This window comes from Pongo pygmaeus, chromosome 7 (assembly GCF_028885625.2).
Source record: "Pongo pygmaeus isolate AG05252 chromosome 7, NHGRI_mPonPyg2-v2.0_pri, whole genome shotgun sequence".
NCBI lineage: Eukaryota > Metazoa > Chordata > Mammalia > Primates > Hominidae > Pongo > Pongo pygmaeus.
In genome coordinates, this window is record NC_072380.2 from 29,843,404 (window position 1) to 29,915,492 (window position 72,089).

The 72,089-nt window shown below is 42.7% G+C and overlaps 1 long non-coding RNA gene across 2 annotated transcripts; it reads left to right on the top strand.

Annotated features, from left to right (window-relative positions):
- The first annotated feature begins 9,920 nt into the window (after window positions 1-9,920).
- Window positions 9,921-58,122, top strand: LOC129043034 (uncharacterized). Of its 2 annotated transcripts, none has more exons than XR_008504275.2 (4): window positions 9,921-10,191; window positions 49,875-49,990; window positions 50,635-51,421; window positions 56,467-58,122. It is a non-coding gene; the product is annotated as an uncharacterized LOC129043034 (long non-coding RNA). The 2 variants fall into 2 exon arrangements; XR_008504274.2 differs by having other exon boundaries at window positions 50,635-50,922.
- Window positions 58,123-72,089: the final 13,967 nt, after the last annotated feature.

Sequence of the window (72,089 nt, forward strand, 5' to 3'; positions counted from 1 at the left end):
AGGGAGAATGGGTTGTAGACATAATAGACATTGGCAAAGGCACTGCACACCCCCTGGGCTGTTCTATGGAGTTAGATCCAAGACATGCTAACAGGCCTGGCTTTCACTCACACGGAGCTCATAGAATTTAGAAGATTTTTGAAGCAGATTTTTAGAAATCATCCTTTCCTCCTCATTCTAGATGAGAAAAATGAGCCCCGCTGAGAGGTGTCATGACTTGTTGAAGATCACACAGTGTCCTAAGTGGCAGAGGCTAGAAGTTGAGCTTCCTGGCTTTAAACCCAGAATGATTAGCACTAGAACTCAGTGGGGGTTGAAGGAGGAGGGAAGGCTCCTTCTCATCCCCTCCTGATACATTCATTGTCTTTCATATCTAATTACTATTATTAACAAAAACAATAGCAGCAACAAAGATAGTTCTGGGGATAGGAAAGCAATGCTTTAGATGACCAAACCTAGAGCATAAATCATTTGCCTTCTCTGTCAACTCCATGAATGGAGGCCTTGCATGGCGAGAGAGCCCAGTGTTTGGGGGTAGAAGTGGGTCCTGTTAGGAGCTGAAAGAGAAAGGGCAAAGAACCACGAAGGCAAATGTCAGTGACACCATAGCCAGCACCCAATTTTGAGTGGAGTCATGGAAACCTTCCAGAACTCATGGCTGGATTGCATTCTCAGATCCAGCTCCTCATCAGCAAGGAGATTTAGCGATCAGCCTCCTTTTTACCTCCAGTCAGCCCATATGACCTTGACTAATTCCCAAGGAAGTGTGAGCTGCAAAGTCTCTGGTTGCTGAAAAGCTCACACCCCCACTGAGAGAGATTGGATGACCTTAGCCTTTTGAAATTACCTGCTGCAGCTCTTGGCTCAATTCTGTTTCATTTGCACTATCTCTGGTGTCCTGACATTTCCCGTTCACAGTTGCTCTCACCGGCCTCATTTCCTACCTCTTTGAAAAGGTCTTTATGACTACCTCTGAATCAAATATAAAAATGCCAAATTATACTTATCCTGATGTGGCTCAATCACCTGAAGGTTTGAATAGGTGGATTTTGGTGGTTTTTCTCACATTCAGTTTTCAGAAGAGGAATCATTTTGCTTTGTGGAATCATTTGAAACTGTTTTGCTCTCCACAGACCCACAAAGTCACAAAAATATGTCTTTGTCATCCCTTCCTACCTATGTCAGAATCACAACTGAGGTGCTTCCAGCTTCACTGATCTAGAACCTCAGTTTTCTAGAGCCATATTTCCTTGGCTACTAAATTTCTGAACTCACTGGTGATGTCCGTGACATTGGTATAGCTGGAATAGTTCTAACAGGGAGGTTCGCTGGTTGGGTAACTTGCTTCTGCTTATGGTAGGAGTGCCTTCTTTTCCCTGCCTTTCCTCTTAGCTTTTCTGCTTCAAATCTGTACGTATGGGGCTTGGAATTTGTACCTGGCACAGATATTCTTAGCTGTGCCCAAGGGCCCAAGCCTAATGGGTTCTTCCCAACTTCAATGACTTCTTTCACTTTTGTGGATTCCTCTAACTTCTAATTGTTGTTCTCTTCTATATCTTAATGTGCCCTTCTTCTGCTGAAGCTGCCTTCAGGCTGCTCCTGGAGTTATCTATTCCCTTTTCAACTCTGTTCATAGGCAGGCTGCTAAGTGATTCCTCCCCATACCTAAGCTTGGCTGGGAGCTCCTTTGTAAATGCCACCCTCCCAAAGCCAAGGCTGAAGAATAGGATGTTCAAATATCCCCCAGGGGATTGCAGGAACAGAGGAATCTCCAGTGCTTGGTGGAGCCTACAGGGAAGGTTGAATGAAGTTCTGTTAGTCCCTAAAGGAAGGCAGGTTGTGGCACTGGGTGCTGGGTTGAGAAATAATTGTAGTGTCACTTTCTTGGTGTTTACATGCTTGCTAATAAGCTGGCAAGCTGGCATTATAGGCTCCACTCTGCCACGCAGCTCCTGCTTCTAGAAGGTCCTCTGGCAGCCAAAGTTGTCTACAGCTTGCACTCCAGAAAGAATGCCCCCGTGCTGATATCAGGCCACACAAACCTGCCTTTGTATGCATTAGCCACGATTTTTTTAAAGATAACATAAATTTGACTTTTGAGCAATTGAGGGATAGTGGAGCATATAGTAAAATAATCAGGCAGTAGAGTCAGACTTAACTGGGCTCAAACTCTGACTCAGACACTTACCAAATATATGTGTGACCTCGGACAAATTACTTTAATTTTCTAAAAATCCCAATTTCCTCATCAGTGAAATGTGAATTCAAATAGGAAGTTATTTAAAGAGTTGGGTGGATTAAAGGATAACATTTAATTTTTAAAAAAACCCGTAAAACATGGTGATGTGCACCTGTAGTTCCAGCTACTCGGGAGGCTGAGGCAGAGGAATCACTTGAACCCGGGAGGCGGAGGTTGCAGTGAGCCGAGATGGCGCCACTGCACTCCAGCCTGGTGACAGAGCAAGACTAAAACAAAACAAACAAACAAAAAAACAAAACCATAAAACAGAACTAATACCTTAAAAAAGCACTTATTTTATGCCAGGCTCTACTTTGGTTCTATCCTTCCATTAACCCTAAGGAGTCATTGCTATTATAACCTCCATTCTACAGATGAGGAAAGAGACACACAGAGATTAAGGAATCGGTCCAACATCCAGAAACATCCTAAGACCCTGGCAAACTCAAGGGACTTGTGGGGGTGGGGCTGCTCTGCTCCATGCCTTAGGCCCTCCCATCCCTGAGGGGCAGTGGGACCCCTGGGGGCCTTGGTCTTCATGTGTCTCCAATACTCTATTTACCCCACTTCACTGGGGTGACCAGCTACCCAAGGAGCTTAAAGACCTGCACCTATGGAGTTGTCCCAGGGTCCTCAGTTGGGCCCAGACCCAAGAGGGTGTCCCACCAAGCAGATCATGCCTGCCGGCCGGCAGAGTATCCTCTCATAAGATTGTGTGAGGCACTAGAATGGTGATGACACTATGATTTTAAGATAACTCAAATTTCTGTATAGAGATGAGAGCCTGTAAAAATATTTTCCCAGAGCTACACACCCTAAGGCAGCCCCCACAAGGTCTCCCTGCCAAGAAACCATAAGCCGGGATGGGAACCGTGCTCTCCATGTGCAGAACGGTCTCTCGGCAAGCACACGAATGCAGTGAAGTTATTGTTAGATTTTAAATGCCTTGGGGAGTTTGAGCTAAAAGAAATCCCATGGTAAAGCAAGTTTGTAAAACAAGATGTGACTTGGCCTCTGTTTTAAAGTCTCAATTCCAGTTTTGTAAAAGGAAGCCCATTTGTAACTGGTGAGGGATGAGAGCCGCTGGTTGAGACTGATTGCTTCACAGCCCATCTGGCTTTGCAGAGAGGAGAAAGGCAGACGTTCTACGATAAAGAATGTGGCCGGTCTTTGACTAGGCTCCTGGGTGGGAATTTCTAAACCCTTGGAATGTTCTGAGTGATAGGAGTGTCTTTGGTACTCATGGTGGGCCCCTAAGGCCAGGCTTGAGTTCATGCTGGTGAGGTGAGGTGACTATGCCCTTGACAGTTTCAGGATAGGGACTATCCAGGCCATAAACGCCAATCATATGCTTAGAGGGGTTGGGGGAGTGGGGAAGGCTGCAGATATCAATCATGTGGCCTGTATTTCAATCATGTGTGGGTGGCCTGGAAACCCCAGGGCTTGTGGCTGGGGTCTGAAGGGTGGGGAGTTTTTTGGGGGCCTGTGCTTTCAACCAGGAAAGTCTGCACCAACCCTGGTAGTTGGTGTCAGAATTGCACTGTAGCAGGAAATGGGAAGCCCTGTCCTGTGAAGCTATGCCCCAGCAGGGAAGGGGTAAAAAGGGCAATGGAACAGCTCAGCTTCACATTGTGTGTTTCAGGACCCTCTATCTCCATCTGTACCTTCCCAAGCCTTGTCCTTTATCCTCCACCTAACTCCTCTCTCCTGCCACAGCTGAGAGGCCATGTCTGAAACACATGCTGTCCTCTTAAAAACCTTCAAGTGTCTTCCTTACTTATATCCTGTTATTATCTGCTGATATGTGGAGAAGAGAAATTAGGCAGATTAACTTGATTACCATGATATATCCCACGCCTGAATTTAGACTCTCTTCCAAGGACCTAAGATAGTTGACACATGTGTCCTGAAGACATTTGAAGCAGAATGAAGTCTTTTTCTCATGAGGTTGGATCAAGTAGGACTCTGTCCACTTGACTGCTTTGTCATTAGAGGCACAGGATGAAGTAGAAATAGTATCAAAGTGGAGATAAACTCCCTGAGTCTCGGTCATCTCAGGGACTGTGCTCTCTCAGGAAAATGGGGCAGGCAGGATGGGACCAGGCTGGTTGTCAGTCCCCATCTAATTGCCCAGGGTGCAAAACAAACCTTCAAGCCCAGTGGGGAAATGAATAGAGTGTGAAGTTGGAATTGGAGGAGAAATCCAGTCAAATAGCTGAAGGAAGACTCCGATTTGATGGACACACCACCAAGGCCCCCCCTTGGTGCCCAGGACAGCACATGATGTGAGATCTTACCATTCAGGGCTTCTTGCATATGGCCCAGCAGCACTCTCATTGTCTGGGAGGGCAGGGACAGGGTGGAGAGGGGCTTCAGCACATCCTACTGGGAGAGCCTGGGGGTGACCAAGTCTCACAAGAAGGGCCTCATGCTGGACTCTGCAGCTCACAAGTCACTTTGTTAATTACTGCAGCATTTGCGATGCTAAAACCCGACACCTCAAACTTACCTGTTTCTTTAAATTTTTAAATTTTTATTTTAGAGATGAGGTCTTGCTCTGTCACCCAGGCTGGAGTGCAGTGGTGCGATCATGGCACACTGCAGCTTCAACCTCCTGGGCTCAAGTGATCATCCCACCTCAGCCTCCCAAGTAGCTAGCACCACAGGCACACACCACCATGCCAAGTTAGTTTTTTTTTTTTATTTTTCACAGAGATGGGGTTTCACTATGTTGCCCAAGCTGGTCTCAAAATCCTGGCCTAAAGTGACCCTCCAGCCTCTCCCTCCCAAAATGCTGAAATTAGAGGCATAAGCCACTGCACCTGGCCCCAAACTTACCTATTGATTTTAATCAGCTGAAGACATTTGGATGTCTCTGCAATGTAGGAAAGCATACAGAAGTACATCTAAGGAACCAAGCCACAGTGATGTCTCTTGCTCTGTATGGAGAAGGAGAGAAGTGATAAAGTGGGGAAACCTAGTATCTCCTTCAGCTACCTCCTCCTCTGTCAACACCCTCCTTTCTTGGCTACTTACTGTTATAGCTTACTATTATAACTATTCTTTTCTCCACACTGTTTCCAATAAACACACACATCAGAGAGTTGCAGTCTTTGAATGCTCCACTCTGTACCTGTATTTCCCAACACAGATGGAGCCAGTCAATGTTTAGTGACTCAGGTTTTGCTTTAGTCCTATCAATTAAGATTTACAATGAGCAAATCTCATTAAAATGTCACCACATCCCCAAATTTAGGCCAAATGGACACAATCCCAATGCTCTTATCCTACAAATCTAAGCCTTTTGTGGGAGCAAACATGTATGTCAGCAGAAATTAAGGAAAAGCAAGAGATGGATGGCAGCTGCTGGAGAGCACATGAATGTCATTTCCAAGTGCCCAGGATTGCCATTGGCCATATCGATTGGATAATGACAAGGAGAGCTGGTTCGATTCCAGAAAGAGAAACCATGCAGAGGAGGCAAAAGGCAAAAGGAGTACTTAATTTTTATGAACCTGTTGGCGGGTGCTCCATATTAATATTTCATTTGTCAGTCTTGTCTTCTTTTTTATTTTAAACTCAAAATGAAAAGCAATGCCTAGCTCCTGACTGTAATCTCAGTAGGAGTGTGTGGTGTGTCCACATCCTGCTCCATGCCCCAGACCATTGTAGTTAATGACCACACATACAGGCATTGTGGAACAGTCTTCTGGTTTTGTAAAACAGTTACAAGTTGAATTTTGGGAATATGTAATCATTTCAAGGATTTTATTTTTTTTAAAAAAATCATCCTACTGCTAAATAGCAGCCCTCTTGTTCTCAGCCAATAGCATGTGGAGGGGGTCTAACTTAGGGGCCATAAATAAATCTGGACAATAACCCTGCATAGAGCAATCTTATTCTTTCCCCCTCTAAGCTTCCACATCACCCCCAGCTTCTCTGTTGAGCTTATGATTTGGTTGCTAGGTCAGCCAGAAGGTAAATGGTTTCCTGCGTGGGTGAGATAGAGTGGTTGCAAAATGCGTATCTTGCCGCAACTCAGCAAATGGTGCCCCAGCTGTCAGGGGCACGCAGCATATTGGAGGCTGTGATTCAGGAAGGAGTACAAGGTGAATTGTATTGTCAAGCACAGTATTAAATGGCTGAAGCTGCCCAGCAGCTCCTTCCCTAACCTGTTTTCTTCTTAAAACGACTCTATTCCATTGGCAGGCACTAGACTGAGGTGTCCTCACAAAATCATGGAGTCTTAAGTTGAAAGGAAGCATTTGGACCAGCCCCTACTCTTTAGAGATGAGGAGTTTGATGTCTAGAGTATGAACTGCAGTGGCTTTTGTTTTTGTTTTGGGGGTGGGTAATGAAGTGAAGAGGATCCTAATCTGGACAATGAAATAGTGCTAACACTTTCCAAGAAAATGGCTAACTGAATCATGAATGCAAAATAAAAACAGTTTTTATAGTGCATGAGGGGAAAAGATTTAAACCTGACAGTCCTAACCTCTGAGGAAATGCACGATACAGAAATAACTTGGACCAGTTCCCTGACAATGCCAATGATCCTACTCCAGTCATAAAGCAATGTGTGTGTCCAGGTTAGGGAAAGTGTTTGATGGCTCCCATTCTACCTAGAAGCTTGTACCCTTAGTTTATCTTGAATCATTAATTCATGCAATCTTTAATTCATTCAATGAACATATTATAATAATTACCTACTGTGTGATACGGTCTGGGAGGGAAATGGCAAGTAAAGCATTTTATCTACCTTCAGAATCTTCCAGACAGGCAAACAATTTTTTTTCAATATGAAGGACTCAAACAAATGTATTATAGCAAGGCAATTTTACCTACAAGGCACTCTGCCTTCCACAGATAGCCCAGTTTCTACTTCCATGTTTGGTAAGAGCCAGCAGCCATCGAAGTCACATAAAATTATTATAATTGGTAGACATTTATTTTCAGACATTAAATGATGGGAAATAGTAGTAAGGATTTGTCATGTAGCATTTTATGTCTGCAAAGTGCTTTACGGTCATATTTTACAGCTCGTTCTACATAATAGTCATGTGTGAGATGGGCTGGAACAAGCTCTATTTTAGAGTGAGGAAGTGACAGCAGTCCTATGTATATCAGTGTCCTCTTTAAATACTATTTGCCTTGGGGTTTTAATAAAGATCATCACTTTCTTTTTATTTCTTAGAATTTGCATTCTGAATGTTTATATTTAGTTTATCCAGTCTTTTTATAATGGTTCAGAGTCCAAACTCAGATTCTGAATAGTGCAGGTCATATTTGAGTGCAACTGCCAAGATGAGCCATGGCAGACATGACCCAACCCTTTTAGCCTCTGTCATGATCAATAGCTGTTACCACCATTCCACTGGAATTCCATTTCCCCACTTATCCTCCAAGGTCAGAGAAAGGATCCCTCTGGTTTCCACCCGCCTTTCCTTCCAAGAAAGTGATCTTTGTGGTGGCCCTTATTTACCTCTCTCCACCCACCATTTCTGTCCAAGTTTCTTGGGAATTGCAGCCATAATGGATCCACCATAGACCAGCTTCAGCAAAGAATGATCAACACTTCCTTACTTCTTTCTTCTGACAACCTACAGCTGGAGTGGAATTTGGGGGAGGCAAGAGTGAAGATCTTGTAAAACCTCACTCTTCCGTTTCCTCTTTCCATTCCTTCAAGGGAGTATCCTGGGTCACTGTAGTCACCCTGGGAATAAATTTGTGGTCCAAAAGGACTAGCCTCTGTCCATGAGAAGCACAATCTCATAGGGAACCCAGAAAGGCCAATGGGCAATTGTCAATCAAAGCTTCTGGTGCTATGATAGTGGTAGGGTTTGTGGAGCAGAAGGGATAGACCCTTGCCTCAGGTCTGGGGGCTCAAGAAGGACTTCCCAGAGGAAGTAGCCTCAGGACTTTGGAGTTAGATTGGAAATTCTGGTGCATCTTTTGCTTGGGAGAGACTTTGAGTCTAGGAGCCAAAGAAGGCCAAGGGGGTGGCCCAGGGGAAATAGAATGGACAGTAGGCTGCTTGACATTGCCTTTAAGCTCTAGACAAGAAAGGAAGGGAGGGAGGGAAGAAGGCTTCCTTTTGCCTTGCCATGACTCAAGCATAAGTCTCCCTTCAAAAACCATTCTAGTTAATGACCACTCAGCATATTCAAGGACAAGGGGTGCCTTTGGTTCACTCCCGCATTATGACTCTTGACATATGACAAGCAGCTGGGCAAGGCTCAGACCCAGCCAAAACATCTTCTCTCACAAAGCCAAAAAGGACTGCATGAGCTTTTTTAAAAATCACTACTGACAAATCCCACAACCAGTCTCAGTGCTGAAAGGTGAATTAACTCAGGAATGGGAGTCAGGAAACAGCTTCTGATTTAATGTAGTGTGTGGTCTTAGCCACTCATTTGACTGACTTGGGCCTTATTGCCTCATTTAAGTTATAGGATTAATAGTACCTGCCCTACTTACTCAACAAATTTGTTGGGAGGATAAGATCACATAATAAATATGAAAGGTTTAAGGCATATAAAAATAAAGCCCATGACTGTGTCCAGTGTTGTTTCAATGTGTTCATGGGCTTCTGCTTTGGAGTTAGGTATTTCTCTTATCCACCACTGAATATCTGGGCTGTCCTGTCTTTTACCCTCAACTGTCAGGCATTGATCCCCCTGCCCGAATTCACCATCCCATAACACTTGGTCAAAAGCTGCTACTCATAGGGCCATGGCTGAGTCATTCCAAGCACTGAATCATGTCATCCCTTAGCATCTTCAAAGTATTCATATGGCCCTTTCACTTTAAGACCTTTAAGCCCATATTCCCCAAGTCTATTCTGAGTCCAACACCAGTGGAGTGTGCCCCCTAAAGTGGCTCAAAGAGGAAGCCTTCATCTCTGGACACCATAGTCCTGGGTTTGCCCACTGTGTCTAACAGCAGTTTCCCAACCTGAGCATGTCTTTCTTATTCCTGAAGATGATCTTCTGGTGCACCTACCACAAGTGCTTGGGGCTGCTTCAGCAAGAGTGATGGAAGCATTACCCCACTTCTGCTATACTCTCTTGTCTGTCCTTGGGGAGGGTTATGCCAACTGGCTAATTAACATAATCAGTATAGTTTTGACTGTGCCCTGACCAGCTAGGCTAACTGCCTAGCTCATAGCAAGTACTAAGCAGGTGCTTGTCAAATAAACAATTAGATCTCATCATGGGCTGAGTTGTGTCCTCCCAAAATTCATATGTTGAAGTCCTAACCTCCAGTACCTCAGAATATAGTTGTGTTTGGAGATAAGGTCTTTGTATTGGTCCGTTCTCACATTGCTATAAAGAACTACCTGAGACTGGGTACTTATGAAACAAAGAGATTTAATTGACTCACAGTTCAGCAGGCTGTACAGAAAGCATGGCTAGGGAGTCCTCAGGAAATGTACAGTCACGGTGGAAGGCAAAGGGGAAGTAGGCACATCTTCCCATGGCAGAGCAGGAGAAAGAGAAAGAGAGAGAGACAGAGAGAGAGAGAGAGAGAAGGGGGGAGGTGCTATACACTTTCAAACAATCATATCTCATGAGAATTCTTTCACAAGACAGCACTAGGGGGATGGTGCTAAACCATTAGAAACCACCCCCATGATCCAATCACCTCCCACCAGGCCCCACCTCCGTCACTGGGAACTGCAATTCGACATGAGATTTGGGAGATGACACAAAACCAAACCATGTCAGTCTTTAAAGAGTTAAGTTAAAATAAGCTCTTTAAAGTGGGCCCTAATCCAATATGACTGGTGTTCTTATAAGAAGAGGAGATTTGGTCACAGACATGGTTGCATGCAGAATAAAGACCTTTCGAGGATACACTGAGAAGGCAGACATCTGCAAGACAAGGAGAGAGTCCTCAGCAGAAACCAGTCTTGCAGACTCCTTCATCTTGGACTTCCAGCCACTGGAACTGTGAGTAAATACATTTTCTGTTGTTGAAGCCACCCAGTCTGTGGAATTTTGTTGTGCCAGCCATAGCAAATTAATACAGATCTGTTTAAGAACACATAAAAATACTAATCATCAGCTGGGCACGGTGGCTCATGCCTGTAATCCCAGCACTTTGGGAGGCTGAGGTGGATGGATCACCTGAGATCAGGAGTTGGAGACCAGCCTGGACAACATGGTGGAGCCCCATCACTACTAAAAATACAAAAAGTTAGCTGGGCCTGGTGGCAGATGCCTGTAATCCCAGTTACTTGGGAGGCTGAGGCAGGAGAATCACTTGAATCTGGGAGGTGGAGGTTGCAGTGAGCCAAGATTGCACCAGCCTTGGTGTGATATATATAGATATAGATATATATATATATATATATATATATATATATATAAATCATGCCACAGACCAGCAGTCAGTTGCAATCTGGAAGTTGCAGTCTTAACCAGTAAGTAAATGTTGTGACCATCATAGTGGGGACTCTGGTGGAAAGTGTTTTTGGCTCCATCACAGTTTCTTGGACAGCCAGAAGCCCTTGGAGATAGATGACCAATAGTGTAGAAAATATAAGCCTTCATAACAGGAAGGCAGTGACTGCTCTCTGGGTGTTTACGGGATCTCTCTGTGTTAGATTAGAAGATAATATTTCTCCATTTTATGAAAAGGTGATTTGGATTCTGCAATGAACCTGTAGTAAATTTAGAATTGAATCACAGCTGGCATATTTTCCAACCACAATGTGCCCTAGCTGATCTTTGCTTCCTCTCCTTCCTCATCTGTACTTGGCTTTTCGACAGATGGCAAACCCTAAAGGACATACATAAGTACAGTCTATAGATATTGGAAAGTGGGGGGAAAATTTGAAGAGTAAACCAAAATTTAAAAATAGAAAAAAACTGCAAAAGCGTCTTTACCTAGGTAGCCTTGGCAGCTGGGACAAAAACTAAAAGCTCAACTCATTAATTATACCATGTCTCTTCTTACAGCTCTGAAGCTGAATTAAAGAGAAGTAAAACCATAATGAGCAGCCAAGAGGAAGTCCCCAGGGGTCCAGATGACAGAATGAAGCATGCATGTTGGGGAGATGATCAGAACAGGCACCTGGACCCCTGTGGGGTCAAGGGCTCTGCTCTCCCCTACATGGGAGCTCTGCAGGCTGCTCTCCCCTCTGCACAGGGAACCTGTGTTTGCAACCTGTCTCCCTCCTGGGCCTGCCCAACGCTGTCCTGACCAGCAGCCTCCATCAGTAGGATCCTTTTTGTTTTCTCTTTCTTCTTCCATTTATCCACAAGCCTTACTGAGAGCCCACATTATGCACAGCTGCCAAGAGTCCAAACCCCATCCTCCGAGGTTGGTGGTGTAGGAGAATTACCGCGTGGGTAAAGGAGACTGGACTCCGTGGGTCCTGGTCTTGCCCCTGGAGATTCAGCTTCCCCAATGGCTCCTCTCCCTGATTATGATTGCCATCTCCAGCCTTGACGTCCCTATTTCTGGGGTCCTTACATCTATTTTTACAGGCACTGCAGTCTGAAAACAGCTCCCAGAGTGACCCTAACTCAGATGATGGCGCCCTCTTGTCCAAAATCTTTTCAGTGTTTTCCCGAATCACTCAGGAGCTTACAAGACCCTACTAAGACTGGCTCCCCTGTTCTCGGCTAGTCTCATCTTCTCTGATTCTCTCTCTTCTATCTCAGGTACTAACACACTGGCAGCCTTTCTGAGCTGGATGCTCCCTTACATCCCTTGGATACTCCGAGCACACCCTGCCTTGGACCTTCTGCACTTGCTGTTGACTGCCTGCAATGTCGTTGGCCAGTCAGCCACACGACCCAGTCCCTCACTTCCTTTGGGTCTTTGCTCAAGCTCACATTCTCAGTGAGGCCTTTTCTGACCTCCAGTGTTTAAAATCTCACCCCTTATCACAGACAGCCCCAATTCCCTTCCCTACTTTATTTTTCCCCATTATTCTCCTTACCATCTGACGTACCATGTATTTATTTCTTCTTTGCCTCCCCCTTCTGGCTTACTAGAAAGTAAGCTCCAAGAAGGTGGGAGTTTTTCTGCTTTGTTGCACTGTCATCAGCACCCAGAACAGCACCCATAGCATCGTGTCTGCCATTTGTTGAATGAATATGCTCAAAGTACAGCTAGTGAATTGGAAAATGAACCCGTGATGGGGAGTAATTACGAAAAAAGATTCGTGTGTTCTTTCCTAAGTGACTTATTTGTTCTTTAAAAACAGTCATGTGCTGCATAATGACATTTTGGTCAATAACAGACTGCAGATATGATGGTGGTTCCTTAAGATTATAATGTGGTATTTTTACTGTATTTTTTCTATGTTTAGATTCACAAATGCTTGCCATTGTGTTACAATTGCCTACAGTATTCAGTACAGTCACAGGCTGTATGGGTTTTCAGTCTAGGAGCAATAAGCTGTACCATAGAGCCTACGTGTGTCGTAGGCCATACCATCTAGGTTTGTGTAAGTGCACTCCATGATGTTTGCACAACATCACCTAATGATACGTTTTCTCTGAGGCAATGCATGACTGTATCCGAAGCTGAAAATGAGTTTGTTGCCCTCCCACTTCCGGGAATGGATAATTCCTACAGTACCTGTATTAGGCCCACCCTGTTCACCTCATTCTTCTTCCTCAGTTCTGATGACAAATGGTTTCCAACTCATAGCTGTGGACCTATGAAACAGTTGCATGGCTTTCTGTAAGGCTGGGCAAGTCAGTGAAGGTGAAATGTAAAGCCCACTCCCTACAAAGGACTAGTATTCACTCACCTCTCTCACCCCCAGTTACTGATATAGTTTAACAAATAGCTATGATTATCTCTGCAGAAAAGGGTTTTTCGAAAATTACATTCTGTTTGTTTTTATTATTGTTGCAAAAAAAGGGATAAAATCTTGGCATCTTTGAATTTACACTGCTTAAGGTTACCAAACAGAATGGGCAGTAGAATCCTATTTTTACAGTGTTTATATGTATAAATGTACATGTGTATATATGTATAAAGATTAAAGAATATAACAATAGGCTAATATTTGGGTATGATGAAAATAATATAATTTTTATTCAACTGTGTTTTCCATAATAAGTGTATATTATGTATATGACATGAAGAACACCAATCATTCTTCTTTTTTTTTAAAAAAAAAAAGAAAGGCTGGGTGCAGTGGCTCACGCCTGTAATCCCAGCACTTTGGGAGGCCGAGGTAGGTGGATCACCTGAGGTCGGGAGTTCGAGACCAGCCTGACCAACATGGAGAAACCCCGTCTCTATTAAAAATGCAAAATTAGCCGGGTGTGGTGGCGCATGTGCCTAATCCCAGCTACTCAGGAGGTTGAGGCAGGAGAATCGCTTGAACACAGGAGGCAGAGATTGTGGTGAGCTGAGATTGCGCCATTGCACTCCAGCCTGGGCAACAAGAGCGAAACTCTGTCTCAATAAATAAATAAATAAAAAGAGAAAAGAAAAAGCCCTTGTTTTAATTGGGCACATACTAAAGGTCTGTTTTCTAGTATAGGGAAACAAGAAAATGATCCTTTTGAATGTGACTATTATTTTTACTTTGTAATTTCAGCTTTTACATTGGACTCAATAAACTTAAAAAAGGCAAACTGAAATCGTAGTACGAGGCTCTCATGTTTCCACTTACACTGAATACGAGCCAAGGCCTGAGGGCTAAAGTGGTCCTGATTGACTCATACCAGGTTGCTGCATCACTTCCTTGAGAAATTGTTCCTGGCTTCAAAACTAGCTGTGGAATCTTAGAAATCTTGTGACATTGGCTCACGTGCCTGGGCACAGCCACATTTTCTTCCATGGCTTCCTCTCCTTCCTCCTCTGGAGCAGATATCTATGTTTGCATCTGCCCTTCTTCCTGCTCCTTCTAGCATGCCCCAGGATGCTCTTTAAGCCATATCCGCTTCTCCAAACCAGTGATTGAGTTTTTTAGTGCCAGGGCACAGCAGTCTCCTTCATCCATTGTATACTCTTTAGTGTTGTCTTTTGTCTAAAAGGTCTTTGCTTTTCTTTGCCTTGCTCTCTGTGTTTGCGGCACTGGCTTAGATGATTACTGATGGAGTTGACTGTGGAGACCATACTGTGCAAGGACCAGCTCTTTGACAGGCAGGTGCCTCCCTTGTGCCCTGAGCTGACTGTCCTTAGCACTGGGAAGACAGATTCTTCTTTTTGGGGGTTGCCTCAATCCTTGTGGAACACATCTTTCAGCATATGAAATTTCTGCTTGTGATAATTTTTTTTTTTTTTTTTTTTTGAGGCAGAGTCTCACTCTGTTGCCTGGGCTCGAATGCAGTGGCACGATATCTGCTCACTGCAACCGCCGCCTCCCAGATTCAAGCAATACTCCTGCTTCAGCCTCCTGAGTAGCTGGGACTACAGGCGTGTGCCACCACACCCAGCTAATTTTTGTATTTTTAGTAGAGACGGGCTTTCACCATGTTGGCCAGGCTGGCGTTGAACTCCTGACCTCAGGTGATCCGCCCACCTCAGCCTCCCAAAGTGCTGGGATTATAGGCATGAGCCACCATGCCCGGCCTGCTTGTTATGATTTACAGAACATAAACTCACTTTTTTTGGTGCCCAGGACCCATGACTCTCTGGTCCCTACCTATCTTTCAAAACAAATCTACCATGAATACTCCTTATGAGCAAGGCACTTCTCTTCATGACAAATACACCTTGTGCATTGTATCTCTGTGCTTGTGTCCAAGACTGGAACCTCCTCCAAAATCTACCCTCTCAATTTGAATCCCATTGATCCTTCAAGTCCTCACTCAGATATAATTTATTCTGTTATTTCCTGTGACCATTCCAACTCGTGGTAACCTTTCCCACTCAGGTGGAAATTCTCACATAATTTGCATATATCCAAAAATAAAAAAGTGATGATCTCACTCACACTGCCAGGTAAGAAGAGATAAACCCACGTGTCTGACAGCCTGCTTTCTATGCCCCCCCAAAACATGACAAAATCAGGACTGTAATCTGGGCATAGATGTTATCTACATGACAGAACCATAGGGACTGTGTTATTGGCATCTGTACCAGACATTTGGTAGACAACAGAGCCAATCTGAAGAAAAACTGCTTCCCACCTTCCCCCACATTAGTCAGAGAGCAGCCTTGGAGGAGACATTAACAGAAACTCTTACTAGAAAAAGTAAGAGTTGATAATCATATAAATTTATATCAACCGTCTCTTATAAGGAAGATATGAGAGGGGAATTCTGAGAGTAAGCCGATGGAGGGAATTCACCCACCCTGTTCATGGGGAAAACCAAACATATTTAGCCAAGGAAAGGATTCTGCAACTAAGAAGTAAAATATAACCCTCAAAAGAGACATCAAGATGATAACCTGTGGAAAAGATTCACTGCAGGAAAACAGAACTGAAATTTTAAAAAGACGTTTCTAGAACCCATATGACCACACTGGTTTTCCCAGACAATTGATGCAATTATGTAAGAAGGAGCCTCCCATTTTTCCTGGGCATGGATGTCTGGCCTTGAGCTTTTCTCCCTGTGGGCTTTTGGAAAGGACAGAGGAGTTATCTGTTCCACATACAGAATTTCAATGAATGTCCTGTTTTCAGCCCCACTGTTACTCCACCCTCTGAGACATCTGCCTTCTCCTAGTCTAGGGGTTCTCTGGGCTGTCCCTGACACAAAGTGCAGGCTGCAGCTTCCTCCTCTTGTCCATCCTCCAGGGATTTGTTGCAGTTTCACGTTCTTTGAATTCCCTTTCTGTCATCTGAATTGCTGTGGCCTCTAACTTTTCTAGTGCTTTACCATCAGCAATGCCCCAGTGAAGGGAGCTTCACAAGTGAAAATAGATGTGTGTCTTCTGTCTGTCAGTTTCTTCTGGAAGGCTCTCAAAGTTTTAAAGGGATCAGTTTTTTCCAGGTTAATTTAAAATGTAATTAATGATGTTTCAATGCCATTACAAATGAGGTATTTTGGCTGGGTGCAGTAGCTCATACCTGTCATCCCGGCACTTTGGGAGGCAAAGGAGGGTAGATCACTTGAGCCCAGGAGTTTGAGATTAGCATGGGCAACATGGCAAAACCCTGTCTCTACAAAAAATACAAAAAAAAATTAGCCAGCCATGGTGGTGTGCACCTGTGGTCCAAGCTACTCGGGAGGCTGAGGCAGGAGAATTGCTTGAACCTGGGAGGTCGAGGATGCAAGTGGCCCATGATTGCACCACTGCACTCCAGCCTGGGCAGCAGAGCAAAATGTTGTCTCAAAAAAGGGAGGTGGATATTTTAACAAAATGATTTAAAAGTGTATTTAGAAGACCATACAGAAGACCAAACAAGAAATTCTGAAAGACAAGAATTGTGAGAGAATGGGCTCCTAAGGTCAGATATTAGAATATGTTATTTGGCTGCAAAAAATAAAACTGAATGATTTTAGCAAACTGGCAGATGAGTGGAACAGAAAAGAAAAACAAAAACACATGCCTAAGTCTATGCAATAATTTAACATGTGATTAAGATGCTATTTCAAACTGGCTGGAGGGAAAATTAAGAATGATGACGGCAAACTGGGTGAATCACTTGGAATGAAGACAAAGCCAAATTTTACTCTATGTATCATACTCTAAATTGCAAATAGACTAAAGAGTTACATGTTGAGAGAGAATGAGAAACAATAACAGAACAAGATAAAAATGTAAATTCAAACAGCTAATCTTGCTGTGACAAAGTTATTGCTAACATAAAAGGGGAGACGAATCCCATAGAAAAAACTTGATAGTACTGATTACATAAAAATTCAAAAACATCTGTAAGCTTAAAAAATTTTGAAGATATAGACAAATCAGGTAAAATATTTGCAATATACATGACACACAAAGGACAATAGTATTAGTATATACGGACCTTTTAAAATCATTGAGAAAACTATAAAACTCCAGAAGAACAAGGGGCTAAACACATGAAAACACAATTTACAAAAGAAGAAACAGAGGTGATCCATAAACAAGAAAACATGTTCAACTTCTCTAGGAAGCAAAGAGACAAAAATTAAAATGAGATATTATTTTTAGCTACCAAATTGTCAAATGAAAATGTCCAAGGTTAAAGCAAGTGGGTGTCCTCATTCATCGTTGGTGTGTGTGTAAATTACTACAGCATTTTGAACAGAATTTGGCCGTGTGTATTTTTATTATTATTATTATTACTATATTATTTTTTGAGATGGTGTCTCACTCTGTTGCACAGGCTGGAGTGCAGTGGCACCGTCACAGCCCTCTGAAGCCTGGAACTCCTGGACTCAAGAAATTTTCCCACCTCCACCTCCCAACGTGCTGAGATTATAGGCATGAGCCACTGCATCCAACTGTTTTTTAAAACCCTATATTACATTTATATTTTTCAGGCCATTAAATCGACATCTAGGAAATTCTCCTAGAGAAATACTTATTGATGTACATAAAAATGTATTTACAAAGATATATACTTCAGTATTATTTGTAATAGCCAATGGTTTCAATCAACATAATTCCTAAAAAAGATTTGTTAAAGTAATTATTGTTCTTCCAAATGATGGAGTACTTCCTACCCATAAGACAGATTTAAATAATATTTAGTGACTTTGGGAAATGTTACAACTATAGTAGGTGAAAAGGCACATTTAAATGTGTATAATATAATCTCAGCTTTGCAAAAAGAAATTTAAACACATACACATTTCTTTTCAAAGCTACAACAAATGTTAATGGTGATTATTGGTGGTGGGATATGGGAGATTTGAATTTTCTTTCTTACATTTTTATATATTTTCCAAATTTCTCACAACAAACAAGTCATCTTTATAAACAGAAAACACATTTTTTTAAAAAATATGATTTTCTTGACTAGATTTTAAGTTCCTCAAGGGCATTTTATACAACTGAACACATCATCCACAGCTTTGCAACTTCCTTCCAGGGTTTGGGCCCAGCCTGTTTTAAATGTAGTTTTTTTTTTAAATGCAGTAGATAATACAGAAATATTTATCTGATTAACAAACTTCCTTCTTGTTTTTTTTTTTATTATTGTTGTTGTTTTTCCAAAAGCATATGTGAAATATTTTAAAATATTGAATCATCATCTAACACCTGTTTTTCATGTGGACATCTGATAAATACTGCTGCCTGCCCTGGTAAGAGCAGAGAAGAAACCCACTGCCTGAAAGGGTTAATTTGGGGCAGTTAAGGACACCTGTTCCAAGTCTGCCATGGGCCTTCATTTCCAGGCCTCCAGGCTCACCAGCTCAGGAAGAGGATTTTGCTAAGCAGTGGATATATACACAAAGGCAGGGCCAATGCAAATAAGAAATTCCTGGTCCACAAATAAACATTTCTTAAGCAACCCAGACAATGAAATGGATGATAGCGTTTTCTACCCAAACTTTTCTCTAATTACATTTTTATTGACTTTTCAGAGGAAATGAAAAAGGCTAACATATAATTGGCTAAAAGAAATAGAGGTAATAAACCAAGCCAGAAAAAGACTTGAGGAAATGTGTATCTAAGGTAAAATACCTCCAATATGAAAATCTGTGCCATGATGTTGAAGTTACAAAATTGCCTACACATGCTGCTTTGGTTGTGAGAGAGCTCAGAGCAGTGCTGTGACAGAGTGCTATGTTAAGGTCTAGCCTCTTTCCAAGTCTGAATATCCTCTGTATTTGAATTCTAAATTTCAAAGGCACTGAATTTCAAATGCTCTGAATTCCGACTTGTACATGAAAGAACTTTGGATCAGGAGTCGGGTGTGTATGTAGATCTTAACAAGGCATTTAACAAGTTGTCTCATGATAACCTACTAGCCAAGAAGATTAATTATGAATGATTATACTTACACAAAGAGACATATATATATACACATATACACACATACATACATATATATACACACATATATATACCATACATGCACACACACGCACATATTTTTCAAATGGTGAGTAGATCATTTTTCAAATGATCAGGCGGAGGCCAACCTGGAGTGAAGTGATTCATAATGTACCATTGTATTTTCAACATAATTATTAGTATAGCATGAATCAGCCATTTTAAGAAGCTAATCAGAAAACTATGAGCATGAATCCTGGGAGGAAGGGGATGAGCTTCACTTTATGCATGCCTTGAAACCTAATATTTAGGTAGTCTTGCTTCTCAATCCCCTCACCCCAATGCCTTGAGTAATCAGCCAGTGTTATTGAAGGAAGAGTATCATATCCCTCAGTTGCTAGGGAAGAAAAAGGTTAAGAATTGCTGACATTGACAAAAACAGAAAAGGCAAGCTCATCCAATCTACGAGCAAATTATAGCTACTATTTTGGTGACAGATCATGTTTTAAACTCCTCTTGACAGGTTGAAGTGAAAAGATGAATGTAACAAGAGGATATTTAATAGGAATATATGTTAGACCTTGCCCTTGGGCCCAAAGAGCAATTGCACAAACACAGCAGGAGTTGGACCTGGCTAAATGGTGGTTTTTGTGAAAAGTTCTGAGGGAGTTCGGGTACCACTATGGGTGCCAACCAGAAATTTGATCCTAAGCTCTATTTACAGGCTTACAGAATTTAGAATGAAGAGATTTGTCTACTCTCTTAGCATAATGCCTTCCATGTTTGTCCAGGTTCTCACAAATGATAGAAGTTCCTTCTTTGTTAAGGCTGAATAGTTGTTCCATTTTGAATATATACCATACTTTCTTTATCCATTCCTCTGTAGATGGACACTTAGGTTGATTTCATATCTTAGTTCTTGTGAATAGTGCCACAATGAGCCTGAGAGGGCAAATATCTCTTCAACACACTGATTTCAGTTCCTTTGGATATACACCTAGAATTGGGATTGTTGGATCATATAACAGTTCTATTTTTAGTTTTTTGAGGAACCGCCATACTCTTTTCCATACTTGCTGTACTAATCTACATTCTCACCAGCAGTTTACAAAGGTTCTCTTTTCTCCACACTCTCACCAACATTTGTTATTTTTCATATTTTTGAAAGTAGCCACTCTAACATGTGTAAGGTTACATCTCGTTGTGGTATTAACTTGCCTTTGCCTGATGATTTGTGATACTAAGCATTTTTTATATGTCTGTTGGCTATTTGTATGTCTTCATTTGAGAAATGTCTGCTCAGGTCCTTGGCTCATTTTTTAATCAGGTTATTTATTTTCTTGCTATTGAGTTTCTCACGTTTTGGGTAGCTGCTCCTTATCTATGGATGGTTTGCAAATACTGCTCCCAATTTACGGGTCATCTCTTCATTCTATTTTCTTTGCTGTATAGAAGCTTTTTAGTTTGATGCAATCCCATGTGTCTATTTTTACTTATGTTGCCTGTGTTTTTCGAGTCATAGCCAAGGAGTCAATGCACAGATCAATGTCGTGGACTGTTTCCTCTATGTTTTCTTCTTGTAGTTTTACAGTTTCAGGTCTTATGTTTACGTTTTCCATCAATTTTGAGTTGATTGTTGTATACGCTATGATATGAAAGTCCAATTTTGTTCTTCTGCATGTGGATATTCAGTTGACCCGATAGCACTTACTGAAGATATTATCCTTTCCCCTTGTGTGTTCCTGGCATCTTTGTCAAAAATCAATTGGCCATAAATGCATGAGTTGATTTCTGGGCTCTCTATTTTGTTACATAGGCCTATGTGTCTGTGCTTATATCAGTATCATACTGTTTTGATTACTGTAACTTTGTAATATATTCTAAGATCAGGTAATGTGATTCCTCCAGCTTTGTTCTTTTAGCTCAGAATGTCTTTGGCTGTTTGGTCTTTTGTGGTTCCATACTAATTTTAAGATGTTTTGTTGTTGTTCTGTGAGAAATGTCATTGGAATTTTAAAAGTGATTGCATTAAATCTGTAAATTGCTTTGGGTAGTGTGGACATTTTGACAATATTAATTATTGCAGTCTATGAACCCAGGATATCTTTCCACTTATCTGTGTCTTCAATTTCTTTCATCAATGTTTTATCATTTTCAATATACAGATCTTTCAACTCCTTGGTTAAATTTACTTCTAAGTATTTTTTTGTGCCATTGTAAAAGGAATTGTTTTCCTAATTTCTTCTTCAGATAGTTCATTGATAGGATATAGAAATTAAACTGATTTTTGCTAAGGGACTTTAAGATTAGCTCCTGTATTCTGTGCCAGGCAGGCTTTGTGATTCACAAGGGGGACTGAAGCCTTATAAACATAGTAATGGATTAGTGCTGGCTGAAGGAAAAATTTCTAGATTAGCTGGAAGAGAGCATATAGGCTGGGAATCTAGGTGGGAAGAAAATTAATTGCTCAGTTCTCACACTGTAATGCTATCAGTTAACTTCTAAAGACACCTATTCTCTCTGCACAGACCTATCAAAAAATTCCATCACCCAATTCCTGAATGATCCAAATGCTTCTCAACCAGCTCACAGACTGCTAACCCTCTTCTTCTCCATATCAAGGGGAAAAAGTACTATGTGAATGATCTGCTTCAGGCCCAGAAGAACAGCAGAGATAAACCCAGACTCATTTTAAATAGGAGGCAGGAGCATTCAGAGACAGATAGCAGCCAGACACAGGAGCAGTGTGTGTGTGTGCTTGTGTGCATGTGCACGCATGGGTGCATGTGTATACGAAAAGGCCTTTGGCAGAGATCAAGAGGGTTTAGGAGTTTCTACAAGAATATGCCAAGCCATTTACTGTGATCTGTGCTGCTCTCCTAACAGCTGCTAGAACCAGGTAACCTCCCAACCCTGGGCTTCCTCACTACCCAGAACCATCTTTTCGTTGAGTGGCAGGGACTGATTACAGAGATAACAGGCAGCATGCTGTTCTAAGTCACTAAAAGAGGAAGACTGCGTTTACATTGATTTGTAGCGATGTCAATACTATAAAAGGATCCATCTGATGAGAGCCAACCCCATCCCTCCCAGCACACACCTGGGGGCCCACTCATGTCCTGGAGGCAGCATGGTGACCTGCAGAGACCTTGGGCTTAGTAGTTTAACAGACCCAGCTCTGTGACTGATGTAAAGTAGGCATTGTAACATCCATCTCAGAGGGCTACTGTATACATGAGATAACACTTACACTGCCTACCACATAGTAAGCACTCCATTTTCCCTCCAGGGTGGGGACAGATGTCTAAGATCCTACAGGCCCGCAGTATATTCCCATTTTTTTAAATAATTTCTCTTTAGGAAACATAGGCTTTGAACCTGGGAAAATTTAGTTTTCTGGCCATCTGAACTGCTCCCAAATTTAACTGAAACACCTTTTGTCTCCTGGGGTGTAATAATAGGAAGCAAATGAACTGATTGCCTTGTACATGTTTGGTTGCTGGTGTTATTTTATGCATTTTCATATGCATTATTTTATTTAGACTCATGGGTCCCAGAAATCCATATGGATTTTCCTCAACTATGCATTTTTCTTTCCTCGTTGAAATCAGACTTTATTCTATGTTAATCTTAGGGAAAGAATTGTTGATGCATTTATTCACTTACTTGCTCTAAAGATGCTCATTAATCAAAAATGGCTAAGGTGCACCATGTATTTATAGAATAATATACAAATAAAGGTTGTGCAGCCACCACATAATATCCACTTACAATGTGCCATGCACATATACGGGACCAGTTAGGTCCCAACACAAACCTGCAACTAGCTCTTACTCTGCCTCCACCAATACACACATTTTACACCTGACTTTCCTCCTGTCACCCAGATAGTTCTTTCACAGCCTCTCCATTGGAAGCAGGTGCATGCATTTGTGTTTGTACTGTCTTTGAAATGCAGGTTTTTCTGCTTATGTCAGCTGATGCCAGAACACACAGCTTCAAGCAAAATACCATTGTGGTTCTGCTCAACAAGGCCAAGGTGAATTAAACAGCATTCAGTTTGCTCAGACAGAAGCAAAAAAGATTAGAACAGGATTTTTGTATGCAGAGGGGAAAATGTGCAACTTCAATAATGAACCCCAATGAGCAAATTTTGGCCGACAATTAAATTCCCATTCAAAATAACATATTTCCCATGATAATAGAAAAGCATCTCCTCTTAGGTTTCCTGCAGAGCAAACCAGCTATGCAATGAGAACATTCGAGTTCCTTGAAAATATCAATGGCAACTCTGAAATTAACAAAGTCAACTTCAAAATATTCACTTGCCTGAAAAGGTTGATGTCAGATAGGTATTTTATTATTTATTTATTTAGATATGGAAACTTAATTATGTTGCCTAGGATGGATTCAAGCTCCTGGGCTCAAGCAATCCTTTAGCCTCAGCCACTTGAGTAGCTGGGATTATATGAATTCACCATTGTGCCCAGCGAGATATATATTTTACCTGTACCTCTCATTGATATGGATGGAACAGGTGCAGGCATATTTATTCAGGAAACAAATACAGGCTATAGAACTAAAAAGAAATCCTGAGGCCTCTAAATGGATGATGAGTGCCGTCTGCTCCATGGATGGCCAAGAATGTTGACAATTTGAGACCCAGAAGGTTGTAGCTTAGGACTTGTCTGGAACATTTGACTCTTCAGTCATAACAAGGTGCAGAGGCTAATAGCCAAGACAGGGCACTGGGTATACCACCATGCAAGGCCCAGTACCGGGAAATGGGCCCAACTGACCATGAAGATCCAACAAGGCATGGCTACCAAGGGTCAGATAAACTTAGCCACAGCTCAAAAGAACTCCCAGAACCAAGTGTTTCCAGAGGAAATCGTGAGTTGTATTAAGCAAAGCCAATAGACGGGCAATTGAGATGGTAACATTTTCATAACTCCATCGCACATGGGGTGCTCCAACCCCACAAAAACTAAACACGTGTAGTTTGAACACTATTCTGTGGACCATCAAAGCCATCTCAAGTATTTTAGAGCATTCCTAGGAGGGTCATGCTCTCAGATAACCACTGCCTAGGGTCCTTGCCTCCAGGGCATACTATTTTTTTATTGGCCCTCCAGATTTGTGTCCCATCCTTCCCCACCCTGGTGCATGTCCTAGGTGGTTAACAAGCACAAGCCCGCTTGCCTTTTGACATCCCTTCGGGTTTGACCAATGAGAGGGACTAGCAGGAGATCAGAGAGGGAGAGAGGATGAGGTCAAGGCAGCCATCCTCCTTCCACCCCTAGGAGCCCTCTCTCAATGGCTGCCAGCTGACAGCTCCAGCAACCTCCTTCTGGTTTTAGGAACTGTCCCCTCCCCTTTCCCCTTCACACCCACTGGGGAAACAACTCCTCTTTGCTGGCTCCAAGTACTTTGCCTTCCTGCATTTGTTCCCCCTAATTCTGTCCACCTCCATGAAAATATTCCCTTTGTTACACTTTCTTCCATTTCCTAGTTCCAGTGGGTCATCTGAGAGGAAACCTCTCTGTTTTCTCTTAAAGAATACAAGCAGTGTTGTCTCCTTTTGTGTAACTCAGTCCTTTCTTGATTTTTGTTTTAAAAAAATGCACTCACACAAGGCAGTTACCCATGTAATAAATGTTGTTGACTTGAGAAGGGACCTCACACATTGCACAGAAAGAACACAAAACCACCTGCCTGTGGGGCTCCTGATCCACATATACCTCTTCTTGGCAGGGGCTCCTTTTTTCTCCCTCCCCCTGCACCTGTTCCCTGTACAGACCGGTTTGCCTACTTTATTTCAAGTGTCTTGAGATCCTGGTGACATTTTCGTCTCCCTCTGTCACCTTCTGCCTTCTGCTTCAAGTGATTTATCAAGGAATTTTCCTCAACAAAGACATTTCTCTCCCTAAGAGAAAACCCAGTACCACCTCTTAAAATAATAACACCCTTAGTAGTGTGGAAACGTAGACACAATACTTCTTAGCAGGTTGACTCACAGGTGACCTAGACCGGCCCAGGGGCAGGGCTTCAGGCCCCAGGGAGGAGCACTGAGAGGAGCTCTTCACTTAGGTCTCAGACCAAAGCAGAAACCAAATCACAGGCTTTGGTTTGAAAACCAAGGCACAAGAAAGGGCCAGTTTGAGGAAAGTATTGCTGAGGGGGAGTGGAAGGTGCAACTGTCAAGCCAGCCTTCAGCATCAGAGCTTTGTTCAGGTCAGATAAACCTAGGGGAATTTGGCACTCGAGACAGCCCCTGTTCCGGGAGTTGAAGGCAAGAGAGGGCTGAGAACTTGAGCCTGACAGTGGGCCACCCATTATGGGAGCTGGAGAAGCCAAGATGGAAAAAGTAAAGTTAGGGCTAACCCACAGTACTCTTCCATTAATACATGAAATTGTTTATGTTCCTATTATCAAAGAAATGAAACTGTATAATCCAAGACTAAAGTAAAAGTCAATCATGACCAAAATATCTTTAACACAAACAGGCAGGGAGTGTTAAAAAATAAAAAACTTTGATATTAACAAACCACTAAAAATTTCCTAAGTTTCCCATTGTAACATTACCATTAAATACAAAAGAAACGGAAGAGAGGTAAATGCATTTATTGCTTGGAAAACTGTAATTGAAGGAAAACTTCCTGTGGATGTTAACAATATGGAGAATGACAAAATAAATATTTGTGTAGTACATTACTTTTCTAAAATTCTTTCCAATATATGACCTTATTTCAAATATATTGCCAGGCAAAATCAAGGACTGGCCAGGTTGTGTAACTCACTTAAAGCACAGAAATAAAAAATGGTGTTGTGAAGATAAACATCCCAGTCTCTGACACCAGAGCTATGATTTGAACACTGCATCACATGCTCCCCTGTCTGGGAGTAAAAGCCTGAGCTCTCGTTGAAGTTTATTTTGTCAGATAGGAGAGAACTAAGGTGGAACTGCCCCCAAATCCCCACTTCCTACCATCCAATCCTCCTCAGCCTTTCTCAGAGAAACCATCCACAATGATGGGGGAGACTCACTCCAAATGATAAGGGATTAAAATTGAAAATATATCACACATGATTAACCTACTGGCTGATCACTTATCAAACTTGCCATGAGGGGGAAAAAGACTTGTATAAATGGTGTAATTATTTGCTAGAAAACATCAGCCTTCAAAATTAACTAAACCAAATGAATTGTTGTAGTCATGCATCTAGGTAATGTCCTACTCTACCCAACCTTTCCAAATTTAAATTAAACCAATGAGAGATTCTTGGTTGACCACAGGGAATAAATATGCATTTATTAATTTCTAACTTGATCACAGACAATTAAAGAAAATAACATTATGCAATTTAAAAACAATCTTTTACATTGGTCAGCTCTCTATACATAATGGCTGGCAAATATTCAGATAATGAACATGCTTAGGTTGTCATAATTTTTATTTCTCTATCATTAATAAACTCCATATTAATTAATGGCAAACAAGCAAAGATATTTGAGTAAGTGAACAGTAAAGTAGCAGAATGACGTGGATATTTTGTCTGTGCACAAATAAAAAGGAATGAAGAGCTGAGACTCAATATAATACCTCTTTTGAGCTATATTCCTTTATTACAACATTTTGCCTGAACCGGGCCTGAGCTTCAGCTTGGTAGGGAGTTGGTGATTCATAGCTTGTAACCCACAGGGGCGTTGGTATAAGCAGCTTAGAATATGCTGAGAAGTGATTAGACAGTTGTTTGTGGGGAGCAGAGTGGTCACCTGGGAGAAGAAGCCTGAGACCCCAAATGCTTTCTTTTAGGATTCAAAATTACTAAGGCTGTTAGACATAATGGGGTAACTGCTGGCAAGGTAGAAATTAGGGAAAGGCTGTGTAAAGTTGCTTAGATGGTGTGCTGGTTTGAATTTTGGAGATTCACTCCTCACTGCCTCTCGGGTGAAATTTCGTAAGATGCTTCCCCTTGCCATTGCTCTTGGGCTTGGCCATGTGATTTGCAGTGTTGATGCAATGTTAGCAAAAGCTGGAACGTGTTCTCCCACCTGCACTTCTGCATGAGAAGACTGTGCTCCAGGTGGTTTGCCAACTCCAAAGGGATGAAAGACATGTGGAGCAGACCTAAAGTCAACCTGCACCCAGGCCGCGCTGAGCCACACCTAGATCAATCAAACCACAGTTGGCTTGTAGACTTATGAGCAATAAATAAACATCAGGATTATATGTCACAAAGATTTTCTGGTTGTTGACTACGCATCAATGTGTTTCTGAAAAGTAAATAATTCACCATATGGAGAAAGAGACAGTACAATAAGGGCCAAGCATTAAGAGGGAATGGTGGTTCTAGGATTTAAGGCTTCCTCAGCACCTGATTTTGTCCCCAGTGGTGATCCATCATGGAAACAGACTTGCACCCTAAGGAAATGGCTGAGTGAGTGAAAGGAAAGAAGAACTGCAACCCCAAAGAGTTGTAACGCTGTAAATCCACACTCTCACGAGGCTCCCCTTGACCGAGCATTACACAGGACATTATATATCTGCAGGCAGCACTGAGACCAGTCAGGATGGCTGCCAGAGGGAGAGGGCAAAACAAACCATATCGCCTCCAGGAGCAGGGCAGCAGCACCTTCAAAGGTGAAACAGAGTTCTGGCACCAACCAAGAAATGAGAATAATTAGAACTAATCTTTTGACATGGCACACAACCCAAAAATTGTAGAATACGCCATTGGAGGAAGTTCGAAGGATGGAGTGGAGTAAGATGTGTCTCCTGCTAATCTGTGAGGTCTAGACCTCTCATTGTTTTGCTCTGAGATGCTACTTTGGAATGACATTGTTTATGCTCCAAGTTGGTGGTATAGGGCTTAACAGTAATCTTGCTCCAAAGGGATAGACAGCCTGAGCTCTGATGGAAGCCCTGATAGACCACACACCCATACCACATCACCAACTCTGGGCTCTTCCCCTTCCCCTTCCCCTCCTACAATCCCCATCCTAGAATCCTCTCACCTGCAGATGCTCCATCACTACTTCTTTCTCTTTCTATTGTGGAAGGACTATTTAAGAGTTCATATACTCAACACATTGACTCTGAGACCCTGTATATATACATAGTCCTCAAACACTGGGAGACAGGGTTTCCTTTTAAAAATCCACTTCACTGTGATTTGGAGCTTTGGGTTTTAGCTAATCACTAGAAATCTTGTTTCGATGAAGTAGTTCTACTCTGCATGTTGTCGCCATGGAGAACAGGGCTCCTTGCAAATTTTCCCTTAAATATTATGCCCGATTTTTGAAGGAACACATTTCTTGAAAAGTGAAAATACATTTTTCACAAAGAATATGCTACTCCAAATTTGCTGAAATGATTTGAATTTTCTTCATTTCCTTTGGCAACTACCAGTGTGAAAATAACTTTCAGTGTCATCAATAATATATGGACTATTGGACCCAACATGGTATGCATATTGCAAGGAATAATACTCATAGAACCAACAGAATGTGTGTGTGTATGTGTCTATGTATATATATATATATATATATATACATAGACACACAGAGAGAGAGAGAGAGAGAGAGAGAGAGAGGGATTTAAGGAATTGGCTCACATAGTTATAGGGGCTGGCAAGTCCAAAGTCTACAGAGCAAACAGCCAGGCTGAAGACCCAGGAAAGAGTTGATGTTGCAGCTCAAGTCTGAAGGCAGACAGGATCAGAATCTCTTCATCCTAGGGGTACCTCAGTCTTTTACTTCTTAAAATCTTCAATTGACTGGATGAGGCCCACTCATGTAATGAAAAATAATCTGCTTTCTCAAAGTCTACTGATTCAAAAATTCATCATGTCTAAAAAGTACCTTTATAGCAATATCTAGACTAGTGTTTAACCAAAAGCTTGAAGCCATGGTCTAGCCAAGTTGGCATATAAAATTCACCATCACAGAAGCAAATAAATTTTTTAAATAGTAAAATTGACAAAAGCTGCAAAATTGGTGTAAAATATAAGATATATTGTAACCAATACATTTCCTATATAATGTACATATTTTGTGGCTGAAATTTTTTTAAATAAAAAGCATTCAGCTTTTGGCTGAAATAATCTGACAACCCTAAAAAATGTTGTGTTCCTCACAAAAGTGAATGTACATACATTTTCACATACCCAAGTTTATTTATAACAGTCAATCCATCAATCTCCCACACTACAAAATCTTGACTTAAAGAAGTCAAGGCAATGCAAAAATAAGACATACACTTTGATAATATCAGGAAAAACACTTCTTACAGGAACACTAAATCCTTGGGGAAACAACCAAACCTTTTATTGGATATTCCTGGGACAGAAATGGTTCTAACCTGATTCAATATACTTTTAAATTTGCAGGGGGTGAAAATTATTACTTTATCAAAGGGTAAAAAATGGTACATTGATTAAAGAAGAGGCTATTAGAAACTCTGGCAGGCAAAGGACAACTTTTGATTTAGGCACAACCTAAAATTTCTCCCTCACGTCCAGGAGTTATTCTGCCCAGGTTCTGGAATCTGGCCAGATGTGATACAGAATCCCCTCCCCGCTACTCACCTGCTCTGTGACCTTGAGCAGTGATTTAGCATTTTCTTCATCTCATTTTCCTCTTCAGCAAAATGGAGACCATAATGCCTACTTCACAGGGTTTGTGAAGAATTAAATGATCTACTTTATGAAAATGACTAACAGTTCCAGGTGTATAATGAGTATTTGATAAATGCTAGCTATCATTGGATTCATTTTGTTCTCATAAGATATTAATTATTTGGACATATTGACAAGCAGGAGAGGAAAATCATGTTCATTTACCCACCACTCTGATAGTGCAAAATCAAATAACACTGATCCTGTTCACTGGAGATGAGTCATATAGCCAGAATCTGTTAGCAACTGGTAATGCCCTCTCCGGAACTTTGCCTGCATTTGGGACATGCCAGCATTATGCAAGCAACAGTGCCTTGCTGATGTCTGTGTGGCTTTCCTAATCATTTTGGTATGGTTAAGAGTAGAAAATAATCACATGCTTTTCTATCCTATTATCATTTTACAAACAGAATTGAGATATTTAAACACGAGATCTTAAAAATGGTGGGATTAATAGTTTCACCGAATAATATATTGAAACAATACAAGTAGAATAAGGTTTAAAGAAATATGCACAGGCTGGGCGCAGTGGCTCATGCCTGTAATCCCAGCACTTCGGGAGGTGGAGGGGGGCGGATCGCGAGGTCAGGAGTTTGAGACCAGCCTGACCAACATGGTGAAACCTCGTCTCTACTAAAAATACAAAAAAATTGCCGGGCGTGGTGGCACATGCCTATAATCCCAGCTACTCAGGAGGCTGAGGCAGGAGAATCGCTTGAACCCAGGAGGTGGAGGTTGCAGTAAGCCGAGATCGTGCCACTGCACTCCAGCCTGGTGACAGAGCAAAACTCCATCTCAAAAAGAAAGAAAGAAAGAAAGAAAGAAAGAAAGAAAGAAAGAAAGAAAGAAAGAAAGAAAGAAAGAAAGAAAGAAAGAAAGAAAGAAAGAAAGAAAGAAAGAAAGAAAGAAGGAAGGAAGGAAGGAAGGAAGGAAGGAAGGAAGGAAGGAAGGAAGGAAGGAAGGAAGATAAAGAAAGAAGGAAAGAAAGAAAGAAAAAGAAAGAAAGAAAAGAAAAGAAAAGAAAAGAAATATGCACACAGGAACAATTGTATAGCTTTCTTATTGCTATGGCTTGAATGTTTGTCCCCTCTGAAACTCATGTTGAAATTTAATCCCAATTATAATAGTATTAAGAAGTAGGGCCTTTAAGAGGTGATTTGGTCATGAAGGCTCTTCCCTCATCAATGGATTAATCTATTAATTGACTAATGGATTAGTGGGTTAATTAATTAGTGGGTTATCACAGGAGTGGGTTAGTTATCATGAGAGTGGGTCTCTAGTAAAAGCCAGTTTGGTGTGCTCAAGCTCCCCCACCATGTGATGCCCTGCAATGCTTCAGGGTTCTGCAGAATCCCCACCAGCAAGAAGGCCCTCACCTGATGTGGCTCTTTGATCTTGACCTTGGACTTCAGCCTCCAGAACTGTAAAAAATAAATTTCTTTTCTTTAGAAATTACCTAGTCTATGGTAGTCTGCTATACAAACAGAAAATGATGAAGACACTTAACAACACTTGCACTTAGTTAAACCTCTTTAACCTTAATTTTTCCCCTGACCTAATTAGAATGCCCTTTCTATCTCACCTGAATACTTCTGGCATCCAAGGCTTCCAAGGATGACTCTGGGATTTCAGGCCAGCTGTCCCCACCTCTTGAAAATGTGGCTCATGTATGCTTTGATGGCTCTATGTCCTATCAGTTGATAGAGCTAATTAAAAGAGAGTCTTATTCTGTTTAACCTTCTGGGTCTCTATCCCTCTTCATCACATAATAGAAGCAGAGATAATAAAGATAAAGCTATACAACAACATAACCCTAAATTTGGTGATTATTTTTCTTTTACTCATAAAGGAAGCATTTTCCAAGTTCTAAAGGAGTCAGGAAACCTCCCCAAACAAAAAGAATCTACTCATCGTCTTCTCTGTAGTTTTTTATTTCATGTATACTCAAGAGTTTTTCTGTAGTTTGACTGAGAACTTGGTCCACAGGGATAGGTGAGCCGTGGTTTTATTTCCACAGTCTAAAGAGCCACTGAGGCTGGTAAGCTACCACTGTCCCTTAAGCCCTGGGGCAAGGGACGAAATAGGAGGACACTTCACTTGCAGGCACCAAGAGTCAGTGAGTGTAAGCTTGGTCCTAGGGCCCAGGCTGTGGGTCTGAGGAAGGAGCAATGAAGAGGGAGCAGAATCTGGTGTCGGCCACGTCCTCGCTGGGCCATCCACCCAGACGTTCTGCCACAAACCTCAGCAGAGGGAAAGGAGGAGGAGAGGAAGACTGGAGAAAGTGGACAGAAAGAGCCCTGAGGAAAGAGCACTTCCTCCATGGGCATTAAGTTCTATGGCTTAGAGCTGGAGCGTAATCGGGGAAGGAGAGGGCATTTCTCCCTCCTCCACTCAGCACTGCGTCTATTGAAGAAGCCACAAAGGCGGCTACAACCTCGCCAACAGAAAGCAACAGGAAGACCACCCCCAGCCAGGAGAGCCAGGGGAGTGGGACCAACCCACCTACATCCCCATGGCAGAAAAAGGGGTTGCAGGAAGTGATGAAGGCCTGGTGACCCACAGAAACCTCCAGGAGAACTGCCGCTGGGGCCCATGAGAGACAGAGAACACCACGGAGACATCTCCAAGGAGAAAGGAGGGATGCATGTGCCTGAGGCTGGAATGCCGAGATTTTGCTGTTGGGAGCAAAGCCCGACACTGATGCTGAGTTTCCCCTCCTTTGACTCAGATTCCTTGCCTGCTACCCCAGGGCAATGGAGCTTTAGAAAGCACTTGTAGACCAAGGAGATCATGACCAGCAAGAAGCCCAGACTTTGGGAGGATTTCAGGGGAGAGAGTGTTGGGCAGAGCAAATGTTTCATCTGAACACTCCCCCGCTCCAGGTGACTGCCCCTTTAAGGAAAAGTTGAAGATGCTGAACTCTGGGGCCTTGAGTATTATGTGCAGGATCAACATATCCACATAGCCTGGGAAATTCCTGATAGGATTGTGGTGAGGAAAATAAACACCCACGCCATTGCCGGGCTGGGCAGTAGGCTTCCTGTTTGAGATTTTTCCTTATCCCATTCCTTGTCCTGTTTCTTGCACCCCTATTTCCTGCTTCAGCAGACACAGAAGTCCATTTCTTCAACTGAAAGGAGGAGAGACAGTTGACGAGACTTGCAGTTGGATTACTGTTACTGCAGGGTCCTCCTGCCACCCCCCGACCACCCACCCCGCTGAATGCTCACAGAGGCCAATGTCAGGTGGTGCAAAGTGCACGAGAGCAGGCAGCTGGGACAGCTGTGCTCTGGGCTCTCAGCCGGCCCCGTCCACCTGTTCCTCTGTTTGTCTTGAGAAATGGAAGAGAGGCTTCTGTGGGCCACTCCACGGCGGGCAGCCGCAGAGCAGGTGGTCAGATACATGGGGCCAGCAATGTGGCCCCGGGAAGATGGGACCTGGGGCAGAGAGAGGGAGTGGGAGCCAGGGTCTCAGTACTAGAGGAGAGGGGCTCCCAGCTGAACCCAGCCCACCCCTATCACAGTGGGTAGAGCTGCACCCTGGCTCACTCCTCACATCACCCCTGGGCCTTCAGGGGTTTCAAGGGGTGGAATTCAGTGACTTTTGCTTGAGAGGAAAGAGAGTGAGTGGGCAGTCAAAAAGCCACAAGCAAAGAAGGTCTGCAACATCCGTCTATTAAATTCGTTTTCTGTGATCTATGCTCCCTTTTTATGCCACCATCTACCTATCCACACTTGATCTCTAAAGTCCCCTCCCCAACCAAACCGTGCACTATCTAGAAGGTTGAGAAATACCTTCTGGTCTGGCCTCATCCCCATGAAACTTCCCTTGGTCTCGGTGTTCAGGAAGCTGCCAGATGGTGGTGATGTTAACTGCACCCCTTGGTTTTTTGTTATATTGAAACTGAAGATCCCCTCCCTCCCCCGATGCCCACAGGCTCCACTCAGCTGCCTCACCCTGGTGCTAAGCCCAGACATTTGCTTTCTCTTGAGCTGTTTATTTTGCCAGCAGGCAGTGTCACCTGTCCAATTGCCTGCTAATGAACTGTACAGTCTTAACTGCCAACCCACTCCCGCCTGAGAGGAGAGGGAAAGGAATGTGAGTGGCTCAGGCTGCACTGCCAGGATTGGGTTAGCTGGGCAGGAGGAGGGGCCGTGGTTACAGCTGGAAGCAGAGACAAAAAATTTAAAAACCTTTCTTATCCATCAGTAATGCACAAAGCTCTGTGGTGGATGGTTTGCACAGATTATCCCCATTCAACAGATGAAGAAACTGAGCCCAGATTATCCCCATTTAACAGATGAAGAAACTGAGCCCAGAGAGTGTGATGAGGGTGATGGCTCTCCAGGTTACACAGCTGCTGAGGAGGATGAGCCACAGAACAGAGATTTGAACTCTGGTTCATCTGACACCAATGCCAGGGGCTCTGGAAGCTGCTTAGTCGTTTGCAGGATGCCCCTGAGGTGGGAGCCATGTGCACAGGTGTTCTGGTATCTTAGCAGAGATTTTTGCTCTCCTGGCCTTGGGACTGTGTGGGATCAGTGCCCGAGGGCCCTGGGATTAGCCTGGCATAAAGGGAACTTGAAGAAACCATTCCTAAGAGCAGATCAGAGGGCTGGGGCCAGAGCTGTGGGCAGGAAGCCAGTGAAAATGAGAGCAAAGGTGAGTCCCTTCCAATGGGAGAAGAAACACGACTTCATCTTCCACATTCTATGTCCTTCCAACCACAAGGACCTACTGACGCCACAAGTATACAGCTGACTATGAAACTGAAACTTATTCACTATTTCTGAGCCACTTACAATGAAACATCCTGTGCACAAAAAACACAATTCTGCAAATTCATTAGTTTCTATCATTAAAAATAGACATGTGTTGACTTCAACAATAAGCTGTGCTCATCAATGCTGTCATCTTAGTTCAGGGGATACATGGCACGATCATCAACCTAACAATGATTAAAAAATTAGAAGCACATGTTGGAATGAGGTGAACAGGAGAGTAGGGTCCAGAGTGAACAAGAAGGACAACAGAACCTGAGGCAGCCAGATGGCACTGGCAGAGACACCCAAGATGGGAAAGTCAAAGGGGAAGGAAAACGAGGGGCCAGAGGGGTAGGCTTTTATGAAGTTTCACAGGAGAGAGAGAAAGAGAGTGCATGAATGTAAAGAAGAATCTCCTGCCACACTACATGGGAAGAAATGCTGTTCTTGGACTTTCACTAACCTTTAATGGGCCTCTTTGGAAAAAGGGGAAGGTGGGTTGTTGGGTGCACAGATGTGAAGGATGACTCGGGTGGGGCTCTCTAGGGGGCAGTTAGAATGTCAGCTAAGGAAACAGAGACTCTACCATTAAGACTGAGGATACATGCAGAAATTGGAAAGAGAACACAAAACTCCATATGGCCCTCTGTATGTTCTGCCATCATGTGTCCCTGATCAGAGTGCATGTGCAGGAAGAACCCACAGAATACTGCTGCTGCCATCATGGGTCATTCATCCCCATTCCCAGCCAGCCCAGTTGTGTCCTGAACATGTAGGTGGCCTGTGGGCAAGCCAGGGTCTCAGCCTCCCTCTGCTCCCTTCCTTTGTCCTCCAGCCCCAGGGAATGTGCCAGCCACTTCCTCTACAAACCCCTGGAACCCACTCACCCCCAATGGAGGACATCAACTCACCCATGAGGGATCCACCCCCATGATCCAAACATCTCCCATTAGGTCCCACCTTCCAACACAGCCACACTAGGAATCAAATCCAACATGAGATTTGGTGGGGGAAACAAATCATACCCCAACCAAAGCAGGCACCTTTCATAGAACACTTTTCTAATCTCTTCTGTCACTACTCACTCAGTCCCCAAATTCTTGTTAATTCTTTTTGTGCCTAGAGAGGGTGATGAGGGTGTTGGCTCTCCGGGTTACACAGCTGGTGAAGAGGATGACCCACAGAACAGAGATTTGAACCCTGGTTCATCTGGCACCAATGCCAAGGGCTCTGGAAACTGCTTAATCATTTGCAGGCCGCCCCTGAGGTGGGAGCCACGTGCACAGGTGTTCCGGCACCTTAGCAGAGATTTTTACTAAGTAGTCAGGGGTATATGCAGCCCAGGAGTTCATCTACATCTTTCTAGGATCCCTTCCTTGAGCTCCCTCTTCTCTGGCATCTCCCTAACACTTTCCAGCTTGTAGGTGGTCCCCTTCCGGGTACACAGGCTAGAAATCCAGGGCTTTAATTTCTCTGTTCTGTTGTTCTCTTCCTGCAACTACATCTGCTACCCATTCTGCAGTACTTGGAGTTCTTCCCCAATCTGGCTGTTATTGTTTTACTTTTCTGTGTCTGCCGGTAGCTGCTCCCTGCATTTTCTCCAGGGATTTTCACTGCATTCAGTGGGAGAGACAAGTGGTATGTGCTTCATGCATTTCAACCAGAACCAGAACCCACTGAAGGTTTTTAAACAGTTAAAAGGCATGTAGCTCTCTATTCCAGAAGGCTCTCTTTGGCTGGAGCAGGGAGAATGGGTTGAGAACGATGTTAGAGGCATAGAATATAGCAACCTAAGAAGCAGATGCCACGGGCCAGTTCTAATGCAGTGGCAGCCAAAGGGGAAAGGAGAGAGTCCCAGAGCTCCTCAGAGGTGAATTCTGCAGGATATGATGGCCAATTCGATGTGGAGGTGGAGGCATATGAAGTCTCCAGAATAATTCCCTAAGACGGAAACATGAAGATGAAAAATTTGCTCCATGAATGTCAATCCTTGAGCAAATTAGCAGGCAAATATTCCTCCCCTAGACCAGAATGAGCAAATTTAAAATCTCTTTCAATTTTTCTTTTCTACACTACTGGATCATTTGCCTTTGTGTTATCAGCCATGGTAAGATATTCTCCATTCTAACAAGATGTATTTGAGCCCATTTGAAGCACCAAAAAGTTTACTATTGACCTCTGTGTCATTTTTCATAGGGCAAATTCAAAATAGGTTTTATTCGCATAAAAAACCACCACTTTAAACTGTGAAGTAGTCAGAAGTAGAGATTTTATAGTGTATGTGTTGCATCATGGTTTTAATTTTTTATCTGTGTTTAAAAATTTTGCCATTTGATTCTATGATTTGTCAGCAAAATACCATTATATGGTATTTCAAATATATAAAACATTTTTAAAGGAATTAAGAAAAACTGAGCTTGCCTGGGTTGTTGGTTAAAGCAGCTAATAGTGTTGCTGTAGTGATGCTAGTGTAGCAGCAGATAGCATATTTTCTTGATTTATTTTTGCAGAAGTAGATATGTCTTTCTATGTTTTACATAAACCCCACACACAAACACACCATGGGTATATGTTCATACTCACAGGCCCACACCTCACCTGCTAATACATTATTCAGTCTTCCAGTTCCTTGCAAATGCTGCATTCCCCATTCCATTATCTTTCACATTTAAGTTAAACAATGATTAGTCATTTTGACTGTGGATAATTTGCCTCTTAGTATAAATATATTTTCCTCTGCCAAGTATGCTTACAAAGCACGGGGCCCGGAACCCATGTGGCCTGATCACAATACCAAGATGGTGGTCTATTTCCTACCATTAGTACAATCTTCCTCACAGTGCAAGCCATGTGCTTAACTTCGGGTAGAGAAAAACAAAACAAAACAAAAAAACCTAAAACTGGAAAGAAATTCCCAAGATAAACAGTATAATGGACTGAGAATGAAAGCCCTTATATTTGAGACAGAATTGGATTATTTCTTAGAATGGCTTTTGAGAAAGGAATCTGTGGGCAGAAGAAGAAAGAGGTTCCTTTTGTGTGGCTTGCTGCAAGTCGACAAAAGAAATAAAAGCAGAGGAAGGGCTTGGGAATCAGCTGCTAACAAGGTCCTTAATTTGGGCTAAATCTTCTAGGGCTTAGGAGTTTCAGATTGCATTCTTGTTATATAAAGAGCCTTACTACAAGGCACCACTCTTTCCCTGTTTCCCGGGTGGGTAACTGTTTCTCTTTTCCTAGACACGGGACAACACTGAGTCAGAATGCTTAGTTTGATCAATTAGAAAAGAAAGGTGAGTGGAGGTATGAGCTCCAGGTTTTTTGTTCATGCTTAAGCATAAGAAAGTCAGAACATTGCCATTGTGTTGTTTGACAAGAGATATCCCTTATCTACACAGAAGGACAGAGCTTTGGGTAAAAAATTCTACATTGCCCAGACACTGGGCAATGCTCCTAATTGTGTACGTTTCTGTTGTATTTCTCCAATTGAAATTTTTCTGAGAGCCCACTTTCTGGCATCAATGGCATTTTGTTTCTGTGGGACCTGTTGCTGTCTGTGGGATCTGGCAATCCTCAGCTGGGCACATTCTTTGGTCAAAGTTTTGCAAAAGGTGTGGTCAGCACAGCTTGGGCTGGAGATTATGCTGGAAAAGGAGGCTGAGATAGGAAGTCAGCTGGATTTAAGTGCTTTGCAAAGCACATGCAAGGATTTGTTAATACACTACAGTTGGTCAATTGAAAACATTTTCAAGTACCCCAGGGTGCTGGGTAAGAGCTAAGTATAGGAATAAATTCCACATGTGAAAGAACTCAAAATAGCACTGACCGACAGACTCAGAAATATTTGGACTAGGCCCTGTCTGCAAATCTCACCAAAAGACAAGCAAAAAATATCTCCAGGAGACCTTGGATTAGTTTTAAGACTCAGACACCTTGGTCAATTGCTGCAATGAATGTGTTCATTGCAAGATATTTTGGATTTGCTTCATTTATTCGTGAATACTCAATGGCTAGTTCATCATTCAAATTGCTGCCAAAACGCTTTTCCATGAAAAGATGTTAGGCAGCTATGGAAAAGGTGGGTGATGAGGCTTAGGAGGAGGAATTCAGATTTCCTGTGTCAGATAACCAAGGACAAGGTGAGTTGGAAAGGGCCCTAAAATCTAGAGATGCACCTCAGGGCCAGAAGTGTGCAATGGTAGTTGCTTCTTGGCCTCTTGGCTAAGACCAAGTGCAGAAGTGTACAATTCAGCCAGAGGGAGAACCAGAGCCATACAGGTGGGCCAGTCCCTGATTAAAACAGGATCACTGTAGCAGTAGGAGTAATAATGATGAATTAGCAAAGATTTATTGAATACTTACTAAATTTAACTTGTTCATGGCCTCACTGCTGGGAAGTGGCAGAGCTGTGATTCAGACTCAAAGTGTCTGACCCATAGCCCTGGTTCTTGACGATTATTCCACCAGCCAGGCCAGTCAGCATCCTGGGTTTCCTTGGCCACAGTGCAAACTCTTGGGAAAACTTTGCATTTAGAGTTCTGGTACCAAGTGGGCCATTTTGCTTGGGTGTGCAGGTGTGTGTTACACAATTCCAGAGGCCATTGACTTCGTAGTTAATGTGGCTGCACCCTCACCCTGAAACTTCACAGTAGACCAACTGATGACTATCACTATGGCCCCACCATTTCTATTCTTCAGCTTTTACAAGTGAGATACCTGCCCTGCTGAGAGGCAAATGACTCTGCCCCAAGGCCACTAGCTGCAGAGAAAAGTCAGGAGTGGCCTGCAAAGGGTATCTCCTCCCTCTGGTGATCCATTACTGCCTAGGGTCCTGCAGTGTGGGATCCACTCATGGCTGATAAATAAATCAAACATGATACAGGAATTTGTGAAGAGATAGGTATAGGTAAGGAAGCTTGATTTTTTTGCTTTTTTTTTTTTTAAATCTGATCTACCCCAGAGAAGCCAAAGAATGGGATTGCCATCCATGTGGATAAGGCTCCTGAACTGTGCGCTTTCCCAGAAGCAAAGAAAAAGGGAAATGTTTGGAAGCAAGAGATGCTCTAGTGGCAACTGATTAGTGCTGTGGGAAGACTAGAAATGCTGTTGTTAGAAAAATGAAATCACTGCATGTTTGGATTTGCGCCCCACAAAGGAGCCCTAAATGCTTCTCTATGCTGATGGGGCCTGGTTGTGAGCAGGGAGAATGGCTGTGTGTTTCTGTCCCAAGGATGTACACGAGGGCTGGAGAAAGATTTCTCTGCTGCTACAGGGGCACTGTGAGAATTGCCTTCAGCTCCTCTCTGGAGTGGAGGATCCACGCCAGGGCCTAAAGCCTCTGACACCTGGCTTCTCCTGGCAGCTCTGTGGGCTAGGCAGACTATGTTGTCTGTCCTTGAGGAAGGCAGTGACTCTCTGGGCTCTTCAGAAACATGCAAAGAAGGCCTGGCCACTGGTAGGCTTTTCAAGTGGATTATCATTTCCCGAATGTCCTCACATCTGGTTTCCAGGCCCGAGGAAGGAGCTGTTGTAAGCAGCTGTTGTTTCAGGCAGCAGCAGATCAGGAACAGAGTCTTCATTAGCCTCATGCCTGCCACTAGATTTTAGGATCACTTGCGTTAGTCCTTTTGATCTCGTAGAGTCTCAGTTTCCCCATCTGTAAAATGAAGGTGGGGAAGGTCCGACCAAATGTGTCTTTTCAATTCCAGCTCTAAATTCTACAGTCGATTTGAGAGGATTGCTGAATTGCCGAAAAACTCTTCATTATTATTTATTTTAGTGAAGCCAGGTTTCTAGAATAATGCCAAGCTAGCCATTGGAAGCTCAGGTGAAGTCAATACACAGGCCACCCTCATCCATCTAAAGAGTCTGAGAAACAAAACAAAAGAGAGGCAGATGGAAGGCCCAGAACAAAGCATGAGGGTTTAGATCTAAGAAACAGATAATTCTCTCTTGTCCTAAACCCCCTTCCAAATTCCCATTTCAATTTGTACTTGACTTCCGAGTGTTCATGTGGACACAGCCCAGTGTAATGGAAAAGCACAGGAAAAGGAGTCCAAGAGCTCGTTCCAGTTCCATCACTTAGTAGACAGGGTAGCCAATTTCCCTGTCCTTCTCAGAACCCCTGCTCCATAGTCCTGTGAGAGGGTGAGGGGTTTGGGAAGCAGAAGTGGAGAGGAAGCCCTGAACCAGGATGGGCCAGTCAGATCTACACTTCCCCAAAGCTGTCACTGGAACGTGGTCAGGGGTGCTCCAGCCTAGGGCCACCATTCATCTCTGCTGGGGCACTATCTGGGAGAGCGCACGGGGAACAGAGTTGGCTTATGAAGAGGTTGGGCTGTTGAGAAAAACGAGATGGAAAGAGATGAGCAGAGAAACAAATACGAGAGACCATACGGAAAAGAGAGAGAAAGAGAATAAGAAACCTTAATTTCCAAAGGTTTTAAGCTCCTGGTTCCATTCTTTCCGGCACTTCTTGCCCCGAGGTCTTGGGCTTACCTTGACCCTCACCTTGTTCAACTGGGTTTCTGTTACACACAACCAATCTCTGAGAACCCTTATCTCACCATGATTTTGTATAAGTGGCTTTATCTCTGGGTGCCTCCATTTCCTCTTCTGTAAAATGTAGCAGCCGGCATATGTATTTCTGTTTCTTTTCTAGCCCTCTGATTATATGAAAGACTTCTGCAAAGCAAAGTGGGATAAAGTCATAGCGACTCCCTTCCTTTCCCCCAGTTAACCAGATCCAGACCAACACCAAGCCTCATTGTTCCATGTAAACAACCCCACTAGCTGTTTTCTTGGTAGAAGTCACTGTCCCTTCGAGAAACCAGGCATGCAGAATAGAAGTGTGGACCCAGATTCTCACAGAAAAAGTACAACATGCCAGCACTCCATACTGCCAAAGATGAGCCCGGGAGCTGGCCATGTCTACCTGTGCCATCCCTGTGGCCCGTGCGTGTATTTATAGCTCTAGTGTACCTGTTGGAAAATGAGGCCAAGGCTGCAACAGTGTTCTGGCTTCAGAGCTTTTTCTTAGACTCCATCTTCAGCCCCCTTGAATAGGTAGAATGTTAGTGATTATGTACAATTTCAATTGGAGTTTCCATTGCACAGAGTCCTCAGACCGTCTACGTTGCATTTCACCAGTCCATTGTCTGCCACAAAGGAATGCTGTATGGGTGGCTGGGCACTGTCTCTTTATAGCAGCTGAACTGCAAGGAAAAACAGAATATATTGCAGCTGTAAGGAATTAGATTAGACACACACACACACACACACACACACACACACACACAGAAAAAGAAAAAAAAAGAAAGAAAAAAAGAGAGAGAGAGAAAAAAAAAAAACGTTCCCTAGGGTGGTAAGACAGTGGTGTATATTAAAAGGGACAATGTGTTAACGAAATATCAAGATATTTTCAGAAAGAGCAGACAGCTTCCCCCGGGTATGGCTGGAAGTGCAGCCCTGCATTTCCAGGAATAGATGTGATGACATCTTGACATCTCAGTGTCCCTTCCCTGCCTAGACTGATGATGACAGGGTCTCTGTCAGAGGATGTCTCTTCCCCCCTTGCACCAAATTTCCATCAATTTCATCATTACTGTCTACTCTTCTATAATTGCCTGAAAAGGTCCGTACTTTAGGCAACTATACCTTTACTCTTTCCCGTTTAGTGCTCACCACCAACCTACTTTACCACCAATCCACGCCTCACGTAGGAGGGGAGACCTAACAGCAAGAATCTGGATATGATGAACAAGCAGGTAATCTCCTCCTGCAGCTGAGCTGGCTGCCTTGTGCATAACTGAGAATATATGGCCCTCTGTCCCTCATTCACGTTGTCCATATCACCCACCCTCCCTAAAGGGGCCCTTCACGGGACAGCACAAAAGGCTTCCAGAGACGCAATCCCTCTTGCCTGACCCCAACTCCCTGCCGCCACCAACCCCCAGGTACTGATTACCTGATCCAGCTGACCAGTAGATAACTCAACCTCAGGGCTCTGAATCCTGGGGAAACTCAGCCCACGAGGCTCCACACTCAGGCTGGTCCTGGCCCCATTCATAAAACATCAGTGTATCCTATTGGTCTCTTGTTGGATGTCTGGATTTTTAAGAGCTTCTAGTGAGAGGAGAGGACATGGGACACAGTTATTTAGTAACCCTCATGCCCACCATGGGGTGTTTAACAGTCAGACCACTCAGCATCCCCAAAAGATACTGCATCATTTATTCAATACTTGTTCATCAAGGATTTATAGCTTCCAAAAGCCTCTTTTATCCACTCACTTTCTCTTCATTCCCACAGTCATTTCCCTCATTCAGGGAAAAGAAACAAAATGGCCCTAATATTTCTTAGTGTTCAGCCCTGTGTTTTGTGTGCTGCATATATATTTTCTTGTAAGTTCCTGCTAGATTTCTGAAGCAACTTTCTTTTGTTTTTCTGTCTCACTCTGTCGCCCAGGCTAGGGTGCAGTGGTGTGATCTCAGCTCACTGCAACCTCCAACCCCTGGATTCAAGCGACTGTCCTGCCTCAGCCTCCCAAGTAGCTGGGATTACAGGCACCTGCCACCACAGCCAATTAACTTTTTTTTTTTAGTAGAGGCAGGGTTTCACCATATTGGCCAGGCTGGCCTCAAACTCCTCACCTCAAGTGATCTGCCCACCTCGGCCTCCCAAAGTGCTGGGATCACAGGTCTGAAGCAACTTTCTAAATGTACTTCCAGCGTCCACGTGCAACCTTCTTCATCCATACCCCACACAGATGCCAGAGGATCCTTCTAACATGTGCTTTTCTCTTGGAAATATTGACGGTTCCTTACTATCTTCTGGATAAAACTGAAGAGGTATAGCCCTCAGTGCTTGCTCTGGCCTCAGCATCTTCTCCAATTGCCCCCTACAAAGGTCCCATAAAGGAACTTTGTCACTCACTCTTACTCAGAATATATTTCCATGCACCGTGGACTTTGCCCACACTAGACCACTTGTTTAAATTGTCTCCGCACCTGTCTCATTTGGCAAACTCTTCTCTGTTTATCAAGCTTAAATATCATCTCATCTTTCTATCCTTCTCTAACTTTCCCAGGTAGAATTAATCAGGCCTTTGTCTCTTCTTATAACACTTTATATAAGCTTCGCTTATAGCACAGCTCACATTGCATTATAAATCTGTGATTTGTTACTCAGGGTAAACCACCTGCTATGTCAAACAACTCAAAAATTTTCATGGCTTGACACCACACAGGTCTATTTCTTGCTCAGGCAGCAGTCTAATGGGAAAGTTCCTCCTGGAGGCTCACCACCAAGTGGTGACTCAGGGATCCAGGCTGATTCCATCTTATCACTCTGTTATATCTTAAAACCCTGGAGTCCTTTACTCCCAAACACATAAACAGCAAAAAAAGAATATGGAGGATAGAACAGGAGATTTTAAGGGTCCAGGCCTGGCCCAATCTCCAGCCATTGCTCTAAGATAACAAATCTTCACTCATATCCCCTGACTGTACTTCTCACAGGACTCTCAGTCTACCATACCACTGATTTGGGCCCTATAAATATCTTCAAAAGAACAAAAAACAAATATCAATTATCTAGCCAATGATAACTTTATTTTCCAACAGACCTGCTCCTTCAAGAAAGGCCATAGTAAGGTTTTGGGTATCAGCAGGGCTTTTCACATTAGGGAGCCATTGGTATGAGACAACTGGCATGTGTCCACAGCTTCCATTTTCATCTGTTAATATTCAATTACTCACCATTGTGGCAGTCTGGGAAATTAAGTTAATAGAGAAATCTAAAGGGCTTATCATATTTACCATTAAACATATGGAATCAGTCACATTGTGAGAGCTTCTAAGACTCTAAGGGATTCCTGATCACCTCCTTCAACTCTGTGGCATATTTGTTGAAGGATAATCCTCTCTAGTGTACCCAGTGATCATTTAGAAAACAAACAAAAAACAGATTTTTCTCCTCTTTCACATCAGCCTTAAGATTATACAAACAATATAGGTCTTAAGGGTAAATAAATACGTTACTAGCCAATACATACATAGGAGATTTGATATTATCTCCTAAACCAAGATCACAAGAGAACGTAGATAAGGACTTTCTATTGTTGACCAGATTTGGAAAAGGGGAATATCCCTTGTAATACAAACAAAAATAAACCAAAAATCTTCTTGAGGTGTGAGAGAGGACACATCTTTAACAGGAAAATAGTTTTAAAAATAATTGGCATTTGGAGCTTAGTGAATTTAAGGAATAATTTAAGCTTGGATTTCCAAAGCTCTTCCATCCCTCATGAGCCCTGGTTAAAGTCCATAGAATTGATTAAGGAAACTGAGGCAGGGAAGGGTTAGGTGATTTAGCAATGATCATACTGCAAATCACAGGTTTTTCTGGGACCTGTTCTTGCACCCAGCCTGGGGCACATTTCATGAGCTGATGCACAAAGGAAGACCATAGGTACCACTCTAATGCCATTTGCTCCCCTCCTGTTCATTCCTCATCTCACTCCCAATAGACTTCCCCTCGCAACTATCCACTGATGTAGATAAGCCTCTTCAATGATCTTCACACCATTAAGCCCAATGTACCTTTTCTAGTCCTCACCTTACAGAATCTCTAAGCACGATTTGACTTAGAAGACCACTGCTTTCTTCTTCAACACAATCTTCTTCCCTTGGTCACCATCACATCGCACCTCATGGTTTCTACTCTCTGGCTGCCCCTTCTCTGTGTCCTTCCCCTACTCATCCTCTCAGTTTAGGCCATCAAGACTCATAATACCAAAGACTCCATACTGGGCCCTCCTATCTTCTCTCTCTGTACTTTCTGTCCATCTTGTCCATGTTCATGGCTTCAATAGCCACTCATTCCCAAATTCCAAATTTATATCTCCAGCTAACACCATCTTCTGAGTTCCAGTCCTGTACTGTATGTCCATTTCTACTTAGAGATGCCTCAAACTTACCTTGTGGTCTAAGCCCAAGCATTCTCTCCCTGCATTAGAGCCACTCCACTTCCAATGTCTATCCTGACGAATGGCACTGCCGTCAATTCAGTAGTGCAGTTTAAGAGACCTGGAGTCATTCTTGTTGCTTTCCTCTCCCTCTCCAGATTTTATGCATTACCAAATCCAGTCCACTTAACCTCTAAATATCTCTCAAATATATCCATTTATCTTCTTCCATATTCTCATATCACAAAGTCAAACCACCATTGTGTCCTGCCTAGGCTACTTCAACAAGCACTTAGCAGATATCCCTGCACCTGTTCTTGCCATCTTCCAGCCTATTATCCTGCCATCAAAAAAAAAAATTTTCAAAGGATTAATATGATAACAGCTCCCACCACATCTTCTCTGTGCCCCATCCAAGTCATTTAATGGTTTCTCAGTGCTCTTTGGAGAAAGATCAAATCCTTATCCTCCATAAAATATCCTGCGCCCTGCAGCTCCTACCCATCCTACATCCTCTATTCATGTTATGCTCCTACTGTTCTCTGAATTCCAACTGCACTGGTCTTCTTTCAACTCCTTGGCTATTCCAAGTTCCATCCGACTACAGGAAAGACTGAATTACAAATCCAGAATCTCTCTTCTGTGAAATTCCCTCACAGCACCACATACTTCTTCATCATAAAACATATTAAAGCATTAATGTTACGTGTATTTATATGCTTATCTGTTTGATGCCTATCTTTGCCACCAGACTATATGCTTCATGAAGATGGGACCATGTTCATTTTTGCTCATCATTACAATCATAGTACTAATCATCATGCCTAGCACATACTAATATGCAATAAAAATGTGTCCAATGAATGATAGTAATAATTGTATCAATTAGGCAATCAATAAATTATGTTTTTTTACATTTCTTCCTGTTTTAATATTCATATATATATATGTAGCATATTAAATGACTGATATAGTTTAGATATTTGTCCCTGCCCAAATCTCATGTTGAATTGTAATCCCCAGTGCTGGAGGTGGGGCTTGGTGGGAGGTGTTCGGATCATGGGCACAGATCCCTCATGGCTTGGTGTTGTCTTTCTGTTAGTGGGTTATTGTGAGATCTGGTTGTTTAAAGGTGTGTGACACCTCCCTCCCAACTCTCTCTTGCTTGTTCTTGCTTTTGTCATGTGATGTGCCTGTTCCTGCTTTGCCTTCCACCATGATTAAAAACTCCCTGAGGCTTCACTAGAAGCTGAACAGATGCCGGCATCATACTTCCAATAAAGCCTGCAGAACCATGAGCCAATTAAACCTCTTCTTTTTTAATAAATGACCCAGTCTCAGGTGTTTCTTTACAGCGATTCAGGAATGGCCTAATACAGTGACCTGTTGTCTGAAGCAGTTTTTCCTTCTTTTTGCACTCAGTTTACTCCATCCAAGATTCAAATTGTTTCCTTTTATGAAAAGAATTTCAGGACAATTTGGTGAACAAGTCTATGTTCGTATTTTTTATTCAAGATGATTGAGGCTTCATCCTGATATCTAAAAAAATGACAGCACATGTACAAAAATGAGTACGCTAGAGAAGGTAGCTGTGAAACAGGAATGCTCCCTAGCAAGGTTTGTTAGCTGAAAGTAGGAGGGCAGGGTGCCAGCGCCTGATCTGTCTTTATTCAGCAGCTTGACCACGAGGAAATCACTTCCTTCCCTGGTCCTTGGTTTGTTCATCTGGGAAATTAAAGCATTGTTCTAAATGAGGAGGCTTCTGCCTTCACCACATGACATGATTTATGAGAATGGCTATCCTACTGCCTGCCATTTCCATGTGAAACCAGAATTCTCACTGTGGGGAGAAGGTCTTTCAGAGCAAAGCTTTTCCTTCTCCATGGCTATATTTTTTTCTGGTAGTTCTTAACATGCTACTTACAATGGGAATGTACCAAGAAAAATTGCACTTAGTCTCTGTAGAGTTCACCTTTATCATTCTGCCTAATACTCACCCTTCCATGATGAGGAGGGAGAAGACGGTGTCTCATCTGCCAATAACCCTATTCTAGAAATGATGTAAGTCAGAATAGCAGGTGCTGTATTCTGGAGTGTGCTGTAAAAGGAAAGCCTCAGGGTCAGGAGCCAGGACGCATGTCCCAGGTCCTCCACTTCCTGGCTATGAACTTTGGACATGGCCACTCAACTTCTGTGAGTCTCAGGTCTTTAACTAATAAAATATATATCTAACTGGGTTACTTCACAGAGAGGTCATGAGAACCATATAGGACAGCATTTAAGAAAATAATCTGAAAACATTAGGGTGCAGTAAACATGGGCTTTCAAATGCCCAAAAGATGTCTCAAGGAAAAAAGGCATATAGAGTCACAATAATGCCAATATCATATAAATTACACTTCCAGCAGTCATTTGGTGCCAACTCCTAGGCGCCTCCTTCTCCACAGACCAAGGTCACAACATTCCAAAAGCCCTATCCCCCTCTAAGTGATCCTCTGAGAATTTCAGGACCATTTAGTGAAGAAATCACTGTTCACCTTGCAGGATGAGAAAGGATTGAAACTCACATATTTCGAAAAATGACAGCATCATCAACAACTAAATATCAATAACGAATGGATAAAAGCATGTTCAAGATATTCTAATTCAAAATATTTTGTAGACTGAAAAAAAATAGTATTTACCCAAGAAAATGTACTTGTTGCTGTGGTTCAGTAATAACTTTTTTTTGGCACTATATGAGACCAATTTCTCCAAATCAGCTTGTGGTCAGTAGAATGAAAACCCTTACATATAATGTCGATTGATTTTCAGTAATGGTGCCAAGACCGTCAATGGGGAACGGACAGTATCTTCAACGAATGGTGCTGAGAAAACTGGATATCCACATGCTAAAGAACCAACTGGGCCCTTACCTTATCTTACCTTAACTTATCTTACCTTACCTTATACTATATGTAAAAATCAACTCAAATGGAATAACGAGATAAAACTATAAAGCTCCTAGAAGAAAATATAGGGCAAGAGCTTAATAACATTGCATTTGTCAATGATTTCTTGGATATGACACCAAAAGCACAAGCAACAAAAGAAAAAATAGAGAAATTGAACTTCACCGAAATTGAAAACTTTGTGCCCTAAAGGACCCTTGCAAGAGAGTGAAAAGGCAACCCAAAGAATGGGAGAAAGTATTTGCAAATCACTTTATCTGGTAAGGAATTAATATCTAGAATATATAAAGAGGTCCTATAATTAAAAAAAAAAAATGAGCAGCCCGATTCAAACCTGGTCAAAGGCTCTGAATAGATATTTCTCCAAAGAAGATATACAAATGGCTAATAAGTACCAAAAGATGTGCAATGTCACTAGCCACTAGGGACATGCAAATCAAAACCACAACAAGATACGATTTCACACTTATTACGGTTGCCATTATCAAAAAACAAAAAATTAAAAAAAAAACATGTTGGTAAGGATGTAAAGACATTGGAAGCTTTGTACATTTCTGATGGGAAGGTAAAATGGTGCAGTCACTGTGAAAACACTTTGGTAGTTCCCAAAAAATTAAACAGAATTACTATATGATCCAGAAATTTCACTTGTAGGTATATATCCAAAAGAACTGAAGAGAGAGAATCAAACAGACGCCAATATTCATAGCAGTATTATTCACCATAGCCAAAATGTGGAAACAACTCAGATGTCCACCAACAGATGACTGGATAAACAGAATATGGTATATACATAGAATGGAATATTATTCAAGCCTAAAAAGGAATAAAGTTCTGACACACGCTACAACATGAATGAACCACAAACATTATGCTAAGTGAAATAAGCCAGATATAAAAGGACAAATATTATATGACTCTACTTACATAAGGTACCTAGAACAGCTGAATCCATATAGACAGAGGGTAGAATAGAGGTTACCAGGGGCTGGAGGGAGGAAGGAATGGGGGTTAATGTTCAATAGGTGCAGAGTTTCTGTTTGGGATGATTAAAAGTTCTGGAGATGGATGACCATGATGTTTGCACAAAAATGTAAATGTACTCAATGTCATTGAATTGTACACTTACAAGTGTTTAAAATGGTAAATGTTATATATATTTTACCACAATAAATAAAATATAGACTGGAGGTCCTCACGTCATGGAAAATTGTTTTTCTGTCACTTAACATGTAAAGCGGATATGTTCTAGTTACTGAAGAGTCTTCAAGCTCAGGGAGGAAAGGCAGAATTCATAGGAAAGAGATAGCATCTGAATTTTCCAGTGCCCCCTGCAGCCCTTACTCATGCTCATCAATCTAAGGTTTCCTGCAATCAATTTTCTTCTATCCCCCTTTCAAATGCTTTTCATGATGGCAAATAAGGATGTTGAGCTTCAGCACCCTTGCGTCTCTGGATAAATGAAATATCAGCCCAGCTGCCGTCCTTGTTCAGATCTGTGCAATAAAGAGCAAAGCATAAAACCAAATCAAGGCTTTGAGTAAGTCTGGGGAAATAAAAGACACCAGTCCTTAGGGGCTGGAGGAGGGGAAACAGCTGAGATAGAGGGGTGACGGGGGAAGCAAGAAGTCATCCAGATGATGAAAGTGTTTTATAACTTGATGTGAAATGTCCAGATGGTGGTAGTCACATGTATGTTTACTTTAGGATTATTTATGTTAACATACACTTGTATGTAATATTTTGAATGTGTCCTAGAGCTTGCCAAAAAATCGCCTTTAGGATGTATAATTAACAAGATTGTTGACAAACTGAGTGTAATAAATGAGGAAGACAAAGTCATTGAGGAAGTTCCCAATCTCCTGTCTGGGTGACTTTTCTGTCTCTCAAAAGTGCTGCCTGTTAACTCGCTCTTAGCAGTTACTTCTTCACAATGGAAATGACATCAGTTCAAAGTGTTAGTCTTTACCTTTCACTCAGTCTAACTTATCTCAATGTAGTCCCTAGGGAAAGGATGAACCCTAAACTAAGAGCCAAAATATTACTGAAGTGATAGACTTAAATTTCCTGCTCTCACGACTGATGGAGCAGAAGATTTCACAATACTTTGTAATAAAAGCAAAAAGTGTAAATCTTCAAAAAAAAAAAAGTACTCCAATAATGGCCTTTCCCTCTGTCTTGCAGGGGAGTGACCTACAAAATGCATAATGTGAAACAATGCAAAAGCAAAAGGTGCAAAATCCCCATCAAAGAGCTGGATGCTGACAGATGCGCCAGCGATAATTCCCATCTTCCAACACAGGAGCACAGCTTCCATTTTCCATAACAGAACAACAGCCAGAGCAGCTGGAAGGCAGGGCTGCATCCCCGACTTCCACCAACAATGGGATGAGACTTGACATCTGGAATCACAACCACAGCAGACCTAAGAGACCCACCAGCTTGATGACAAGCTTCTTCTTTCAAAGAAAGGTATCAGTCTGGGGGACCTAGTACTGCAAACCATGACAAATTAAGTGTGGCATCCCTCACTTGCCTAACGGAACTCAGTGATATTTTTTAATTAACAAGAGTTATTTTTGTGTAACCTTCTCTCATTCCTCCACTGTGTGTGCTCGGAGGCTGGTGGTGAGGAAAAAGAAAACAGCTGTGCGGGAAGCATCAAGAAAAGGCAGGGCATGCAGTCTTAGAGATCAGTGACATGTAAGAAAAAGAGTGAGGAGAAAAATATTCCTACTAAAGTTTTCCATTTGTTTACCTTCCTTGTCACATAGACTTCCAAGAGTTAGAAGTCTAGGATTTGATCTCCAAATCTTCCTGGAAGATTACTCATCTTCATTTTATTCATATAGTCCAGGGGTTTGTACAAAGGAAGATGCCAGTTCTTCCCCAATCACAGCTAAGATATCAAGAGATATTCTTTTGAAATGTAACAAAGCAGATCTAAAGTTCATCTGAAAAAAATAAATGGGTAAGTATATTGACAAATATTTTGGCAAAATAAAAGTAATGAGGAGATACTAGCATTAGCCTCATCAGGCATTAAAATATATTATAAACCTATAATATGTAAAACAGCATGGAGCTGGCACTGAAACTGACAGTTCAATTGAAGAGAATAGACAAGCTAGAAGTAAGTCTTGATGTATGTATGAAAGATGGTAAGGAAAGATAGGATTGCTCAAAAAACGGTTTTGGTGCAATTGATTAACTTTTCATAAACTGGGTCAGCTCTTACTAGATATTGCTGTGAGATACTCACACACCCCAAGTGTCCCCCAGCTCTCTGAGCTTCCCAGCTATACGACCTCAGAGCTCAGGAGGCTCTAGTCCTCTCCAGCCTGGTCTCCCACCATTGTCTCTGCAGCCCCCAATCTTCCTGAGATCACAGCTCCCATGGGCACCATTACCCTGTACTGCCAGCATCACTCTTGGGCAAGGAAAACTCCACCCTCCCATGAGCTTCTTAGGTCAAAGTGTGGTCACAGGTCTCCATAACTCCAATAGAACGCCCGAGATCAGGAAATGTGCGAGTATCTGGGATGTCTTTATTATAGTCAGTGGTCACCAGAGGTTAGTGGGGAGGGAGGCATGAATAAGCAGAGCATAGAGGAATTTTAGGGCAGTGAAACTACCCTGTATGATACTATAATGGTGGCTATATGACATTTTATATAGTCCAAACCCATAGAGTATATTGTTAAAGAAGAAATTATTCTGACACTTGTTAAAACAATAATGAAGATTTTATTCAGGACTATTATGATAGGTGTCGAGACTTACTACAACAGGCTAGAGAATTCAGGCTTAATTCCAATATAACAAAGACAGCTGAGGATTCATAGCCCATGAATAGAATGAGGGAATCAGTGGGTGGAAAATTCCTAAGAGGAGAAATCAAGAGCAGAGGGATTCTTGTTAAACCAACTTAGGGTTCTTGCTAAAGGCAAGCCAGGGTGACCAGATATCAAGAGTAGGGTAAGCAGAATTTGATCATACATCCAGGGTGATCAGATTTCAAAGGTGCAGGGTTTCTTACTAAACTGACCAAGCAAGATTTTTTTTTTTTTTTAGACAGAGTCTCCCTCTGTCAGCCAGGTGGAAGTGCAGTGGTATGATCTCAGCTCACTGCAACCTCTGCCTCCCAGGTTCAAGCGACTGTCCTTCCTCAGCCTCCCGATAGCTGGGATTACAGGTATGCATCACCACGCCTGGCTAATTTTTTTGTATTTTAGTAGAGATGGGGTTTCACCATGTGGCCCAGGGTGGTTGCAAACTCCGGAGCTCAGGCAATCCTCCCGCCTGGGCCTCCCAAAATGCTGGGATTACAGGCATGAGCCACCGCGCCCAGCCACAAGATTCTTACTGAGTGATGCAAGCCCAGCAAGGACAGGCCGGAGGCCCAGGTCAAGGCCGAGTCAAGAAGAGGACTCAGAGGCGCATAACAACAGCTTGGTCGAGGATCAGGAGTCTTTGTCAGTGTAACACCCAGAGTGAGCTGTAACGTAAACTATGGATTTTGGGTGAGAATGACATGTCAATGTAGGGTCATTAGTTGTAACAAATGTCCTACTCTGGTGCAGAAAGTCAATAGTGGAGGAGACTCTGCATGTGTGCGGTCAGGATAACAGAACAGAACTCTATTTTCTTTTATTATTATTATTATTATTATACTTTAAGTTTTAGAGTACATGTGCACAATGTGCAGGTTAGTTACATATGTATACATGTGCCATGAACTCTGTACTTTCTGCTCAATTCTGCTATGAATCTAAAACTTCTCTAAAAATTAAAGTCCATTAAAATATTTTCAAATTAAATTGGTTTTAAAAAAGGAAATAAAATTGGATCATTCCCGACTATAGCACAGGTAGCAAGACCAGCCCTATGCCATTCCCTAGGCAGGAAGTTTCAAGCCAGATCACTAGCTCTGGTGCCAATCGATCCCTAGAGATTTGATAATCTTTGCCATGCCCAATAGTAGGAGTGCTCGTTGTTTCATGCATGGCCCCCTGTTCTATCATTTCTCTCCACTTATCCTCTGTTCTGTTGAAAACACTTTGGATTGGCTACCCAAGAGCTACTCATAACCCTTTCCCGCTTGCTTTAATAAGGGCTATCAGGAAGGGATTTGGGGAATGTTTTTAAAGGCCACAGACTGAACTGGTAGACCCCCTTTAGCCTGTTGCCCTTTCTCCATTCATCTTGCCTAGAATGTGGATGTAATGTCCGTCTTGTGACTCTGAGGATGAAAGCCACAAGCCAAGGATAGCAGAGTGCAAAGAGAGAAAGAGGCTGGGATATGGATGACATTGTGAACTCTGGACTGCCTATTTAGATACGTTTTGCCTGAGACAAATGGATACTTTATTTGTTTAAGCCCTTTATAGTTGAGATTTTGTTACTTTTAGCCAAACATAATGCCAATTGTTATATTTTTCTACTCTCCAAATGGGCAGAAGGGGCAAATCAGCAAACCTACTGCATAAATATCCAAGTGGGATGCTGGGATCCCTAATTTTTTAATGTGGTTTTTAGTGGGAAAGCATTATTTCTCTACACAGCACAGCACTTCCTGCTAGGTGAAAACTTCTGCTTGCAATGATTCTTTCTTCCTGCTTCCAGGGTTCTGCTTTTATAGATAGGGAGTAGTGGGAGAGGATATTAATTGTGATAGGACTTATGCTATTTCTACCTCATTAACAATTTTTAAAATATTTAAGAAGAATGTGAGATATTGCATCTGAAAGACTATCGACTAAACATGGTTTAGACTAGTGATGGTCTGTGGGTCTAGAAGTAATTTTTTAACATAAAAATCAGTTCACTTCTCTACTCCTCTACTTTCTGTGGTAGATTGTATTACATCTTTGCTCCATTGATGTTGGACTTGGTCAAATGACTTGCTTAGACCAATGGATGTGAGCAGAGGTTTTCAGCATGCTTGCTGGTTTGGCAGCTTTCCCTCTTGTCTTTCTGCTATCTGCCATTAGCAGAGCATGCTCTGGCAGCTTCCATCTCAGAATGCAGAGGCAGTTGAAGCCATCAGGAACCCAATCTTCAGCTTGAAGCAGAGCCTCCACAATTGACCCACAGAACCACAAGTGAAAAATAAGGTTGGTTCTTGTAAACCATTGAAAATTGGGATTGCTTGTTATGCAGCATTAGGCAATAATAGTTGACTAATACACTTCCAATGTCTTTCAGCTCATTCTGAGTAGAAAGTCAAAGTTTTCAGAGTGATTCAAAAGAATCCTTATATTCTGGCTCCATTTACCTCTCTGACTTCATCTTCAACTACTTTTTTGCCTTCTTACTCTGCTCCAAATACACCATCCTCCTTGTTCCTCTTCTAACATGCCAGATGTGTTTCTGCCTTGGGACTTTGCACTTGCTGTTTCTCCTGCATAGAAAACTTCCTCCAAATTCCTGCATGGCTTATTTGTTAATTTCCCTGTGATTTCCCTTTCTTTAAGAAAGTCATCTCAGTGAGAAATTATCTAACCATCTGACTGTAAACTGCATTTCCCAGTACTCAGTAGCCCCTTCTTTGATTTCCTTTTCTATTTAGCACCAATCATCATTTATCCATTCTCTTCCCACCACCCCACTACAGGACAGGGACTTTATTTTATTCACAGCAGTATTCCCAGGGTCTAGTCAGAGCAGTGTCTGGCACATGGTAGGCAACTGCTGATTATTCATAAATGAACAAAGGGATAAAGGAACAAATTAAAAATCTCAACATAAAAATTTATAAATAATTCCTAAATTATTTAATAAAATATTACATTTTTCTTTAATAAATAAAAACAATATACAAATGACATTTCATAAAAAATCAATAGTTAGAAAAAGAAATATAGGTGCTCTTGCTGGTAATCAAAGGATCAGGAATTAATGTTACAGAGAGGTATTCCATCTCCTTTCAAATTGGCAAATGTTTTAAAGAATTATAATACTCATGATGGCAGGAATTCTCTTTGTCTGGCACGGGTAATCTCACAGACTGTGGGTGGAGATATGTAGAGACTCATCCTCTTGGGAAAGCAATCAAATGCCTTTACATCTTTATACCTTTACATCATTGGTCCACTAATTTCCCTTCTAGAAATCCTTCCCAAAGAAGAAATCAGTGTTGGAGGCAAGAAATTACATATCAGAAAGTTTTTTACAATGTTATTCATAATAACACAAATTTAGAAAAAAATCTCATCAGTCAATAATAGAAGGATCATGACATGAATCATGGTGTATTTTTAGAAATTTTTTGTGTTTTACTTTTTTGATCGATACATAATACTTTTACATATTTATGAGGTACAAAGTATCACATGTACCCCACCAATATGTAAAAGTATTATGTATCAATTATGCTAGAATGTGTCATCATCAAGTCAGGGTATCTGCATGTCCATCATCTTCAGTATTTACCACTTCTATGTGGGAACATTTCAAGTGCTCTCTCCTATTTTGAAATATACAATACATTGCACATGTACCCCTGAATTTAAAATAGAAGTTTTACAAAAACTAGAACAAAAATGCAGAGATGCCAGAGGCTTACATGAGGTCACTTTGCAGCACCAAAGCCCATTGTGATCCACTCCTGTTAACAGAGGTGGGGGGAGTAGATGAATGGGTGGGTGGGGAGTGTAAATGATAAAGCTGGGGCATAAGAGTGGGGAAACATAGGACACCCCCAAATAGCCATCTCATTTTTTCTATTTCCCTCCGTGCCAAAAAAGCACACTTTTACCTAGTAAAGGAAGGTGGTATGGAGCAAGTGAATGTGACTGTCAGTCAAGCAAGCTTGATGCATCATTCCCTGCTTCCACACCTCCATGCCCCCACACAATCCCCGACCTTCCTCTGCCCACTGGGGCACCCAACCTGGACTGTATGTGCTACAGTTCCCTTCATTAGCTCCCCCCACACACTAGCTATCACATAGATACTCCCTGAGCAAGTAGCCCTGAGCTGAGCCCAGCCCTCTTCCTCCCCGTTTCCGGTAAGTTTTAGGCAGTCATGACCATGGGATGCTGGACCAGGATGGTAAGCATCAGGAAACAGAATCTGGAGAATGCCCAGCTGCTCCCACAGGAAGCATCAGGGAAGAAGAAGAAGAGGTGTGAAGTCTGCCTTCTGTTCTGCTGAGATCCCTTTCACATCTCCTTTGCCTCCAGGTAGTTTTGGTTCCTGGCCATTTCCAGGTGTGACTCACTCAGGATGGTAAGCATCTTCTCTCCTACCCAGAGTAGAGGATGAAGACCTCATCTCAGAGGTTGAAGGGAGTTCCAGAGAGAGGTCTCAAACTTCCAGCATTAACTGCTAAAGAAGCTTCATGAGCTGCTGGAGAACCTGGGAACTGACCAATGATACGGACAGAGCTCAAATACTCTGGGACACTCTAGTAGCTGAGAAAGTTCCAACTCCAGGGTGATAGAGGACTGCCTGGCAAACCATCATCAAAGCAGAAGAACTGATACAAACATCACAGGCCATGGTTTATTACTGAAGATCAGTGCTTACACCCTGCCAGAGGTTCAGAAGCAAATTTATCATCGTTCTCTCTGGAGATGTTGGCCCACATTCTGAAAAGTGTGGTCAGTAGTAGCAACAGAAATCTGTTCTTGCCAAGCACAATGTCACTGTCCCCAGCCCTTCCCCCAACACAACCCAATAGGTGCTTCCTGGCTGTAAACTCGGGAAAGTCACTTGACCTGTCTGAGATTCCACTTCCTAATCTGGCCTGGTGAAGATAAGAAGAACAGTTTATTTAAAGTGTCTAGCAAAGTGCTTGGACCAAAATAGGACCTCTGAAATTGTTATGGTTGTGTTGTTAAGGTGATGTTTTAAGTGCTGATGAGTACAAAGATGGGTAAGATATTTCCTTCTGTTAAAATCTACAATCTAATGAGAGAGAACAAGATGAATGCACACTAACTATCATTCAGAACAGGATAATGGGAAGGTGTGAATTTCTGTGAAAAATCAGAACAGGGAGGAATATGATCCCAGGTGATTGGCAGGGCGTAGGGGTCTGGATTCAACTGGAGAGGGAGCTAGCAGGGAAGGCTTCCTGGAGGATAAGAGTTCAACAAGGGGCAGGTGTAGGATGTGGGTGGCCAAGTGACTGGGCAGAAGGAGCTGCAGAAGTAAGACCCCAAGTCAGGAAGACAAGGGCCTGCTGAGAAACATGAGCTATAAAGTGCAAGTGCAGGAAGAATTGGGATGAGATTAGAAGGGGGTCTGGGGCCAGACTGTGGAAGGCCCAAATGCCGGGCTAAGGAGTTTGTACTTAAGTCAGTGGTCAACGGGGAGTCATTGGAGGCTGTTGAGCAGGAGAGTTGCTTTCTTTACAGCTGTGCCAGACTAAATTAAACCTAAACAGTACTTTATAGCTGGAAAGGGAAGGCCCAGGAATAGCTCTTGACTCAGAAACAGGCATTGGGGAAGGTAATGAGAAACAGTCCTGGCTGATCAAAGCAGAGAGGTTAATTAAATTTGTAATTATTGTGAAAGGCCATTAAAAACCCTAGTTCACTAGAGATAACTGCTCTAGTGGGGCTTCAAAGACGAACACTTTTTTTAACCTTGAATACGGGGATGTTAGCTTCTCTGTGGAGGAGATATGATTAAGATACTTAATAAATGGTAGATAAACATGCACACGTGTGTGTTCTCTGTAAACCCACTCTCCGTCCCTGCATATATCTGTGTAGCTATGTAGGGTGCTCCACAAGAGGGATCCCCAACCCCCAGGCCATAGACCGTTATGGGTCTATGACCTATTAGAAACCAGGCCGCACAGCAGGAGTTGAGCAGAGGGCAAGCAAGCAAAGCTTCATCTGTATTTACAGTCGCTTCCCATTGCTCACATTACAGACTGAGCTACCCATCCTGTCAGATCATCACCAAAGTGTATTTATTGGCACTTATAAATTACATGGTATAATTTTTGGTCCATCTTCTAAAGCCTAGCTGGTAAGAGAAGATGAATTAGGAAGCAATAAAGTGAAAAGATTTTAAGATGAATAAGGAAGCAATAAAGTGAAAATGAATACACACCAGACTTTATGGTCATGGTAGAGAGTTTCAAGAAGGGAAGAGCCAGGAAGGCTTCCTGGAGGAGATGTGAAATTCTGCTGCTGTAGCAGAAACCCAAATTCTAAAAAGCTTAAACACATCAGAAGTGATTAGTCCCATGTGTCTAAGTGTAAGCACCTAGGGATGATACAGTGTGGACTTTCTAGGGCAGCTCCATGCTGTTGGAGACTCCATCCCTTCCTGTGGTTCTCTGCCTTCCTAGTGTACAGATATGCATCCACATAGTTCAGTGAGTCCACACGCTGTCCACATTCCCATCCCAGAAAGGGGCAAGGAAAGAGGATGCCCCTCCCTCATGTCTAAAACACCAAAAGCAATGGCAACAAAAGCCAAAATTGACAAATGGGATCTAATTAAACTAAAGAGCTTCTGCACAGCAAAAGAAACTACCATCAGAGTGAACAGGCAACCTACAAAGTGGGAGAAAATTTTCGCAACCTACTCATCTGACAAAGGGCTAATATCCAGAATCTACAATGAACTCCAACAAATTTACAACAAAAAAACAACCCCATCAAAAAGTGGTCAAAGGATATGAACAGACGCTTCTCAAAAGAAGACATTTATGCAGCCAAAAGACACATGAAAAAATGCTCATCATCACTGGCCATCAGAGAAATGCAAATCAAAACCACAGTGAGATACCATCTCACACCAGTTAGAATGGCAATCATTAAAAAGTCAGGAAACAACTGGAGAGGATGTGGAGAAATAAGAACACTTTTACACTGTTGGTGGGACTGTAAACTAGTTCAACCATTGTGGAAGTCAGCGTGGTGATTCCTCAGGGATTTAGAACTAGAAATACCATTTGACCCAGCCATCCCATTACTGGGTATATACCCAAAGGACTATAAATCATGCTGCTATAAAGACACATGCACATGTATGTTTATTGTGGCACTATTCACAATAGCAAAGACTTGGAACCAACCCAAATGTCCAACAATGATAGACTGGATTAAGAAAATGTGGCACATATACACCATGGAATACTATGCAGCCATAAAAAATGATGAGTTCACGTCGTTTGTAGGGACATGGATGAAATTGGAAATCATCATTCTCAGTAAACTATCGCAAGGACAAAAAACCAAACACCGCATGTTCTCACTCACAGATGGGAATTGAACAATGAGAACACATGGACACAGGAAGGGGAACATCACACTCTGGGGACTGTTGTGGGGTGGGGGGAGGGGGGAGGGATAGCATTGGGAGATATACCTAATGCTAGATGACGAGTTAGTGGATGCAGCGCACCAGCATGGCACATATATACATACGTAACTAAGCTGCACATTGCGCACATGTACCCTAAAACTTAAAGTATAAAAAAAAAAAAAAAAAGAATACGATCCAGAAGTTACACAAACTTGCTCATGAATGATCTTGTTTTATTACTAGAGAAACTGGGACTTGTGGTCTTTGTTCTGGCCAATCATATTCCCAGCTAAAATTCTATCACCGTGGAAGAAGACAGAATGAATATTGGAGAATAACCAGCAATCTTGGCCATATACATGAGGCTCAGCTGAGCCTTGAGTAATGGGTGGGAGTGGGGGTAGTGGCACAGGGCCAGTGATTTGGGGGTCAGGAGGGGAACAGAGGGCATCCCAAGCAGGCTGGATTACATGATAAAGAACTGGGAGGTCCATCCTAGGCACAGTGAAGAAATGAACATATCAGAAATGGAAGCTGAAGTAAGGAATAAAACCAGAGGTGTTCACTGGAGTCAGACAGATAATGAGCCTTGATGGTCCATCAAGATGGTTCTCAGGGAAATTGTGTCTAAGGAAAATGTGTTGGTCAGGACAGCAGAGGATGAATTATACGGGTTAGTGATGGGAGTCAGGAAGAACCGTTCGGAACCTCTTTCAACAATCTGCCCATAAATTGATAACAACTCTGCCCAGGACAGAAGCCCTGGATTGAGAGAATGGGTGGCGTGAGAGTGTTTCATGGAAGAATAACAGGGCTTCATTTCTGTTGGGCTATGGGAATGAAGGTGCCTGGGAAGCTGCCTCCCTGACATGCATTCTCTAGGGCTCCCCAAGTACCCAGGCATCCTTCTTGCCTGTGTTCACAGCACATGATACCAGCACCATATTCAACAACAAATATTTGTTCAACATAAGCTTCATGTGGGCACAAAGTTTGGCACATAGTAGATACTCAGCCAGTATTTGTTGAATAAATGGCTGAATGAGTAAGTAACTAAAATGCAGGCACAGAACACACTGGGTACTGCACCCGGCAGAGGCCATTAAAATATTCTGGGGAAAGTCAGCTATCACATCTTTAGGATTTTACTCAGAAAAGAGACTTACACAAAGTGTTTTCTGCAAACTGTCATAACAACAGCAGACATTTGTGACATCATGGAGTGAAGTGGGACATTATTCTCTGAGCCAAACAGTTTCTTCAAATCAAACCCACAGAAGAAAAATGCAGATACCAGGTAAGCCTGGTTGTGTATATTCTCATCTTATTTTCTCCTTTTAAGTGCCCAGATTTCCTGAACTGGCTAGATGTGGGTAGTTCCACTGCAACCGTTATTCCTGGGGCTTTCTTACATACTCCAACTTCCATTCTGTGAATGAATCCAAAGAAGGTTGCCTTGACAACCATTCACCTCTCTCTCATCAAGCACACTGAACAGCCTCAAGTGCTTCATTGAGATAAAAGCCTGCAGAGCACCCAGACTCAGGACCTCTGATGACGCACAGCAGCTGAAAGGCTAACCTGGGATGTGCTGCTGTAGATAAAAGTCCTGAAATGCTTCCTTTCCACCACCTTTCCTGTCAGCTACCGCAGCCATTCCCACTGACAGGTGAGCACTAGATGCAATTCTGCCAAAGAGAAGCCACATTAAGAGGCTCTTTGCCAATGGGCCCGTGAACTGTTTGTTCCAGATAACTATGACATTGTGCGATTAGGTAACAGACTCATCAAATCCTTTCTATGCCACTTAACCTGGGCAGTATCTTGTTCCAGCAGCGAGAGGTCTGTTATTTCACAAGTCCCTGGATGTTCTTTTCTGGGCTTCAGTAGAAGGGTAGGAGTTCCATGACAGCCTTTGAATCCAAGATTTTAATATCTAAAATACCAGAATAAAAAGTTTCAAATCCAGCCCCAATTTTACATTTTCATAATATGAACCCAAGCAAAATCTATAGATTTATTAAAATAATTAAGCCAGAATAAAACTGGACCAAAATATATTCTCTGAACCAAACCAACATTTTGTTCTGTTCAAATATTCCAAAGAGCTGAAAGATGGAGTCATATGGTAAACACTGCCAAAATTTCCTAGAATGGGGATATTGCTTTAAGCAGCATTGAATTTGGAGGTGAATGTTTTAAGCTATTATTATGAAGCCATCTGCAATTAGTATATAGCAAGCCCTGTACCAGGTACTTATCATGCATAACTTTGTTGAATTCTCATAGTTGACAGTTTGTCTTATTAGCCCTATATTATAGATGAAGAAATGCTTAGCAAGCCCATGTAGACTTCTCAAGGTCATACAGCCAACCAACCACAGATTTTAGCCCAAGAGTATGATTTTACTCTCACATCCATGCCCTCGTAGGTGAAAGAGACAAAGAAGGAGGAGGAGGAGGAGGGGGAGGTGGAGGAGAGGAAGAAGAAGAAAAGAAAAAAGGAGGGAGGGAGGGGAGGCAGAGGAAGCAGGGGAGGCAGAGGAGGCAGAAATGGGGAAAGAGAAAGGAAGAATGAAAGGAAAGAGGGAGGGAAAAAATTGGGGTAGGGTGAAAGTAAAGCCAGAATCCAGTTTGAAATCTAAATTGCTTGTCTTAGTGAGACAATGATCTGGCTAATTTGAAAGTAAGAAGTACGTATCTGGCCCCCTATCAGCATGGGTGGTTTGAGAATAAAGAGAAGGATCTGAATGTCAAAGACAGACAGCCTTTGACTGGAGGCTGTCAAAACCTGTATTTGAAGGGATACAGTTTTCTTGTATTCCTTCTTGTATTCTCTCTGGCCGGGGTTCTAGCCTTTAGGATGCCACTGGGTTAAGTCTCACCCAGAATGCTGCTCTGCCTCCTGATATCCTAATCCGAAGTGTATTTAATCCTTACCTTTGAGAGGATTGTGGGAAAGGTACTAAATCCTATGGTTCCAAGGGTGATCTTATACATTTTAGATAGCAAATAGCATTTAAGGTAGAGCACAAGCCATTTTACATTCTAGAATCAAACCCCATGCCAGAATGTCAGTCCTTGACGGTGGTAGCAAGTACCTCAAATGTGGTATGTATATTAAATATTTTATTTTCTTTTAAAAAATTATTTTATTTTTATTGAGACAGGGACCTTACTATGTTCCCCAGTCTGGTCTCAACCTCCTGAGTTCAAGTGATCTTCCCACCTTGGCCTCCCAAAATGCTAGGATTACAGGCGTGAGCCACTATGCCCAGCCAGATTTGAATTTTCAATTTAGCTCTGACTTATTTAGACTGAAAAGACACAGTATATGTGGGCTGATAGGAGGATGAAGTGGGCAGGATACATATGCTTTTATACTTATAGCTTGTAAGACAAGTATTTTTGCAGCTAGGTCTTACAGTAGAAAGTTCTAGGAGGTGTTAGAGGCATGTGGACAAAAAAAATTTCAACATTAAACAGAATAATATGTGAAAGTAGACCAACTCTCATTCAGAATTACAGGTCTGGGGAACTTACAAATTGATTTGTCCTCGTGGGACGCTTAGATAAAAGCTAAAATTGTTCTTATTCCCCACCTTACAAAATGAAACCAAGAAAGGAGATTGAATACTTTTTCATGGTGAAATTTACTGGAATACCTAATTGCTTGAAAAATATTGAGAGATTTGCAACTGGAGGAGAGTCTGAAGTGAACTTAGTGATAAATCAGAGTAGGAAGCGCAAACACACAAGCACAGATGAAAAACCCAAGGTAATAATTAACCCAAGAGAAATAGAAAAATTATGCAGCAAAGGAAAGTAATCATAGTTTACTACATAAGTCAGTTGTATAGAACATCTACATATCCGTAAAATGCAAACAATGACTATTGTATCCAAAATTACAATATAACCATATTGCAATAATGGGAGGTCCAGAAAGTGTGTGGGTGTGTATGTATGTTTGGTGTGTGTGTAGTGTGTTTGGGGTGTGTGTGGGGTCTGTGTGTGTTTTCATGGTGTGTGCTGGGGGGTGTGTTCATGGGGTATGTTTGTGGAGTTTGTGAGGAGTGTGTTGTGTGTGTGTATGTCTGTGTCTTGGTGGCAAAGAAGTAAAAGGAAACTAGATCCTCACTTTACAGAGCAAGAAATCCTAACAGCAAGACAAGCACATTATATAAAGAAATGAAGGTTAATGCCAAAAAAATGCACTAAAAGAGTTAAAAATGGCTGCCTCTGGGGAACAGAAAATTTGAGGACAGTGGGGACTGGTGTTTTTACAATCTGATTTTTTAAATTATGTGCATGTGTAACTGATAGAAGAAAAATCTTTTACAAAATTATGCACCTATGATGATGCTATACACAATTTAGAGGTCAATAAACATGAGCTATTCTTACTAACTGTGGAATGTTACCATCTTTAAAAAGGGCCAGTGACAACAGACTCCATGCCTCTCCATGTGACAACCTCATGATGGAGCTTTCTAGAGCCCAGATCCTCAGAGACCACCTCCTCTCTGCCACACTCCATGCTAGGCCCTGAGATGCAGCAGTGAACATTCAGACCCAGCTTTGCCTGTCCCCGGGTTCACTCTAGTGGGGACGACACAAGCGTCACCTGCATTTAGGACAAGCGCTGGCGGTGTTGGTTTTTTTTTAATGCAATTTGGGAGGTGAGCACTTGGTTCAGTGTATTCGGATTTTTGGCACCAAATTCGGTTTTTGAGCCCTGACTCTCGACTCCTGTTGGCTGGTGCTGACAAGGCAACTAGCTTGGCTTGGTTTCGTAAGTTCTTGGCGACGGTAATCGGGACAGGTGCTGTGCTCTTAAACCAGCTGTGGTTAATCAGAGAGAAGTCCAATCAGGGTGCACAAAATGCTGGAGTATATAGGCCCACTGTGGCCAGGTCGTCCAGTGCTCATGTTTAAAGAGGAGACCAGACTAGGGATAGGAATCTGACCTGCAGCTCACTCAAGGTGGCGTCGATAAACAGTTCAGAGCGGAAACTCCAACCTTCTGATTGCTTTACACTTCACTGAGCTGTTTAGAAGGCCCTTCACATTTTGGGTGAATGAAGCGGATTTGAGCAATCACAACTTCAAAGTTGCTTTTTCCATCAGGCCCTTGAACTGACACTCCAGAGACCAAAGCAAAATGTTGAAAAGCTGCTCCCCAAGTCCCTCGGAACCTCTCCGCATCCCCTGAGCTGTGTCAAGCCTCAGACTGTGACAGAGCATCTCCCAGAGCCCCATGCAGTGATTCACAGAAGCGGTGGGTGGCTAGAGAAGCCAGCAGGAATTTAAAAAGACCTAAGGTACTCACGTAGGAATGAGCCTATAAATTCCTCCCCCATCACCGTTGCCAAGGCAATGCAGGTGGGCCTGGAGGAGCCGGCTCTCAGGCAGGAAAATCCCCACCTCCTCCCTCTACACACATTTGCCCTGGCTACATGTGGCTTTTTATGACAGCTTTGCTTCAGCTACTCCTCCTGCAGAAGTCGGCTTATTTTATCCAGATGCCAGCTAGGTTGCAATATTCCGAGGAGCATGGAAGAGCCCACAGTATGATTTTCTCTGAGCTTTGACCTCTCCCTTAGAGATAAGCCCACCTCAAGCCTCTGTTCTCCAAAACTCAGAGGCATTGCAGCCTCCCCTCTGCTCCCCTGCCTTCCTTCATAGCCACGTGTTCAGACCTTCCCAATTCATCAACCATATTACAGCCTGAGGACCTCTTCATGGCAACCTGCCCTCCAATCTATGTCACCCACCAAAGCTGACGTGCAAACCACAGGTGTTGGAGTCTACACCTGTTTTTGGAAGAGCAGTGCGGCCACAATCGTAAGGGAAAGACAAAGCCAGCTGTATTTTGACCTCAAGGACTCTGTTTCTGCTCCCAGCAGGGCCAAGGGTGAGAAAGAAAAGGGTCAGCCACATTTTGACCCCATTTCTGTTTCTTTTCCCCAGAGGATTTTGTGATGTCTTTCGAATTCCCCTCCCCTGTACTGCTGCACACAGAGACACCTTTTTATTCCTAGCCCAGCTGCTGCTATTCGTAATGACAGCCTTGCCATATGGCACCACTCACTCAGCTCCATCAAGCAGCATCAAGCTCATCTTAATAGTATTTACCCCACACTTCTCTGGCAGTCAAACTCAGCCGCACCCAGAGCTGTCCTATGGGTGTGCCCATCCACTGTACTCCATTGAGAATACTTACAAGTGTGTATGGATGAAGCTGGATGTGTTACAGCTTTGTCTGGGCTTGGTGCTTTTTTTTAAAATTGGTGTTTGTTTTTTTTTTGAGACAGTCTCGCTCTGTTGCCCAGGCTGGAGTGCAGTGGCATGATATCAGCTCGCTGCAGCCTCTGCTTCCCAGGTTCAAGCGATTCTCCTGCCTCAGCCTCCCGAGTAGCTGGGATTACAGGCATGTGCCACCATGCCCGGCTAATTTTTGGATTTTAGTAGAGACGGGGTTTCACCATGTTGGCCAGGCTGGTCTTGAACCCCTGACCTCAGGTGATCTACCTGCCTCAGCCTCCCAAAGTGCTGAGATTACAGGCCTGAGCCACCATGCCCAGCCTCGGCTGGGTGCTTGCTAAGATGAACCAAAACAGGCAATTAAGGACCAAAACAGGACAGAAGAAAGGTCCGTTCTAAATGTTAACCCACTGTTGTCATTCACCAGACTGTTGATGCCTAATTAATCGCTGATTGCATCAACTGATGGCAGCTGAGAGTCAAGGATGTCATTTGATCTAGAGATAATCTACTTATGCGCTGGAGAGTGGGTAGGGGTAAGCCCAAGTGAATGGGCACATGCACCAGATAGAGAGGCAGATGGAGCCCAAGCATCTGAGACAGTCATAAGTTTGGGGAGGGAACCTGAAGACGAGCACATGTGCCACCTTATCCATCCTCTCTAGCACGGTAGTTTTGTCCCAAAAGAGCCTGGGAATTCTACTGCCATCCCCTTTCCCCTTCCCTGAATGCCACCATCTAGGTAAACCCAGGGAAGTGTTTTGTTCTTAAGCCTATCCTCTGAGGAAGTAGGGACAGGTTTGTGTGGCCTGAAATCAATAGGGCCCATGGTGATCCTGTTTCCACCCAACTGTGGAAGCTCCCTGCCACATTAAGAAATGGAGTGAGCTAGAAGTCACAGAAAGATCTAGGAAGCTAAAGACCATGAATACACTTTCAAAGCTTGTTTGAGCATTTCTTTTTTTCTTTTTCAGTATTTGAAGGATGAGGCTTATAAACTACCAAAATAAAATGTCATTGTCTAAGATATAGCAATTGACATATGTAAGTCAGCATATACAAATGAAATAGATCGCTATGAATATTACATTAAATGCTTTGCTTTTCAGGCCACATGGGGTTTTCAGGGGTGTGTTGAGGCAGACTCTAACCTCTGTCTCTAACCTCTGCAAGAGGTGGGGAACCTTTCTGGAGCTGTCTCAACTATGGTGTCTTCAGTCAGGAAGTGGGGATGACATCACCACATCTTAAATGTGGGCAGATTAAATAAGATGATGGGTATGAAGCCTAGCACATCATAGGTGCTCAATGCATGTTGATTCTCTCCTCCTTACCTCCTTTCTCCTCCAAATCATAGACTTGATGTGTTGGCATCAGCACAGCCCTAGAACAATGAAAAAAATACAAAGAACAACAAGAACCTATTCAGTGTTTTTCACCTTGAATGATGTGAGTGGAAGACAAGGGAAACTGACATGTTAGTGAGAGAAATAAGATGGATGGACACTAAATGACACCTGTTTGGACTGACAGTAGCCCATTCACACATTTCTCCAAAAAAGACTGATTATATTGGATGCACAGCTCTTCCTTCTATCCCCTTTTCAAAAGAAAAAAAAAGAAAGGCTTAACAATTCTAGATGGAGGCTATCAAAATCTGCCTTTACTGCTTATTTTCATGATTTCATGCATATTCCTCATCGTCCAGTGAATATTATTTTATACAAATATGAATGTCTGGCTCCAACTATCAAAACAAGCCTGCTACCACTTGGGGGTTAAAACATGCAGGCTCTGGGCTCTCTGCAGAAAGGACTTTTTAAAAATTGTCAGATGCTTCTGTGAGGCAGGGCTGTGCGTGCCTGCGTGGTCTGAGCAGGCTGGCAATGGGAGGGCTCCCCTTCACAGAAACCCCCAGAGCGCAATCTTGGGGAACACATCGGGAGGCAGCCAGGCGTGGGGATTTTCCAGTCTGCCCTTCCCCGCCCTGCCTGTGACAACTCAGCTCATGCATCAGACAACGAATCCCATTCACGAAGCTGTCAGTGACTCCTGAATTCATTGAGAGACTCGGAACCCATCTCGCCGAGGTTCAACTGTGGGTTAATCCCAGCTAACCTAAATCATTGTTCCCTGAACACAAAGGAATGTGGAATTCTGTACTGGGGCTGTGTGTCAGCACGGCTTCCTTGCTAGGTAGAAATATATTCAGCCTCAAGCGAGAGAGAATATATGAATATGTGAGTAGCTGGGAAGCTAGGCTTCTCCCTCCAGCCGAGGCTTCCATTTACTGCCGCCTCCAGGACATCCAGAGGCATGGTTTGGACCACAAAAATCTGTTCTGTAAACAACTGAATCTGACAAGGGTCAGTTTTATTTTTTTCATGCTCCACTTCCAAAATCTACAACTGTAGGATGTTTGCTGTCTTCCCCTTCTACCATGAAGACAGCCACCAGTAGGGGAGGGTATGTGTAGGGGAGGCATTGCTGTTTTGGGGCCATCCATTTAGAAAGCATAGGAGGTTACAGTGTCCCTTCATGAGGCACAACTCTGCAAGGACCAGTTCCATAGCATAGTGAGATTAATATGCATATTAGAATCTGTACATAATCTTCACACACAGTAATTGCAGTCATAAGCTCTAGACATAAAGAAACATGCATTTTATAATAGCACTGGATCAATAAAAAAAACCCAGGAGTTAACATTTAGCTCACAAATTTGAGCAAATATTAAATTCATTGAGCAATAGGCAAACCATAAGGCTGTAAAATGGTTCATTATAGTCAGAAAACTCATCTGCCATGTGAGAGTGCTGAGTACAAGACCTCACCATAAATCTACAAAAGAAAGGCTACTTTTCCAGACTCAGAAGGAGAGAAGGGAATAAAAATCACATTAGCAATGTATATTGCTCCCAGATTACAAAATTAGGGTTTATAGGGAAAAATTCAGCCTGCAGTAATGGTCAGTAAAAATGACCGGTTTTATAGAACAGAAACTTGTAAAGATAAAGGAGAAAAGGCAGCAGGAAAAACATTAAAAAGACTCCCAGAGAAACCTGTCCAGAAATAAAAATTCAGAGGACTTCCTGCCCTTTAATAAAATAAGCTCAATTGAGATGAAGTAGAATTATGGATGAAGCAAGGCAAATTATTTGATCAAACTAAGAAATTTTTTTTAATAGTCATTCAGGAAAGAGCAAAAACCACTACAGTTATCTACCATGGATAGAGGTTGTTCAGAGCTGGTAAAGTAATTAAATCTGTCACCAGTCACCAGGCACGGTGGCTCATGTCTGTAATGCCAGCATTTTAGGAGGCTGAGGTGGGCAGATCACCTGAGGTCAGGAGTTTGAGACCAGCCTCGCCAGCATGGTGAAACTCCATCTCTATGAAAATACAAAAATTAGCTGAGCTTGTTGGTGCATGCCTATAGTCCCAGCTACTCTGGAGGCTGAGGCATAAGAATCATTTGAACCCAGGAGGTGAAAGTTACAGTTTTGCCTTGATTGTATCAGCCTGGACAATAGAGCGAGACTCCATCTCAAAAACCAACCAACCAACCAAACAAACAAACAAAAACTGTTGCCAGAAGCTCACCAATTTGCATGCTGTGGTTTGTACCAATGGGTAGGTGCAGCTATGTAGCTAAGCTACACATCAAGACTTCAACTTCAAATGTATGATAATAAATGGATTAAGCCAATAAAGTTTTATAAGTGCAAACCTAAGAATATATTCTTTAATGGCTGCTATGAAATATACTGGAATAGGGCCAGAATATTAACACACATTCTGGCCAACACATCAGGCGTTTGGTTATTTAAGAGAAGTAACAGAGGCAGGGAGTTCCCCATCCGAGCTGTCTTCACTGCATTTACACCCACAGTCGTGAATGAAGGATCACTGTGAACCCAGCACGGCGTCTAATACTCCAGACACAAAGATGGGAAGTTTCTTAAGATGCTCACAGTTAATTAGCACAAAAAAAATTTTTTTTTTTAATCAATGCACGATGTGTAATAGGAGGCTGTGAGGGAAAGCAGGCTTGGGAATGACTTCTGTAAGAGGCTGGAAAGCCTCTTTGCATCAAAGATAGCCGTGTAGCCAAGCTATGGCCCTTACGACAAAATCAGAAATTTAGTTTTGTTTTAGGGAGTCTGGGATTGGGGGCTTCTTTGAAAGTTTTTTGTGATTTAAAAGGAATGACTTAACTGCTGCAAACCCTCCCTGCAGTCACTCTTTTTTTTTTTCTGTCTTTTCTTTTTTTGGCTTACATAGAGATGTGAGCAGGCACCATAGCAGCTGTCTTGCAACCATGAGTAAAAGGCTAAGGAAATTGCAGAAATAACCCTGGCATCAGTATGTCTGCATTCTAATGTCACAGTAACCCTGACTGCTAAGCCAACACCAGTACCTGCCACCTCCTGATGTTATAGACAAGAAAAAAATCTACCCAGGTGTGTTTAGACCACAGTGGTTGGTGCAGCCAAATGCATTCCTAACTGACACATTTTCTAAGGAGTCTATCTCATGCTGTAACTCCACTAGTCAAATGTTGACACTGGTGCCTTATTGCTGATGAAGTCCAAACTTGTTTGCCTTTATTGTTAGTCTGACTTCTCCCTTCCTTTCAGCATTACCACCCTTGTTCCCAACATGAGACTCTCCAGTGGAGCCAGGATGGCCTCTTCCCTCTTGTTCCAGCTAGCAAATTAAATTTTCCTGCTGGAAACTCCTGTAGCCCTTGAAGAGTTGCACAATGATACACTTCTCTGTTTCCACCTGGTCCCTAGTGCTGAGCACTTTCTGAGGGCCAGGACTAGAGCACATGTTTACTTTTCCATGTCTCCCATGATAACTGGCATGCTACTAGGCACATCTGGGGAGGCAGTAACAGAATGTCTGGCAGAAGCAAAGCTTAGCTAGATCTGCTCCAACCCCCTCCTTTTGATTGGACAGCCAAGACCCAAAAAGGTGAAGGGAACTCACTCAGGGTTATACAATGGAGTATTAATAGGCCCAGAATCACAACACCAGGCTGCTGTCTCTTCGATGAGCATATTTTCCACTGTACCTCACTGTCTAAAAGAAAAGTGCCAATTAGAGGCACACAATGTAACAAAGCTGGTGATGACTATAATGGATGATTACATCTTTTCAGAGGGCATGAAAAAGAGAGCTGAGTAGAGGCTGATGTGAAGGAGCTTCTTCAGTGTATAATTAACTGCTGGCTTCTTTGTATTGTTCCAGTAATGAACTCAGCAATGAGCTGCAGAACACCCTTGCCTGAAGGGGCAAGAATAGCAATGCCAGTCTCGTCAGAAGACTGCTCATGGGCTGGGGTCTTTGGCGAGCTCTGAGTCACTGGGTCCATTTCCCATTCACATGCATTTACGATGGATCCTGACATGTACCTCAATGCCTCTCCTCTTTCTAACAGGCTGGGAACTGTGCTGTAAGCTGTTTTGTTGTTTGTTTTGAGACAGAGTTTTGCTCTTGTTTTCCAGGCTGGAGTGCAACAGCGCCATCTCAGTTCACTGCAACCTCCGCCTCCCAGGGTTCAAGTGATTCTCCTGCCTCAGCCTCCCAAGTAGCTGGGATTACAGGCGCCCACCACTACACCCAGCTAATTTTTTGTATTTGTAGTAGAGATGGGGTTTCACCATGGTGGCCAGGCTGGTCTCGAACTCCTGACTTCAGGTGATCCACCCACCTCACCCTTCCAAAGTGCTGGGATTATAGGCATAAGCCACCATGCCAGGCCTGCTCTGAGCTGTTTTGAGAAATGAAACTTCAGAGATTATGAAAGACTGTGATACCCAGAATGACTTGACTGGAGGCCCCTGAGAAGATGGAAGTTGTTGATTCACAGTCATAAAATCTTAGATTTTGGAGCTAGATGAAACCCTGGAGATGACCTAGTCCAATCTCTTTATTTTAAGATGGAAAAACTGAAGCCCAGAGACAGAAAGTGACTAGCCTGCAGTCACACAGCCAGGAGTGACAGAACTGTCAGATGCTGTGTTCCTCTGCTGCTTCCTGGATACACACACTGCTGGACACACCTCCCAGGCCTTGGCTCTCTGATGCCA